The 72,089-nt window shown below is 38.1% G+C and overlaps 2 protein-coding genes and 1 long non-coding RNA gene across 4 annotated transcripts; 2 read left to right on the top strand and 1 right to left on the bottom strand.

The window, feature by feature from the left end:
- The first annotated feature begins 1,696 nt into the window (after positions 1 to 1,696).
- LOC121236942 (probable glutathione peroxidase 2) lies at positions 1,697 to 9,831 on the top strand. Of its 2 annotated transcripts, XM_041133478.1 has the most exons (7): positions 1,697 to 2,186; positions 2,605 to 2,681; positions 7,310 to 7,371; positions 7,451 to 7,569; positions 7,824 to 7,991; positions 8,084 to 8,124; positions 9,632 to 9,831. In XM_041133478.1, exons 1-6 carry the CDS (start codon positions 2,043 to 2,045, stop codon positions 8,114 to 8,116), a joined length of 603 nt encoding a protein of 200 aa, XP_040989412.1. In that variant the 5' UTR covers positions 1,697 to 2,042; the 3' UTR covers positions 8,117 to 8,124; positions 9,632 to 9,831. The 2 variants fall into 2 exon arrangements, with proteins under 2 accessions (XP_040989412.1, XP_040989405.1); XM_041133471.1 differs by lacking the exon at positions 9,632 to 9,831 and having other exon boundaries at positions 1,822 to 2,186; positions 8,084 to 8,325.
- Positions 9,832 to 21,486: 11,655 nt separating this feature from the next.
- LOC121255792 lies at positions 21,487 to 30,481 on the bottom strand. The gene is made up of 3 exons (XR_005938854.1): positions 30,312 to 30,481; positions 28,309 to 28,310; positions 21,487 to 21,500 (listed from the first exon to the last, which is right to left on the bottom strand). It is a non-coding gene; the product is annotated as an uncharacterized LOC121255792 (long non-coding RNA).
- LOC121255788 (isoleucine--tRNA ligase, cytoplasmic) lies at positions 23,273 to 48,903 on the top strand. Its single transcript, XM_041156301.1, has 28 exons — positions 23,273 to 23,764; positions 23,859 to 24,012; positions 24,701 to 24,766; positions 25,060 to 25,203; positions 27,267 to 27,487; positions 27,636 to 27,801; positions 28,751 to 28,864; positions 29,158 to 29,255; positions 34,637 to 34,715; positions 34,912 to 35,070; positions 36,751 to 36,840; positions 37,753 to 37,886; positions 38,398 to 38,557; positions 38,687 to 38,770; positions 38,931 to 39,143; positions 39,885 to 40,010; positions 43,041 to 43,178; positions 44,377 to 44,480; positions 44,588 to 44,651; positions 45,204 to 45,292; positions 45,405 to 45,546; positions 46,195 to 46,258; positions 46,340 to 46,407; positions 46,669 to 46,791; positions 47,534 to 47,599; positions 48,239 to 48,350; positions 48,466 to 48,557; positions 48,640 to 48,903. The coding sequence occupies exons 1-28, from the start codon at positions 23,385 to 23,387 to the stop codon at positions 48,733 to 48,735; spliced, it is 3,546 nt and encodes a 1,181-aa protein (XP_041012235.1). The 5' UTR covers positions 23,273 to 23,384; the 3' UTR covers positions 48,736 to 48,903.
- The last annotated feature ends 23,186 nt before the right edge of the window (positions 48,904 to 72,089 follow it).

Genomic DNA, 72,089 nt, shown 5'->3' with positions numbered 1-72,089 from the left:
TACCCTTGGAAATCAAACTAGGTCAGTTGTTTGTATTATTCGAAAGGGAAGATATGGGAGGAGGTTCCCGGGAAGATATGGGAAGATAGTGGAATCACATCCTTTCAGCCTTCAGTAAGTCCAATTGTGAAGAGGAAGATCAAAAGTGCACATCTTGTAGTCTATCTTGTTCACCTCTAGCACGTTCATTTGGTTCCTATCATACACAAAAAGAGCTAGTCACATTGTATAAATGCTTGTCCTAAGCCTTAATATATATTGTAGTTGATATTGGTGGTTCAACTCATGTGCTCCCACGGTCCACCGCGTAGATGAGACCTTTAGCACTAGTACCATTGGGGTGCACATTAGCACCACCACTACCATGATAAGTGAGCAATTAATGGGTGAAAAAATGGACAAGTGGTGATTTCACATTATATCATAGCAAATGTCCTGAGTTAGAACAATAATGTCAAGTTACATTTAGTGGAATCATATCCTTTTAGCCTTCAGTAAGTCCAATTGTGAAGAGGAAGATTAAAAGTGCACGTATTGTAGTCTATGTTTTTCACCTCTGGCACGTTCATTTGGTTCTTATCATACACAAAAAGAGCTGGTCACATGTATAAATGCTTGTCCTAAGCCTTAATATATATTGTAGTTGACATTGGTGGTCCAACTCATGTGCTCCTATGGTCCACCGTGTAAATGAGACCCTTGGCACCAGCACCACCACTACCGTGGTAAATGAGCAATTAAGGGGTGAAAAGAGGGACAAATGGTAATTTCACATTATATCATAGCAAAGATCTTGAATTCGAACCTTAATTCTACACTTCATCTCACTATTTAAATATTTCATGTGTTGTGCCTATTTATTAAACGAGAATTTGTTAATGGAAGAGTTTTTTTTTTAAAAAATAGTCCACAAAATCTAGCTTCGCGTTAGCCAATGAGTCTGATAAGCATGAGAAATTAGGGGTGCTACCCGCCCCTTACGAGGCGGGGGCACCCCTTCCCCTTCCCCGCCCCCGGGATGCGAGGGCGGGGTACTCCACCCCGGTGGGCGGGATGTCCAATCCGTCCCGCCTCTTTTCACTTAAAAAAAATACTACATTTATTTGATTTAAAAATTATTTATAAGTGCAAAAGTAATTAAAAATGTACTTTTAGATCCAAATTATAAATTTAAATTTTGTTATATGATTATAATTTAAAAACTATGTAATTTTTAAATTTGTTAGTGCATATTTTTGTGTAAACTGTAGTGTATTAATTTTTAAATTATGTAGTTTTTAAATTTACCAATGTATATTTTATGAACAAGTCTAATAAATTATAATATATATTTATATATACACAATTTGTAAAATATAAATATATATTTATGTTTATATATATGTATATAATATATATATATGTATATAAATGGGAGCGGGGGCGGGACATGGGAAATGCGGAGCGGAATTGGGCCATTCCCGCCACCCGCCCCCACTAGGAGCCCTAGATGAGGGGTGGGGGGCCCCACCCCGCATGGGTGGAATGGGGTTGCCCGCCCTACCATGCGGGAGGCGGAGCGGAAGCGGCACCCGCCCCCGCTACCCACCCCTACAAGAAATTATCCTAAAAGGCAATAACTCAATTCCTTTTACCAACTGATTAAAGTCCACAAAATGAATTTGCGTTAGCGCCTCTACTACAGGAAATGTCTCAATTTCTGCTTCCTCGCTCTCTGAATTGACCAGTGTTTCTCGCGATGATTCTGGGATCTGTCAGCTTGTGATACTTACGTGGTCTCTTTTGGTTTTTCTATGCCTAACATATCCGTCACATTAATTTCGCCCACCAACTTTACATCCTTACCTGCCGGCCCATATCGCTTAAAATATTATTTGTTTACGTAAGTAGAACAAAAATGTCAACATTGCATTTAAAACCTCGTAAGTTTTCTTAACTGCCTTTGAATCATGTATTTTCAATGATTCAATTAAAAAAAAATAAACAAATATTTTCAATGATATTGGATATGTAAGGAAGGTACTGCCTATATTGTAGACTAAATGCAATCGTTGAAATTCAGCAACTCGGTCTCTGTTTTATTTCTGGGTGTTGCTTTCTTGTACTTCTTCGGAAACCCTGCTCCTTCTCCTTCTGAGAGTATGGCTGAAGATTCTTCCAAATCTATATACGATTTTACGGTTAAGGTACTGGATTTTGTTTGTTTCTTTCATCTTTGTTAATCTGTTTTTGGTTCTCACAAACTGAGGAAAAGAGAAGGATAAATTCAAGTTTAATGATTTGAATGTTTTTGAGTAACAAAAACTGAAAATAATTTGTACTTTATCGGACCTATAAAAGTTCTGGGGTTTTAACTTTGCTTTTCCATTACAAGAGTGACCAAATGAAAGCTAGTTCAATTCAATTGTTATGTGGGAGGTCCCTTTGTTGGTCTTTTTATTTTGGGCCACTCTTTTGTTTCATATCTGGTATGCATAGTTTTTATTTTTTGGAAACTCTAGATAGAAAATTTGAGATTGAAAGCTGTTAGGTTGTATTTGTTCAAGATTTATTTTTGCTTTTTGGCTTTCTTCTTCTTGTTTTGCTAAATGAATTTAATGGCAGGATATCCGTGGAAATGATGTAAGCTTGAGTGAATACAATGGGAAGGCTCTCTTGATTATCAACGTTGCTTCGAAATGGTATTCTAATCGACTCTATTTTCCTTTTGAATTTCTTGTCATGGTTGATTCCTAGTCCGTTGATGTATGTCCTCATGAGTCATGAGTGTGAAATTATTCATTTTTTATTGATCTCTCTTTGAAGTGATTGTCAAGAGTAGTGGTGCAATTTGATATTTTGTAATTTGAAATTTTACAGAACTTTTTCTTTATGAGTAAAAGATTAAAATTTTACAAAACATTATGGAAAAAACCATTTAAAAGATACCGAATTTTGCTTTCTCCAATTCCACCTTTGCTGTGGAGCATTGAATCATTCTTGTTCTATATGGAGACCTTATTATTTTCAATCGCCTCTTTGAGGTAAATCATGAATTATCGCAATTTGTGTTTACGATGGTTTTTATGATTCCTTTGTTTGATGCTTCTTCCTCTTGTTTAAGTTTGGCATGCACATGACACAATTAGCGTGGTCCATGGGTCAGGTAAGCATCTAAAGAAGACCTGCTTAAAATTTTTCCATCATACCAACGTAGATATGATGTTTCAAATTGGGGTATGCTCTTAAGATCTGAATACAGTTGGATTGACATTGCACTTGGCAAGGATTGATCCAATAAAGATCAAATTCCAACTAAGAAGATGAGAGAAAGCGTACTTCCTCATCGGTTTATGGAGGCTTTTATGCATATATTTTAGCGTTTTGATGCTTGAGATATTCAAGGGTACTTTCTTTTTAGCATATAATACTCCATGCTGTTCTTTCATTGCTCTTATTCCGAAGAAGGCAAGGGCTGTGGAGATAAGAGACTTTAGGCCTATTAGTCTGGTGAATGGCATTTATAAAATTATCTCTAAGGTGCTGGCAAATTGTTTGAGTAGGGTGATGGAGAGGATAATTTCACTATCTCAAAATGCTTTTGTGAGAGGAACGCAGATTTTAGATTCTGTTTTAATTTCTAATGAATGTTTGGAGAGTAGGTTGAAGGTGGAGAAAGCTGGTATCCTTATTAAATTGGATATGGAAAAGGCTTACGATCATGTAAGCTTGGATTTTCTTGTTTATTTATTGAGGAGATTTGGTTTTGGTGTTAAATGGTGCTCGTGGATTAAACATTGTGTTTCGACTTCAAAATTTTCTATTTTGTTGAATGGTGAACAGGCTGGTTTCTTTTGTAGTTCTTGCGGTTTTAGGCAAGGCGATCCCATTTCCCCCTTTCTTTTTGTTATGGTTATGAAAGCTTTGAGTAGAATGATTGAGAGGGCTGTGGAGGGTAATCTGCTGTCCAGTTTTGTGGTGGTTAACGAGACTAGGAATAATTTAAAGAACTCTCATTTGTTATTTGCTGATGACACCTACTTATAAAAAAAAAAAATTGCTGATGACACCTTGATTTTTTGTGAGCCTGATTCGGATAATTTTCGTGCTTTAAGAGCACTTTTGCTGTGTTTTGAAGCTGCTTCGGGGTTAAGAGTTAATTTGTCGAAGTCTGAAATTGTTCCTGTGGGTGATGTTCAGAATTTATCAGATTTGGCTAATTTACTAGGGTGCAGAATCTCTTCTTTGCCTTTGAGGTATCTTGGGCTTCCTTTGGGAGCCTCTTTTAAAGCTGTTAACATATGGGATGGGGTGATTGAAAAAATTGAAAGGAGGTTAGCGGGTTGGAAGAGGATCTACTTGTCTAAGGGGGGAAGACTAACTCTTATAAAGAGTACTTTGTCCAACCTGCCCACCTATTTCCTTTCTCTTTTTCCTCTTCTGGCAAGAGTTGAAAAGAGGATTGGGTGTTTATTTCGAAATTTCTTATGGGGAGGCAATGGTGAGGAAAATAAGTTTCACTTGGTTAGTTGGAAGAAGGCTTGTCAACCACTGGATCGTGGTGGTTTGGGGATTAAAGATTTAAGGGTTTTTAATAGAGCTTTACTTGGGAAATGGCCTTGGAGATATCATTTGGAGAGTAAAGCCCTATGGAAAAATGTGATAGAAGTGAAATATGAAAGTTTGTGGGGAGGTTGGTGTACTAAAGTAGCTAGTGGTGCTTATGGGGTTAGTTTGTGGAAATTTATTAGAAAAGGATGAGATTCCTTCTCCAATAATTTCAAATTGAAGGTGGGAGATGGTAAGAGGATTCTCTTTTGGCATGATCCGTGGTGTGGGGATGTTGCTATCAAGCTGGTTTTTCCTACCATTTTCAGAATTGCTAGGGATCATAATGCTTCTATTTATTATTCTTACTGCAGTAATAATAACAAGGATGAATGGAATATCATTCTTAAAAGGGATGTTAATGACTGGGAAGTGGATGAAGTTAAGGCTCTGCTGGTTAAACTCTACAGTTCAAAGTTGGTGCTTGAAAGAGAGGATAGCATGGTGTGGATTCCTGCTGGAAATGCTAAGTTTTCAGTCTCAACTTATTACAAAATTTTGTCAAGTCATAGTAGTAGTGTTTTTCATTGGAAAAGTATGTGGAAAGTGAAAGTTCCCTCTAAGGTTGCTTTTTTCTGTCGGGTGGCATCTTTGGGCGAAGTCTTGTCTACTGATAATCTTGGAAGGAGAGGTCTGTTTATTGCTGATTGGTATGTCATGTATAAAAGGGCAGGAGAATCTGTAAATCAACTTTTTCTTCACTGTGAAGTGACAAGAATATTGTGGAATGAGGTTTTGAGTTGGACAGGATTACATTGGTGGTGGATTTATTGGTAGGGTGGAAGGGTTTGAAGGGCTGTAAGAAGGCGGTGAGAGTTTGGAAGATGATACCTCCTTGTCTTATGTGGTGCATATGGCTTGAAAGAAATGGGAGATGCTTCGAAGATAAAGAACGCTCTTTGTGAGATCTTAGGGATTTTTTCTTGAGTACTTTGAGTTCTTAGGTTAAAGCTTTTGTAATGGAGGATAATTTTCTGCACCTGTTTTAGTTTTCTGGTGTCAGTTTCTTTTCGTTTGTGGAAGTTGCAGGTGTTTCCTTTGTATACGTCCTGTGTACTTGGGCTTATGCCTATTTCTTTGAATAAATTATTACTTATCAGAAATCACAAACAAACCACCATGAACTTGTGCACACTGAGTTCCTGCCTTCCCGGCAAGTATAGTTGTTGATTTTGAAATTCATGTGTTGCACTGATTAATAGAGCAGTGCATACGGCCTAATTTATGCGTTCTTTCCACCCATTAGCAAGATCGTTTCTGTATAGCCAACTAGATCCTTTGCACTTATTCTACATAAATGTTAATTCATATGACCAGGGGTGTTGGGCAGGCCCTCACACTTGGCCCAGTGCCCACCCAGCACATCCACCAGATCCCAGTGGGCGGGCAGTGGATGTCGTGAATCAAAACTAAAGAACCATATAAGCAGGTAGAGGGTGAGTGGGCTACACGCCCGCTTGCCCACTACTCCCAGATATAAAAGCCCAAAAACCCTAATTTCCTGATTTTACTCCTCTCTCACACTCCATCTCCATTCTTTTTCTCACTGGCTCCATCTTTCTCTTATTTCATCCTTCCGTTTCTCTCGAAGTCGAAAGATCAACCCAAGGCTTTCAAAGGTTCTTTGAGATCTCAAAGTTTCTTGATCCACCGCTGTGGCAGAGGGTTTCAAAAGTTCAAGGTGTGGGTCTTTGAAGTTTCACGACCTCCGGTTGTAGATTTTGGTTCTATTTTTTATTCTTAGGGTTTTTTCGGTGGCGATGGATTTGGACTTGTAAGCTGTTTGGTTTTAGGTTTTGGATTTGTGATGGTTTTTTATGATGCTGTGGAAATGGCTTCGTGGGGCTGGACATTTGGCTGCGCAATCGTCTGTCCATTCAACAGGAGTGGGGAGGGTTGGGGCAGGGTGGGGGAAGGAAAGGCCACACTGCCTGGGCAGGGTCCAAGGGAGCGTGTTTCCACACCATAAAAAAAGGACACTTTTAATATTAGATGTATTAAATAAAAATATATACATGTAATTTAAATGTTTTGATTCCTTGTTGAAAACAACTATATGTGAAGGTATGGGGAATTGTGATAGCCTCAAAAACGTTCTACAGATGCAAAACCGTCTTGAGTTCTAACTTAATATCAACTAATTAGCAAATACAATTAGTTTAGGAAATGAGAAGAAATTAAATGTATGTGAAGTTAACAATAATGAGAAATCATCATCACCTAAAAATATGTGGTCTGAATTTAAAGCAACGAAGTTCTGGTAAATAAAGTTATTAAACTTAAATTGATGAGCATTAATGATATGTTAATATTTCCCTGAAAATAATAGAGTCAAAGACATTTTCATCTCGCCAAATGGTATGTTGAACTTAAGAGCAAGTTTGGTTAAGTAAACTTTAAGAAGATTTGAAAGCTTGGATTTCCTATATATCTTGTAGTTCAAGTTTAAAGTAGCATTCTTGTGTTGTGTGTGACTTCTGTATTGTGCTTGGGAAGAAACTTGTGTGCGGATTTAAGAGGTTTGTACGTGTGGAGCCTCTGTGAGGTGATTCAACTCTTGTCTTTTACCTGAACCCATTTAAATTGAATGGATGCTTCTGTGCATTTAAGGCTTATATATATCATTTCTCCTAATTTAAAAGTTAGATAATTCGATCATGATTTTTGAGTTTATTTGAGGTTGCAAACTTTGATTGTATATATTACCCTTTCATTGTTGCAGTGGTTTAACACAAACAAACTACAAGGAGTTAAACGTGTTATATGAAAAGTACAAAAGCCAAGGTCCGTTTTTTGAGCTATTCTTGCATGTTTTCCATTCTTATCACTTTGAAATTGATAAAGTTTTCAATGTTTTGGGCAGGGTTTGAGATCTTGGCATTTCCTTGCAACCAGTTTGCAGGACAAGAACCAGGAAGCAATGAGGAAATTCAGGAAGTTGTGTGCACGATGTTTAAAGCTGAATTCCCAATTTTTGATAAGGTAATTCCCCTCACAAACAAAGAGACCAACTTTGAGAATGTTTTGTCCGCAATCCATATATACAGTTCCAGTATGCAAATTGATTATTCCTTGTGTGGCAGTCACTAAAAGTATCTCATCAACCTGGATTGAATATATTGACAGCAGTCTGTTATCCATATTTCTTTGTGACAACAATTCTGCCTAAAGAAGTGTTGAGAGACGAAAGGCATGCTAGTAAATATTAATGTTATATTTCTCATCTATCTGTTTAGATTGAAGTGAACGGGAAGAATGCAGCACCCCTTTACAAGTTCCTCAAATCCCAGAAAGGGGGGATATTTGGAGATGGCATAAAATGGAACTTCACAAAGTTTCTGGTGAACAAAGAAGGAAAGGTTGTGGAGAGATATGCGCCAACCACATCACCTCTTAAAATTGAGGTTAGAACAATGTTTCCCTTTTGTTCATGTTTGATTCTGCTGAAGACTGTTTGCCTGAAGCTGATTATTGTTTCTTCCCTCCCGTCTTGCAGAAAGACATACAGAAGCTATTGGAATCATCTTAAGTACCAAGGTTTGAAGCCGTAATTTATATTTTGCATTGTCATGTCAAAAAATGTTTTCTATAATAATCTTTTGTGTCCTACTAAGTATTATATGAGCTATATGTTTTCAATTTGGCTTTGTTGGGATGTTATGGTATTTTGTTGCGAAGACTATGGTGGATCAGATTTTTCAACCAAATCAAAAATAAAAGTTACTCTCTTTTCACTTATCAATTATTTCTTCTACTTCATGGCCTAAGGAAAAAAGTTACAAAAAAAATCTTGTGTATGTAGCAGAACTCTCCCTCGCTCTCTCTCCACACAGCCACCTTAATTCATCATGATCTTTTCTGGAGTTACTATTAGGGGTGAAGAAAAAAACCAGTAAACCGAACCCGTTCAAAACTAGTTCGTACCAGTTTTATTTTTTTCAAAATCGGTTTCGGTTTTCCTTTTTCTAATACCGGACTGAACTGGTTCATGTATATATATATATATATATTAATTTTTTACATTATATATAATTTTTATATATAATTATATGTAAAATAATTTGTAAAATAATTTTATATTATATGTTAAATTGTTAATTAAAATAACATTAAATTTTAAAATCCTATTATTCATGTATAATAATAATAATAATCTAATAACATAAAATTAATTTTATAAATCTTAATATAACATTTGATATAACATTATCATTAAAAGTTTTAATTTTATAATATAAAATTATTATAACATAAAATTTTAATCTTAAAACATAAATTGATCATGTTATTAATATAAACTATATATATTAAGGATAAAAGCATTTTATAGTATAATAAATTATAATATATATTCTTTTTGATAAATACATTTCTATACATTTAACCGTATACACTCATATAAAAAGTGTATATAACCATTATATTATCAATAACATGCATAATCAAATACTATATCACTATATGATATTATTATTATATATATATAACTATAGTATTAATAGTTATACTAATACTATATATCTAGATAATTCACTATATATCACTATATCACTATAATATAGTTATACGAACTATATAATCCACTAATACTATACTAGAACTAGTAAAACCGGAAGTACCGATTTAGAGGTATAACTGGTGCGGTATCGATTCTTCAAATCCCAAAACCGGTGTATACTGGCTTGGTTATAAAATATATCCAAAACTAGACCAGTTACACTCCTAGTTATGATCGTCCTCCCCTAAAAGAGAGCCCATTTACCATTGATGTATACTTCAATTTATTGAGCGTATGCATGGTGCTCAATCCAAAGTTTATTGCCATCAGGATAAAATTGAAGACCCGCACAGCCCGTGAAATAATTTTTGCTAAAAGAGACTTAAAGTAGCAGGAAAAAATTATTAGATGCCTACATCATGTCGAAATTTCAAATGCATTATGACTGTTTTGTTCGGAAGGATTTAGCCTGAAACCCGCTTCTTTATATAATTTCCGGTTGTTGTGCTTGCAGAAAAATTTGATTATTTTGCATCTCTTTTACAGGCATTGGCATAACGATGTGGTTGTTCCTTGGGAGTACATACATCAGAAGAATGCATTATGGTTGTGTTGGTGAATTATAAGTTTATATAATATACTACTTGAATAATCAGTTGAGATTGTGTCACTGTTGTCCTTGAAATTATAAGTTTAGTGGTTGGATGCTGCCTAGAATAAAAAGACATCCAGAATAGTTCTGCTTATGTACCACAGCCAAAGGAAAAAAAATAAAAATAAAAAACTTAGAGAATTACCCATTGTCTCTGTGCATTCAGGGGTGTTCTTACTTCTAAGTGCTTACCCCAAAAAAATAAATAAAAAAAAATGTCCATATGGGGTGATGAGGGTGGGTCATTCTTAAATATAAAGATCTCATTTGGCAATACAATGTATCTCAAGTATTTTCAGATATTTTCTTGCCAAATCACACTTTTTAATTTTAAATTTTTAACTTTTTCATGTAATCATTATCTTATCATTACAACTTTTTCAAACTCTAAAATAAAACACAAAAAATTATACTGTTTTTTCAAATTTCAAAACAAAAATAATATTAAAAAATTATAATCAAACAATTTTATAATTTTATAATATTTTTATTCAACTTTTTCTCTATTCTTTTTCAAAATTTAATAAAACATCTTAATTCAAAGTCTTTCATTATCACTCAGATATATTTAGATATTCCAAGTATCCAAATGAGTCTTAAAAGGATGTCACCAAATAAAACATATATAGTTTTTAACAGAGAAAAGTAATTTTGCCATTATAAATTTCATTATTTTCATTCACACCTATTATGTTAAGAGAGAAATATATAAAACTACTTAAAACTGTGCTCCTAAAACAGGCATTAGGAATGTAAATGTGTAGATGAATCTTTCCCTTGATATCATGGGGTGTGTTTGGTGTGGACGTTCCGAATGCACAAATGGATTCTGGATGCTCTCATGCGAAGCTTAATTTTTTAATCATAGCCATAAATTCGTCGACCTTCAATAAATTCTTTTGTAAAAACTTTTTACCAATTTCCATTAGTTAGCCCCTTTTTTACCCCTTTTTTACTTATTATTGACATTTAATCAAAAGAAACAAATGCAAGAAGCTGGAGGTCTACTGATGCAAATCCAAATTGATATGAGGTATCTAAGTCCAGATTCTATATTGATTGCATTGAAGTATTATCTTAAGAAGATGAGTTCATACAAATATAGAAGGAAAAACTTAATATATTCCTTAGACTAAGGACAATATTAGTTATTTGAGTAATACTACATACAGTCGTAGAGTCGCTTTGAAAAAGAGTGGGGTCCACCATTAAAAAAATTAATTTCTTTTCATGTGGGTTCCGTATTTATTCACTTTTTTCAAAGTGATCGCACAACGCTTGTGCACTCATGACTGCAACTATCATTTCTCCAATTATTTTTCTTCAAATCATATATTTATGATCATTCTTACTTTGTTAGTAAATATTTAGTTTCAAGTTTGTAAATGATTCTGATTTTACTTTTAACCAATATTTTGGTAGGATTCTTGTTTATTTATGTATCGGCGTTAGTTGATATCAGAGCTTTAGCATTTTCTTGGGGTGATTCTCATTAGTTTTTATGGCTGGTGGTCGTGGTCGTGGTGGGTAGATTCTAAATGAGGAAGTCCCGCACCGTGAGCGTAGCATTTAGTATGTGATGATTGAAGATTTGCATAAGCAAGTTACAGAGTTAACCCGGCGTCTAACGGCGCAGGATATCGATGATCATGAGATGGAAAATCACGATTCCAATTATAGCTTTGAGAACCTTAATCAAAAGCGTGCTCTATTTTGGGAGTACAATGGTAGGGAGAAGCATCATGGAGACCTCAGTTTCAGAGTTGATTTACCAAAATTTTCTATTACACTTCAAACTAAAGGTTTTGTTGATTTATTGCAAGAGGTTGATTGGACTTACTACTCTGAGGAAGAAGAGTTTAAGGATGGACATTCTTCCATAAGGTGGAACTCTATACCAATCTACAATACCTATCCTGATGAAGATAATCTAGTGGATGAGATAACTATTTTTATTGAAAACATAGAAATTTTGGAAAAAGAAAATGGTGGTGAAGTTTTGAAATTTGAAGATCTTGAAACAACTTATGAGACAATTCACTTTGTTGATTTTCTTGGAGTTGAGGATTTTTTTTCAAATTCTCCTATACAAAAATTTTTTTTTTGGATTTGAGACATGAGAAATAAACTTAATTCTGAAGTATAAGATGCTTAATATTATTTTATTTCGAGCCGATCAAATCAATTTTAATTTTTTCGTGATCATTGGGATGATACAACAAATGGAGAGAAATATTAGTCTAGTTGGACATCCAAAAGATCGAGGCAAGAGAGTCTAGAATTCGATGACGAATTATCTTCAACCCAATGAGAATGATGCAAACCCAAATTGATATGGGGGGTATCTAGGTCCAGATTCTACGTTGATTGTATTGAAGTACTGTCTTAAGAAGATGAATACGTACAAATATAGAAGGAAAAGTTTAATATCTTCCTTGGACTAAGGGCAATATTAGTTATTTTCTTTCAAATCATATATTTATAATCATTCTTATTTTGTTAGTAAATATTTGGTTTCAAGTTTGTAAATGATTCTGATTTTACTTTTGACTAAATTTTTGGTAGGATTCTTGTTTATTATGTATTAATTTCTCATACAATAATTTAGATTTTTTCATTTTTAAATCTCTATTATGTTCGGCATCAGTTGGTATCAGAGCTTTAACACCTTTTCTGGGGTGATTCTCATCAATTTTTATGGCCGGTGGTTGTGATTGTAGTCGTCGTGGGCAGGTTCCGAACGATGAAGTCCCGCACTATGATCGTAGCATTCAGGATGTGATAATTGAAGATTTGCATAGGCAAGTTGCAGAGTTAACCCAGCATCTAACAGCGTAGGATATCGGTGATTGTGATATGGAAATTCTAATTATAGTTATGAGAACTTGTGTCACAAGCGTGCTCTATTTTGGGAGTACAGTAGTAGGGAGGAGCATCATGGGGACCTCAGTTTCAGAGTTAATTTACCAAAATTTTTTGGTACACTTCAAGTTGAAGGTTTTGTTGATTTATTACAAGAGATTGAGTGGATTTACTACTCTGAGAAAGAAGAGTTTGAGGATGAACATTCTTCCATAGGGTGGAACTCTATACCAATCTACGATACCTATCTTGATGAAGATAACCTAGTAGATGGATAACTATTTTTATTGAAAATATAGAAAATTTGGAAAAAGAAAATGGTGGTGAAGTTTTGAAATTCGAAGATCTTGAAATAACTTATGAGACAATTAACTTTGTTGATTTTCTTGGAGTTGAGAATTTTTTTTTTCAAATTTTCCTATGCAAAATATTTTTTTTTTTTTTTTGGATTTAAGATGTGGGAAAGAAGCTTAATTTTGGAGTATAAGATGTTCAGTATTATTTTATTTCATTCCGATTAAATCAATTTTAATTTTTTTGTGATCATTGGGATTATACAACAAATGGAGAGAAATATTGGTTTAATTGGACCTCCAAAAGATCGAGGCAAGAAAATTTAGAATTCAAGGACAAATTCTCTTCAACCCGGTGAGAATGATGCAAACCCAAATTGATATGGGATATCTAGATTCAGATTCTACATTGATTGTATTGAAGTACTAGCTTAAAAAGATGAATTTGTACAAATATGAAAGGAAAATCTAGATATCTTCCTTGGACTAAGGGCAATATTAATTATTTTCTTTCAAATCATATATGTATGATCATTCTTACTTTGTTAGTAAATATTTGATTTCAAGTTTGTAAATGATTTTGATTTTGCTTTTGACTAAATTTTTAGTAAGATTTTTGTTTATTTATGTATTAATTTTTCATACAATAATTTAGATTTTTTCATTTTTGAAAAATTTTTCATAATTTCAAATTTTGCATCAATTTAAGTCCGGTTTGTGGGCTTTATAAAATAATTTCAAATTTTATTATTAATCAATATTATTCAGAGTTTTTTTCTATATTTTGAACAAATCTCTTATTTTTTCTGTGTTGATCACCTGTTGGAACTAGCCGTCAGAATTAATCTCTATTCTGTCCGGCGTCAGTTACTTAGTAATTAAGTAATAATACCAAATTTACTTGATATTCCCAATCAAGGTTCCTTGTTCTTGAAATATTAGGAGAATAAGATTTTAGAGCATTACTCGCCCTTTAAGAATCACTTTTTAAAGCTATAGTTTGCAATCTTCCTCTCAAAATTGCATGAGTTTGAAAGTCATTTTGGGCATTAGTCGTACGCAAAGAATCGCCTTCAACTATAATTTCGTTAGCTCTGATGCTACAAATCATGAAGATTTTCTCTCAAAACTTGCAAGGGTTTTAATCAAATTTTTTAATACCGTTTCGGTTAAGACACTAGAACGAAATATTTCAATACTAATATTATTTTGGAATTGTCTATATTTAGATAAATTATATTTCAAAATAATATCAATGCAAGTCTTGAAAAGTTATGACACATATTTATAAAACTCAGTAATACTTATAAGTTCTTAATCCAACTATTAAAAAAAAAAATCACTCATCGTCATCACGAAAAGGGGATTAGGGATTTGATTTTCCGTTCTCGAGAAAAGAGGATTAAAAAAAAGTTAAGAAAATAGTTTTCAAATGTGAGAATTGGAGTGAAAATTATAAAAATATACTAAAAATACAAAATTTTGGCTGGTACACTAAAAACCAGCCGGTACACTGAAAACTTGCCGGTATCAACCGAAATGCATTGAAATGGCTGGTATTTTACCAGATACAAAACACATATCTCTCTCGTGCCTGTTACTAGTCTGGTACGGTAAATACTAGCCGGTACGACACAATATTGAAAACCTTGGTTTCAATGTCATCCGCATCTTCAACTCTTTTTCCTTTTATGAATAATTATATTTGAATGCATTTATACCACACACTATTTATATGACATAATTTGATTTTGAAGATAAATTTTAAAATTTAAATCTTACAAATCAAATTATGGCACTTGTATGATGTGTGGTGTAAAGATTTTCAAATAGAATAATTCTTTTTTGACCTTATTCATACCCATTATAGGCTAATTTATAGCTTGACCTTGTCATCTCCTAATATAGGCTTGCATTTTGAAAGTCGGGAAATATTACACCTTCTGCATTAAGCTTCCTTCAACGCCCCATAAGGAGGAGACTTCCAAAACCATTCTGTGCAAGCTTAGCTTTTTAATATTCTGCAGCATCAGCCTTTTTGGATTCCAAGTCCATTGGCTGAGGATTCTCATTCAAATCCAATGCTAATAATCCAAAGTTGGGTTATTTATGTCAAAATCAAGCACCAAGGATCCGATCCTTCCACATTTGCCTTGTATAAATAAGGGCAGCAGCATAAAGCATGGAGACAGTCTTCTGCTTCATGCCTACTCAAATCACATCATTTCAATGGATTTTTTTTTAGAGTTTCCAAACAGAACCTCCAAGAAAATTATATTAAAAGAACTTCTCTTGGCATCTTTAAATTCCCTAGAAACTATTCTAGAAACTCCTTTCCCCAGTACCGTAGTGGGAGATTCACCATCCATCCTCTTTGTTATTGCAAAGCGTAGTAGGTCCTTGGACAGAAAACTGTTTTTTTCTCTTTGCCCAAATCAATTTGTCATCTAACATTATAGGCCTCAATGAAATCTTTAAGATTTTATCTGCTTCGATGGGCCAAGATTTGAGCCTTGGGTTGCCATTGTTTCCTGATGTTACTTCAATGATTTTCAAGTGTTTCCAGTTGGTGAAGCAAGAGCAGCTTTTCTTGTAGTCCTGTAAAAGCTTGTTTATTAGAGACTGGTAAGTACTTAACATCATGCTTGAATGAGATTCTTTATACATCTTATCAGGCACCATATACCACAGTCACATCACCACAGACTAGAGAATCGTCGTACGCTCATGAAAGGCCGTCACCACTCTACTAAATGGCATTTCCTTTTGCACTCACAATATTTTTAATTTAAAAATTACAGTTTTATTTGAATGCCTTTATATCACATTATATTTATATGATATAACTAAAAAAATTATATTTTAATTTAATGATATTTTTATAAAATAGTATTACTTTATTTAAATTATATTAAAAAAATATTTACCACTTAAAGCATAATTGTGAAAATAGTTATATGTATATCATTTTCAGACTAATTTGTCCTAAAGATAAATCACAGTATGAACTCTAGAGGAGTTAATATTGGTCTAGCCCAAACCAGAGGCCTAAGGCCTATCATCCATAAAGGATAGCTACTCAAAGGAGTCGTGTAGTTTAATGCAAATCCTAGCCGTCCTGATTATTAGGAGGAGGATAAACTCACGCATTATGAATATAAATAACGTGATGATTAGGTAATTACGATATATCATGGATAAATCTTCTAATGGATAAGTATTGTTCAAAGTTAATCAGTTTATAATACTCATCCAATATTCTCCACTCCTATATATAGGGGCAGTAGGTAACCTTCGAATCATCTGATTGAGTATTCTTGAATTATTATCCCTCACTTAAGCATCGAAGGTGTCACAGGCACACTGCGCCGCCTACGTAATGATTTGCAGGTTAACGATCACGACCGGTGGTAGGACACATCCTTTACAATGGAGCCGTCTGTGGAATTCTGTAATTTGTGATTTCAGTTTTTCATTGGACTTCAATGTGGTTCCCTCATCCCGACCGTGACACATTCTCAAGCAACTTGTGAATCAAAAGCAACGCCTGCAGACATGGAAACGCGATTAGTAGTAACTGAAGAAAAGCTGAAGATAGCATTAGATGCCATGGAAAACCTAAGAAAAAAGAACGAGGAACTAAAGTGCTGCAACATTGAGCTCGGTGATGCTACCATACCCAGCCATAGTGAATAGAGAGAAGAAGAAGCACATAGCAATGGGGGAGTGAACGCGGAGGATGTGGAAAAGAAGAAGATGGATGACGAGCTACGTAGCCTTGTCGGCAAGTACGAGGAAATGGCTGGGAGGATCTTCCTTGGTGGAACAACTGTTGAGCCACACGGATTTGCTTTATAGTGCGAAAGTAATGGTCGCCGCCTCTACAGGAAAACCCTGAATCCTTTTTGTGGATGGCTCCTCTTGTCATGCTGGAGGAGGGGTAGGAGTCCACATAATCAGTGGCGAAGGGTAGAAGCATTGCTACATGGTGATGCTCACGTTCAAAATCACCAAAAATGAAGTAGTATATGAGGCACTCGTAGCAGGGTTCTTAGTCACCGAAGCATTAGGGCGACCGAGTTAGAGGTGAAGTTAGACTCATAGGTAGTAGTCAACAAGTGTTAGGAACATATGCCACCAAGGGAGAAAATCTGAAGAAATACCTGAGTCGAGTTTGGGAGGCGCACGACCAATTTTCCTATTTTAGCATAGCTCAAGTGCCTAGAGAAAGCAACGTAGTGTTGGACAGGTTAGCGCGTACAACATCGGGGATGGAGGACTCCCCCCCGGGAAGTCAAGAGAAGGGTAATGGAAGTCCCAGCAATAGGACCAAAAGTCTACATGGTAGGCAGCAACGAGCCCGAGTGGGTCGACGACATCATCAAGTATCTAGATGCAAGCGAACTCCCTGAGATGAAAAAGGAGGCAAGAAACGTAAGAAGAAGGGCAATGACACTCGTGAAGGTGGATAGGTTCCTCTATAAGAGGGGTTCCGCCGCCCCTACTACGATGCATCTTACCGCAAGAAGCACTGTACGTTTTAGTTGAGATACATGAACGGATATGCGAAAACCACTCTGGGGGAAAGGCATTGGCCACAAAGGTTGTAAGGCAAGATACTACTGGTCCAATACACTCAGAAATGCTAAAGAATTTGCAAAAAGGTGCGTCAAATGTCAGACGTACGCACCAGTATCACACTCCCCCCAGTGGAGCTGACTTCTATGACCGCCCCTTGGACGTTCGCCCAATGGGGGGTTGACCTAGTTGGACCCTTCCCGTCCTGTAAAGGTGGAGTTAAGTTCATGATCATAGTAGTGGACTACTTTACAAAGTGAGCGGAAGCAGAACCTCTGGTGACAATTATGACCAAAGCCATGATAAAGTTCTTGTGGAAGAATGTCATTTGATGGTATGGAATTCCACAAAGCATGGTCTCGAATAACAGGCGATAGTTTGATTCAGAGCACTACTGGGAGTGATGTGCCGAGCTAAAGATACATGTCAAATATTCATTCCCAGGACACCCACATGCAAATGGACAGACATAAGCTACCAACAAAGCATTGCTAGGCATTCTGAAGAAGAAACTCACAGATAAGAAAAGGGAATGAGCGAAGGAACGACTAGGAGTATTATAGGCCTACGGGACCACAGTAAAGACCCCTACAGGGGAGACCCCATTCACTTTGGCATATGAGAGTGAAGCAGTACCCCCTGTAGAAGTCGGTCTGCCAAGTTACCAAACCCGTCATTTTTCGGCGTCCAAGAATGATGAAGTTATGGAAGAGCACATCGACCTTCTAGAAAGAGAGACGAGTGAAGTCAGGATGATACTCGACAAGAAAAAGGCATAATACTATTTCAACAAGAGAGTTAGACCTAAGACATTCAAGATAGGAAACCTGGTGCTAAGGGAAAGCAAGGTCACCACCAAGGAAGAGGGTAAGCTCGGACCTCGATGGGAAGAACCATACGTGGTAGTGGCCAACCACAGACTTGGATTGTACCGCTTGAAGGATAGCCAAGGCAAAAAGCTGCAACACCCCTGGAATGCAGAATACTTGAAGAAATTCTACCACTGATTATGTTAATTTCTTGATTTCTTAGAACTCTACTGTTGAATTTCTGATTATGTTTCGTAGTAAATAAAGCGTCCGTTCTGGGCTAGCGTCAACTCACCCAAGGAAAAAGGGAGCAGAGGTCAACAGACCATATGACCCTTAAACACCGATGACGAGTCTAAAAACTCGGGTGTCAAGGAAAAAAGGCGTGGAGGTCAACAGACTACGCACCTTAAACACCAATGACGAGTTCAAACACTCGCGGTGCTAAGGAAAAAGAGTGCAAAGTTCAATAGACTGCACAACTCTTAAACATTAATGATGAGTCCAAAAAGTCGTGGTGCCAAGGAAAAAGGGCGCAGAGGTCAACAGACCACACGACCCTTAAACACCAATGACCAGTCCAAAAACTCGTGGTGGCAAGAAAAAAGGGCGCGGAGGTTAGTAAACCACGCAATCCTTAAACACTAATGTCCAATCCCAAGGGCCTTACTCAAATCTCCTATTGGGCGAACAATGTCGGTGTAAGCAAATTTAGTATCCGCCAAACTGATGTTCTCACTCGCAAGATCGCCTAGAGGAACACCCTCCTCTAAGGAAGAGGACTCAACGCCATCCCCAAAGGAGGAGGGAAAAGAAGAGGGGATAGAAACATGGTCACCGCCAACCCCCTGGTCAAGTGGAGGAGTCGCTCTCCCCAAGATGGTCGTGGGCAAAAAGTGGGGAGTTGAACTTTTACCTTCACTCTCTTATTCATTTTCTTAAAAAATAGGAGCGTCGCCGCCCTTCTCTCTGCCTTGGACACCATGGTCGCCTAAGGCACCATTTTCATTGCCTTCAGTTCCCTTGTGGGTCATCAGATCGGCAAGGCTCAACGAAAAGGCAGCGTCCACATTCACATTGACCTCACCACTTTCCTTTGGCAAATCAGAAGCTTTGAATGTAGGGAATTCGAAGGTTGGGCTACATGCTAAATCAAGTTGTTGAGTAGGAAGATCAAAGTCAAAAGCGGTCGCCAGGTCAGGAAAGGCTCGACCCATCATACCCCCGATGTCTTCAAGACCTAGAGAAGGTGAGAGTATTGGTGAGCGATTGGGGGTAGAAGGCGGGGTACCCTAAGATCGATTAGCCATGGGAGAGGCACCAAAACCTATGTCTGCAGCCCCCTTATTTGCCGCAGGAGAAGGTGTATCCGTAGTAGCATGATGAGAACGCTTCCACAAAGCCTTTGGAGCAGACTCAGAGGAAGGCTTAGTTGGGGGAGATGGCGCCACGACCTTGTTTAGGAAGAGATGACCCTTGATCTTCGAATGGTCAAGAATTACCAAGAAACAATAAATATTGGTGGGTGTTAAGAGGTCCTCGTCTTCCTCATGCTCAGCCACCTAGGCGGTGACCATGTTGACACGGGATTGCTTTCGTTCAGATAGAGGTTCCAAAGCCGCCACCAAGCCTTTGTCATCAGGAATCTTACTCTAGAAAGCTTTAATTGAGAATTCCTGGCGCATAGCCTCTGAATTGGGGTATTCCCAACCTACTCTAGAGACCAAGAAAAACTTCCTCATCTATTGTTTGGCGTTTGAATGACGACTCTCAAAATGGGCCAACCGCTGCTTCCTAATTTGAAATTGCAAATGTTGCCCAGAGAGCTCCTTAAAGAATAAAATGCTAGGAACTCTCGGGCGGTTAAATCTAGGTATTCTTCCCTAGCGGGTTCCAAAACCAAACGAAACACGATGCAAGAACAAAGAAGAACTCGCCATGTGTGAGAATGAAGCTGCGCAAGGGCTAGCCAAAAAAGATCAAGAACGTCGCGTATTGGGCGACATAAAGAAAATCGCAAACCGCGGGTTTGGGCACAGACAGGAAGGGCAACCTTTTCGGCGATCCCTTCTTTATCAACGCAGCCACGACGAGGGAGTTCAAGGAGTATTGAGTCTGGGATCCTGTAGGCATTGTGTAGACTCACCAAGTCCTTAGTAGTGAGGGTGTAATGCCACCTAAAACCAAAGAAGCATGAGACATCTTTAGCAGAAGAAGACTCCGAGATAAAAGGGGTCTGGGATATGTTTCATTGGGCCATGAGGATGACAAAGAAGAAGAGGAAAAGGAAGAAATGAGGGAGATTTTGGATCGCAGATAAAGAAGTCAAGATACTAGGGTCTCAAGAATGTAAAGAAGACAGGAAGAAATCGGGAAGAAGATGAAAAATGAGAAGGAGTAGGGAGATAAAGATTAGGTGATAACTGCATATCATCATTACCTGACTAAATGACGTGATTGAAAGAGAACCTGGCGACAGTTACTGGGTAACGTATGCACGTTTTCCAAGTTTAAAATTTCCGCCTCTTGATAAGTGGAAACGACGAGTAAAATAATAAATTGGCCAGCGGGGTAGTCCATGGGTCTAAAATCCCTAGCGGGGTAGTCTAGGGTCTCAAACGTCCTCAACTGAGTAAAGCAAGATATTTACAATTTCTTCATTGGTGAATTCCCTGCGCTTACGTGTGAGAGGAATTAGTGAGGTAACTGGAGGGGTTAATATTGGTTTGGCCCAAATCAGGGGCCCAAGGCCCATCATCCATAGATGATAGCTACTCAAAGGAATCGTGTAGTTTAATACAGACCCTAGCTGCCCTGATTATTAGGAGGAGAATAAACCCTCACATTATGAATATGGATAACGTGGTGATTAGATAATTTCGATACATCAGGGACAAGCCTTCTAATGGCTAAGCATTGTGCAAAGTTAATCAGTTTATAGTACTCCTCCAATATTCTCCACTCTTATATATAGGGACAAGCCTTCTATTATCCCTCACTTATTGTTGATTTAAGCATCGGAGGTGTCACAAGCACACCGCGCCGCCTACATAACGATCACGATCAGAGGTGGGACACGTCCTTTACAAACTCAAATAGTTTTCATGCAAAATTAACCACATAAATTAAAAAATAATTTCTACTAGACCGATTACAAAAATTTGTCCATCATCAGTTGCATAACACAAAGACATAGAAGATATGGGTTTGATTGTCAAATCCTTATGACTCAATGCACCAAAGATCGATTAAATAGCTCAACTCATATTAGCCTCATCCAACTTCGGTTTTTAATACAAAACAACATTGTTTATGTTTAGTACATTAGCAAACTTCTTCTTTGCTCATTCTTTACATTACAGTACACACGTTAAGGATGAATATCTTGTGTTAAAGAAGAGTGCATGCATGAGAGGAGGCCGAGAGTTTGTCAGCTTTCATGCTCAATGAAGAAGTTAAAATGAACGAATTTAACCAAAAATTGTTAAAAACATTAACAAAAATGATTTGAGTTGGGAGCCACAAATTTGCAAACTTTGTGCAAATAAGCCTCGTTTGGATGCACAACTCATCAAAGTGCACTTCATTTTTAAACTGCTTTAAACATCTAAACGCATGTTTCATCCTCTTCTAAGTGTAGTTCTAATGTGAGATTATTGACTGGGCCCCACACGTGACAAAATTCAGATTTCAAATTATTGTTGGACCCCACCTGACAAACCCACGTGAACCTACTTTGGCTACAAGTGCAGCTCCCATAAATATATCTAAACTCATCTTAACATCCAAAACACACTTTAAACTCATTTTAAGTGGGTCCCACAAAACTCACTCAACCATCTCAACTCACTACTATTCATAAAGAACTCAGCTCACCTCAACTCAACATCCAAACGTAACCTAGATGTTCAAACTTCAAGATGATATTGAACCCTATGCCGCATCTTACCATAAAAGTCGTGCTTTCCACCTTTTTTATTGGACAATATACTCTTTTCCTGAAGAAAGTGTTGTACTGCTTAATTTGTTTTTGTCAGCCAATTTTTTTTAAAGACATTAGCGCTAGTAATCGAGGGGGTTTGAATTCCCAACCATGAATCCAATAGTTTCTAAGAATCGTGAGTGGTGCTATTCAACCATAAAGCCATTGAAATATGAAATATGAGGATAAAAATATATAATTATATGTTTTTTAAGTGGTGTACAGAGTGTGAGACTTCTGTGTAGCACGACTCGACAATTAATAGGGAGAAATTTGATGGTTTATAGATATTCTTATTTCATATTTTAGCCATCAATATTAAATTGAAAGAGAAGTGCTATAGTCGCATAGAGCTTTCACAAAGAGTTCTGCTATATACAATTATTTTTGCGTACTCCTTGCGTATTTCACTGACGTGATTGGCCAAAACAATTATTTTATATTAAAAAAAAGTGATGCAGCCAATCATACTAGTGGAGTGTACAAAGAGTACACAAGAGTGACTGCACATATAGTTTTTGTTCCATAAAAGTAAATTCACAAACTGACATGAATTTATATGATATGTTAGATATACTTTACAATAAAAGTAATTTTATAATTTAAAGTACTATATTAAGTCATATTAGTTTATGAATTTAATTTTATAAAATTTTTTGTAGGCAAAACATTTCTCTAAATTGAATTGATTGTCACCCCACAAGTTGGGTGGATTGAGGATAGAAGCCAACCCAACAATCCTAAAAGGAAGATAAAAAGTTTCTCGCAGCAAAATAAAAAATGGAAAGTGAAGTAGATGCTACCATCCATTCCATGCTCAAAAGCACGGTATATAGCACAAATTATGGACAGCTAGGGAAGATGTTTTTGGTTGTACGGATGTAACAATCGACTCCGGGTCACATTGTAAAATCTCAATTTACTTGGCAGGCACTCCTAGAAAAAAAAATCAGAAAATCAGAAAATTCTTAGAAAAAAAAAACAGAAAAAGAAAAAAAACAGACAGTCACTTCGTCGACCCGATCTGATCCGACCCTTATCATTCCCTATATATATAAAACCACATCCGACTTGGCATGCGTTGAAACTCCAAAACCCTGATTCTGTCTCTCTCATTTCCGCCATGGACGAAGTCTGCGAAGGGAAGGATTTCTCCTTTCCAAACTACGAGGAGAAGATCCTTGAGTTGTGGAGGGAGATCAAGGCATTCGAAACCCAGCTGGAGCGCACCAAGGACCAGCCCGAGTACGTCTTCTATGACGGGCCTCCCTTCGCAACGGGGCTCCCTCACTATGGCCACATCCTTGCCGGTACCATCAAGGACATAGTCACCCGCTACCAGTCCATGAACGGCCGCCACGTCACTCGCCGCTTCGGCTGGGATTGCCACGGCCTTCCCATCGAGAACGAGATCGACCGTCGCCTCGACATTAAGAAGCGCGAAGATGTGTTGAACTTGGGGATCGATAAGTACAACGAGGAGTGCCGTAGCATTGTCACGAGGTGAGAGTTTTTATTTATTTATAAATTATCCCTCATTACTTTATTTGAATCGCTATCTTGAATTTAGTACTCGTTCTTGTTTTTTTGTTCGTAGGTATGTACAGGAGTGGGAGAAGATTGTTTGGCGGACTGGGCGGTGGATTGATTTCAATAATGGTTACAAGACCATGGACTTGAACTTCATGGAGACTGTGTGGTGGGTCTTTGCTCAGCTTTATGACAAGGGTCTTGTGTATAAAGGTTTCAAGGTTAGTTTGGAGTATCTCCTTCTATATTGGTTTTTGGGAGTAGGCTAATGAAGAGTTTATGGTTTTTTCATTTATTTATTTTTTACGGAGGTATACGTCTCGTGTATATTAGTCATGGCTATTGTTTTCGTCAATTAAATTCCTGTTACTTATCAATTTTTTTTTTTTTTTTTTTGATGGGAGTGTAGTAAGTTGATTTGGTAATGAATCTCGTAATGAAATGATGGCGATCCTGAATCGGGTGACGATAGAAGTAATGGATTTCATTTCTGAGTTCCTTTTATTGATTGTGCTTCTTATGGTTTCCAGAAAGTTCGACAACTGAGAGGAGTTTAAACCTTTCAGTTTCATTGTTTGTCTCTTTTTTCCCCTTGTTTTGTAAACTAATGATTCTATTCAAACGCATGCAATGGTTGTATTAGGTTTAGTTAAGTATAGTTTTGTTGGCTGCCATTGGTAGTGGAAGGTTATAGTATTGGATTATACTTTCTTCTATTTTCTTATGTTTTCTGAGGCCCAAACATATTTTTTGGGTTGAAATTTCTTGTTATATGTTTCCACAGTTTGGCAACGGGGGTATATATATATATATATATATATATATATATATTTTAAATGGGTTCAATATAATTATATGGGTCAGTCTTCTCTATTTATGCGTTTGTAATGTTTATTTTTTGTCCTTCAGGTCATGCCATACAGCACTGGTTTGAAGACACCTCTATCTAATTTTGAAGCCGGTCAGGAATATCGGGTTTGTGATCTGAAACTTCTGTTTACCATTCATAATGGGGTGAATTGCTGAAAGAGTGTTATTTTTAGTCTTTCTGTCAAATTTTGTTTGAAACTATGTAGATTTCTTTAATTTTTTGTTCGGTCACTATTGGCCATGTTACCAAGTATTCGTGAAGTTGGATCTGGTCACTGTTGCAGTCGAACTGCTGTTTTGGTTTTAGAGACTGATAGTTATGACCGTGTTCACTATTATTTATTCAATCTTTAGTTCTTATAGTTTCATGTTTATCTGACTTTCCTGGAGTGACACAGGATGTGTCTGACCCTGAAATTATGGTGACTTTTCCAATAATTGGTGATCCGCATAAGGCAGCCTTTGTGGCTTGGACAACAACTCCATGGACCCTTCCGAGTAATCTTGCCCTTTGTGTCAATGCAAATTTTGTCTATGTTAAGGTCAGTTTAATATGTTAGATTCTGCAATACTTTGTACGCATTCACTTGCATCACATACACAAGGGCTGTCTGAAACATGCATTAATGTTACCATAAAATGGCTCTCTCACTTGAGTTACCTTAGCCCTGGTGTTCATATAACTTGTTTGAATGCTATAAAATATAAATATAATTTTAGCACATTTAGCGTTTAGAGTGAGTAGATGCTGTCCACATTCAAGGGTGAGTATTATAATTAAATTTTTGCCAAAGTCTGCCTTTAGAGTGGACTAGCTATACTGATTATCATTGTCTTAGGTTAAAAAACTATTATAGTTGAACGACACTTTTTTTTTCCCTTCATATATTTTTCGGCTTGTGGTGGGATTCAAGCTTATACAACTGCACTTGCATTAGGTCTTGTTGTATGTGTTTTTCAACATATAAATAGGGTACTACAAGGTAATTGGTGTTCTTTTTATTTTAAAATAGTATTATATAGATTGCACATCTTTTTTTAGTAAGAAATTTATTAAAACCACATAATTAGGTATAGCCCAAGTACACAAGAAGTATAGAAGAGAAAACACCTAATTACAAGCTAAAGCTGAAAAACAACACGAAAGTCATTGGAACTAAACCCATCCATTACAATAACCGAAGGCCAAAGCAACAAAGTATGAAAAAAGAAAGACCTAATCCCATCGACCGAGTGTTCTCTATTGTCGAAATAGTGACCATTCGTCTCATTCCAAATACACCACATAAGACAAAGAGGAACCATCTTCCAAACAACCGCTATTTGACGATTTCCTTGAATCCCTCTCCAACGGGCCAAAAGATTTCCCACACTCTTAGGCATCACCCAAGCAATGCCAAGCTTGACAAAGATCTCATCCCACAAAGCCCTCGACACATCACAATGAAGAAGAAGGTGATACGCCGATTCTCCACACCTTTTGCACATAGAGCACCAATCCATTGCAACGATACCACGCTTTCTCTGCTTATCAATAGTAAAGATTTTCCCATGAGAAGCTAACCACCCAAAGAATCGGACCTTGAGAGGCACTTTGCATCTCCAAATATTTTTCCAAGGGAAAAAATCACTAGAAGGATGTGGCACCAAGACTTTGTACAAAGATCTAACAAAAAATTTCTTATTGCCAAGCTGATTCCAGATTAATCTATCCTCCCCTCTAGATTTTAAATTTAAAGCATAGAGCAAGCTGTAAAAATCAGTGATTGCCCCTACCTCCCAATCATGGGCATCTCTAATAAAACTTACTGACCACTGAATAAAACCAGCAGTGTTGCTCATGCAATCAGCTACAGAAGCGCCTTTATCCGAAGCAATTCTAAAGAGGGAAGGGAAAGCAATCTTCAGGGCCATGTCTACACACCATAAATCATGCCAAAAACTGGATCCAGTTACCCCTACCCACTTCAAATCTGAAATTTCTAAAGAACTCCCCCCACCCATTGCGAATGAATTTCCACACTCCCACTTTTACTTCATTTGAGCACCAACCTCCATAAATACTCCCATATTTTGCATCAATAACAATCCTCCAAAGAGCATCCCTTTCTTAATGATACCATCACAACCATTTCCCTAAGAGTGCCTTATTGAAAGTTTCCAGCTTTCTAATCCCCAAACCTCCCGAATATAAAGGCGAACAAATCTTATCCCACTTGAGCAAGTGGAATTTCTTCTCATCCTCCAAACTGCCCCACAAGAAGTCACAGAATATTCTTTCCATTCTATTAGCCACTCTTGCAAGCAAAGGAAATAAAGATAGGAAATAGGTTGGGATATTAGATGAAGTGCTCTTGATTAAGGTGATTCTACCACCTTTGGACAAGTAGATCATTTTCCAGCCAGCCAACCTACATTCAACCTTATATCGATTGCACATCTTTACTTGCATTCTTCTTTTGTTGTAATTAGCATTGTTGCTATGTAATGGTTGACATGTTTTCTCTCTTTTATTTCATTAATTTTCATTTAGCTTACATTCAGCATGAGTCTTCTTTTGTTACTTGTTATTAGAGTATCTAATTGGGGTCCGAAAGAATACCAGGTTCGCAACAAGTACTCTGGAAAAGTATATATGGTTGCTGAATCTCGTTTGCCAGCTCTTCCTAGTGAGAAGCCAAAACCAAGTATAGCTAATGGATCTATTCCTGACACCAAAAAATCAAATCCAAAGACCAAGGGATCCTCAAGTGGTAAAACTGGAGATGTGGTGGATTCATATGAAGTTTTGGAGAAAGTTTCAGGGGCTTCACTGGTGGGAATGAAGTGAGTGCCACTTTACTTTTTGTTCATCCTTACTACTGGTTTCCATATTACTTCAAGATGATTATTGTTGTTTTTGGGAATTCTTTTTATGTAAAGTATGATTGCATTTTGGGGTGGATTACTAAAACTGTAAGAATGTGTACTACAGGTATCAACCATTGTTTGATTATTTTATCGAGTGCTCTGAGTCTGCATTTAGAGTTATTGCCGACAATTATGTTACAGATGATAGTGGTACTGGGATTGTGCATTGTGCGCCTGCTTTTGGTGAAGATGATTATCGTGTTTGTAGTGAGAATCAAATCATAAGCAAGGTTTTCTCCCTTCTCCTTTTTGGATGCACTTAATGGTACAAACTTTACATTTTTAATCATTTGATATAGTAGAGTCAGGCAAGGTTGTTTTTATGTTCCCTAATTCTCACACTTTCGAATGTATGGATTTGTTGAATTTTTATATTCTTTTAAAAATTCCCACCCATGGGTAGCCCAAGTGGTAAGGGCGAACTTGTGTGCATGCGCCCCATGTCACAGGTTCGATTCCCCTTGGGATCAAACTGCAATTTAAGTGGGAGGCCATGGTGGTGGGTTGCTGTGCTAGTCTCCCTAGGGGTTTAGGTTCCATGGTGAGTCCTAAGGGCTTTGCCGTGGGGTGGTTCCCCCGTCAAAAACAAAATATTTGTTGTACTTTTTTGGCTTTATTTATGTACCTTTAATTTCTTTTATATACTATTTTTGTAAAGATTTTCCTTCTATACTTTCTGTTCACCGTTGTTGTCTAGATGTGTATATTGGATTAGTTCCTTATCTTGTCCTTTTCACTTCTAATTTTGATTTGGTTAGTCTTGAGGGGATTTCCATAGATGGTGGTCTAACTTGGCTAGGACCTTGGGTAGTGATACCCCATAGTGAATGATATGGGTGGGTACATTGTTTGGGAAAGAGAAATTTTTGCTCTTTATAATGGCTCGAATGGGGCTCCAGTTATATCATTGACTAGTCTTTTTGGAGTATAGGCCCAGACGTGGCTTGGGCTTCTTTTGGCGTGTTACATTTGTTGATTCTAGTGATCTATGTTTCAATTTTTTACAAATTTTTACAATTTTTTTTTATTGATGTTTCTTGATTCTGATGATCTATCGTATGTTTTTTTAACATGTCTTTATTGATGCTCAAGCACCCAAAGAAATTGGCAAAAATGTGTGCATGTTACTATTCGGGGCTCTGGTTGCTTAATGTCTTCCTTTCTCGTGTTGTCATGTAGGGAGAGAACTTAATTGTAGCAGTTGATGATGATGGCTGCTTTACGGCAAAGATTACCGACTTTAGCGGGCGGTATGTCAAGGATGTAGATAAGGATATTATTGAAGCAGTTAAGGTATGGTTTATATGAATTTCATTTTGAGGATGCTTAAAAATTGACAATGGTGAAATTAGTGAGGGTGATCAGAATGAAACAATTGTTAATTTTACAGTACATAAATGCCTTACCTGTAGGAGTTGATTTATTTCCTTTATTTCCTTCATAATATGATACCTACGTTTTGATATAATATTGTTGACTGATGTTAAAAGGATTTTGAAATTGAAGTTATTTTTTGGGTTTCATGTTGTATAATTTTATACCCATTTCTATTTTCATCGTTCTGTGGCTGTTCTTTGTATTTGTAGGAAAAAGGCCGCCTGGTTAAGTCTGGGAGCTTTATGCATCCTTATCCCTTCTGCCCAAGATCCAAAACTCCTCTTATTTATCGAGCTGTTCCAAGCTGGTAAGTTCATTTATCAATATTTTCTTTTACCTTAACTGCAGTTATATTGAAGCTATGTTCTGTTCTTTCACTTTAGTTTTTAAAATGCAATATGCTTTGAACTGTAATTTTTTCAACGAGTCGATATGTTTTAGTTTTTGTTGAAGTGTCAATTATCCTTCTTCTTTTTTAATAAGTAAGAAAATTTTATTTATCGAATGAAATAGGCGAAGATTATGTACACATGAAGTATACAAAAGAAACACCTAATTACATTCTAGGATCATGAAAAGAAAACAAAAACTCATGAACAATTCCTCCATTAAGTACAATAGCAGAAAACCACTAAAGCAAGGAGAACATAAAAAATTTCCAGATTTCCTCTACAATATGCTCCTTATTGTTAAAACACTGCTTATTCCTTTCCATCCAAATACACTACATGATGCACAAAGGAATCATCTTCCACGCCGTTGCCACTTGAGAACAACTATGAGGCCTTTTCCAACACGCAAGTAAGTCCACCACTTTCTTAGGCATTACCCAAACCAGCCCAGCTCTACTAAACACACCATCCCATAACACCTTAGCCATCTTACAATGTAAAAGTAAATGATCCACTGATTCACCATCTTTCTTGCACATGAAGCACCACTCCCATAACAATCATGCCACACTTCCTCAAATTTTCAATCGTCAAAATATTCCCAAGTGATGCTGTCCAAGTAAAAAAGGCCACTTTGGATGACACATTTTTTTTATGAGTAAAAATATTATATATATCAATAGGAGTAACAAAGTACACTGGACGTATACAAGAAAACACCTAACCTATACTAGAGAGCTCCTAATGACCCAAAAGCCCGTGAAAATTAGAAATCAATCCAAAATACTCCAAGCCCGAATTGGAATAGAACACACCTCCCCATCCCCAACCCCGTGTTTCCCTTAAGACTAATATTGCTCCCGAATCTCCCTCTACGAGGACGTCTTCATAAAGCCCTCTCTTTAGTCTTCCCTCGACTTGAGCTACCTCTCTTAGTGTCGTAGTTAATTGTCTAAGAAAGACGCTTTAACTCTATGCTTTTCTTATAACTTGATTTAGTTTCAAGCGAGTGGTCCGCCTCAATCGCAGTTAGTAGTGCTTTAAATTGGTTTTCACATCCTCCATATGAAAGCCCCACAATATGTTGAATCTCGTTAACCTTATGCAGAACTCAATCCGATGGTGAACCCGCTATATTATTTATTGAAGGGAGAGAAACTAGGGGAACAACATTATTCCCAGACACAGTTCCCAATTACACTCTCGACCCTAGGCATTCCTCCTCACAAGGCACCAATGACAAACCCATAATTTCCTCCCTGCCATATCTTGCATTCAAATCCTGAACCTCCTCAACAACTATATTGTTGCTTTCCAATGTTGCTGTCACTATTAAAGGTTCCTTCACCTCTGACATAGGTGTCGTCGTTTCATCGACGAGGACATTGCTTATAGGTGCTCTACCCCCTGATGATTCTTTATGTGCCACTTTGTCAGACCCTACTGCTCCCTTAGGAGGCATAGAACAGGTAAGGGAAGCACTACTTTCTGTTACCCCATTTTCATCTTCTGAAAGAGGCTCGTATGCTTCTTCCAGAGTACTCAAAACCTTGGAAGGACCCCCATCTTCAACTGAAAATGATCCCTAGAAAAAGCTACCAACCCCATTTGCAACTGGTGATTGAGGCCTTCAAACTTGTAGGATCTACCCCTCGCCCCCCTCCTCTGTTTTCGACCCACCACCCAAACCCGTGACCAGGTCCAGCCTCTTATCCACTTAATTATAAGATCTCTCACATACTCCATAATTCCCATCAATTGAGCTCTTACAGCCCACAAGACCCCCTCCACTTCTCCCACCCTCAAACACCTGACAGAGGTAGCCATTCCACTCTTCAACACATGGTGCTTACCTTCCACTTCTCCCAATGTCACCTAACAACCTTTGTCTCCTCCAAGTGCCTTACCCTTTCCTTCCGCCGCGAAGCTATTCTCTGTCGGACTACCCGTCGGTGACCTCAACATTGAGGCGTACAAGACACCTTTGATCGAGGGAGGCCTTCCCATTATCTTTCCATCAACAAACTCCCCTTTGTTTGCATGCTTCAAAATAGAGGCTTTGGATCCAGTGATGCTTCAAATGGAATGCATAAAACATTTTCATCCGATGCCATTTGCGCCTTTCGGAATCACCAACAAACCTTTCCTCCTTCCATTCCAAAAATCTGAGAGTTGCAAAAAACTGCCCCTTGCGTTAATATGATGTTGAATGACGATAACTCAATTACCCATCCTTAGCTCCCTGAAGAATCCCTCATGAAAAATGAGTTCTAAGCATTCCTCTATCCCCTTAGCCACCCCTAAAGCTTCCGTCCACATAGGCACATGAACTTAGCCATCATTTTACTACGTTTAGAGATGTGAAAACTATTCCTCCCCCTTTCGTAAAAACGAAATTTTTTTATTTCACCTTCAACCACCTCTCACCATCCATTTGAGACGAATCTGCGTCGTACGTCGTCATCCTCTGATCCCAAATCACAGGATCAACCATCTGCTTGCTATACGGAAATAGAAAGCAGATCACCCTCCATCAGAACAACTTTAGAAAATACCAGAACAACATGCAACATTTACATGCACAAGCCTTCTGTTTGTCTCTGAGGAAACCGAGAGGAATACGGCTGAAGAAGAAGGATTTGCCTTGTCGCCAGAGCTCGGCCTTGTATGTGATGGACCAGATCTGCGTCGCACACCAGATCTGCGTTGACGAAGCCTAGAGGAAGGCTTTTTGTGAGGATCTCGGTCATCGGAGGGAGGGCTGTCGCCGGGGTGTCCTCCAAGAGATCTCCGGAGCCTGTGGTTTTGTCTGTGGTGGCCACAGGTTTGATGGCGCTTGGCAGATCTCGTTTCTCTCTCTCTCTCTCTCTCTCTCTCTCTCTCTCGTCTTGTCTCTACAGTGTGCAGGGGCTACACGTTCAGATTTCCGATGGTCTAACGACGATAGCGACAGCACATAAGGGTTCGTCAACATAGTAGGATTGAGTGGGTACATTGGGTACAACGGCACAACAGGATCGAGTGGGTTTAGTGGGGTTTAGTGGGTATGTTGGACGGCACACGAACTCTCCAAATACTCTTCCACGGAAAAGAAGATTGATGCTGAACCGTCAACACCTTATAATATGACTAACCGAAATTTTTTTATTCCCCATATGCTTCCATAACATCCGATCCCTCTCATTTCCTCTAATATCCAGAGAATACAACAAATTTAAAAAATCTGCAACCTCATCAAGTTCCCAATCCTGAACAGCTCTAATAAAACTAACATCCCATTGCACAGCTCCATTAGAACAAATCAACAAATCTGAAACGAAAGCCTGCTGATTTGCAACCATTCAAAAACTAGCCGGAAATGCTCTAAAAAGAGCACACTCACCACACCAAACATAAAATCCTAAACGAATTTTTGAACCCTCTCCAACATCGAACTTAATTTGTTTCACAAAATTGTCACACCCCTTTCTAATAAATTTCCAAAGACTCACACCGTAAGTCCCCCTACTCTCCTTTGAACACCAACCTCCCCAATCACTCCCATACTTTTGATCAATAACCTCCCTCCACATTGATTCCCCTTCCATTTGATACCTCCACAACCACTTTCCCAATAAAGCCTTACTAAAACTACTCAAATTACAAACCCCCAATCCTCCATTAACTATAGGACAGCAAACTCTATTCCAATTCACAAGATGACACTTTTTCTCCTCTCCCACACCACCCCACAGCAAACTCTATTCTTGTTCACCTTTGCATATGAATTAGGGTAATCAAAAGCAAATCAGTTTTAAATCTTAAAATCTCACCTAATTTAAAGCAACTATGGACTGCAAATGGGCTGCCATGCCAACACGTGGACTGCCGGTAGCTTAGATGGGTGTTTCGTGCTCAGATTTTGCTGATATGGTGGCAGATAGGGCTGTTCAAATTTGTCCAAGTGCTGACCCGAGCTGACATTCTGAGCTGATACATACTGGAATTCTGATTGGCTTGGCCAGCAGAAGTTTTGATTTATTTCTAAAATCCATCGGGTTGGATGACCAAATGATACGGGCAGAATCTGACTTCCGAACTAACCCGCCATAGATACCTTAAAAAGATAGAGGGAATGGTAGATATAAGTCATTTTTTAAGAAGCAATTACACGTGATGGTATACTTCAAAAGCAGTTTGATGACCATTCTTGTGGAGCGCCAACAAAAGTTGGCACCCACTCTTTTTTTGGGTTAGTGATAATTTTTCATTATTATGCGGAAAACAAGTACACAAGAAGTATACTATGGAGAGAGCTATCTAGAAGAAGATAAAGATACCAGAAAGTCTGGTGGATATAACCCAGTCCAAGATAAAAGAGTATTGATAAAATAAATGTGTTGTGCTCCTCCAACTTTTGCGATCCTCAAAGATTCTGTCATTCTTTCCTTGCGAGTGCACCAAATGAGCAAGTAGGAACCATCTTCCATGTAGTTGCAATTTTCAGGCTGCCACTTAATCCTCTCCAGGAATAAAATAGACTAACTACTCTTCTAGGCATGACCCGTGCCAAACCAATCCGACTGAAAAGTCACTCCGCGTTGTACTCACTGTCTTGCAATGAATTGGAAGATGATCAATGGACTCCCCACATCAGACATACAATACCAATCGATCACTGTGATGTGTCTTTTATGTTTTTCATGGTAAGAATCTTCCCTAAAGAGGCTGTCCGAGCAATGAATGTAGCTCTGAAGGGAACCTTTGTCCTCCATATATTCTTCCATGAAAATGGGTTATTATCATGAAGAATTAGGGTACTATAGAAGGAACAAATGCTGAACATCCGTCTATTGGACGACAGGGCCTGGAGAATCTTATTACGAAGTTAAATACTACAAAAAAACATGTGAGTTGAGTCATGCTTATAGAAGTTGGATGCATTTAATTAATAATCCTAAAGTTTTATTCTAGCTTGACTCATTGAATAAACAAACTGAACTAATTTGAATAACTCGACTTGAGCTGTTCATGAGTAGTTCAGTACCCTGGTCATAATCCAATTTATGTGGGAAAAGTGGGAGTCAATTTTCCTATTACCATCTTGGGATGCATTGTGATGCTGCTAAAAAATTGGGAACTACTCCCCTGTTCCCCTTCTAACATAAAATCTTTGTTTTCAAGACACTTTTGGGGAGTGGTAGACGTTACAGGTTCACTGCCTGTTACAAGTTAGGGATACTCATTATAATTTCTTTATGTTTTCCTTTTATTTTGTATTTTTCTCTTTCCTCTTTTCTTATTGGTATTTGTGTAGGTTCATTAAAGTAGAAGAGTTGAAAGAGAAATTGCTAGAAAACAACAAGCAGACATACTGGGTTCCTGATTTTGTGAAGGTAAGATATCCCCTTAAAACAAGACTGGTGACTTCTTTTTTATTTTTGTATGCTTTTTTCTTCCCCTTTCAGTCTGAGTGATTCTGTAATCATTGTTGTGTATCATATACATAAGTGACGATGCTTAGGAAATCCATTTGTTATAGATTTTTTAGTTGTTTAAAACCTCTTTTGTCGGCTTGTGTTCATGCTAAAGGAAAAGCGCTTCCACAATTGGCTGGAAAATGCAAGAGATTGGGCTGTTAGTCGAAGTAGGTTTTGGGGTACTCCTCTTCCTGTATGGATTAGTGAGGATGGTGAGGAAGTACTTGTCATGGATTCCATTGAGAAACTTGAAAAGCTTTCTGGTGTTAAGGTTTGATCTCTCTCTCTCTCTCTCTCTTCCACACACACACACGCACACACCGACACTATTTATGTTTTTGCAGCTTTTTTTTGTTATGTATATTAGTTCTATTGTCTTTTTAAATCATTGCATCCAATCTTAACATCTTATTAAAAATGCATCCAATCTTTAGTATAAATTGACTATTTGATGGGGCTGCTTCGTTGGATAAGCTGAGTCTTCTAGTTCATCTGAATTACTATCTGAAAAAGGCTTAATCTGTGCAAAGCACTGTGATTAGGAGGGTTTTGGAAGTGATTGGGAAAAAACAGTTTCACTAAGAATTTTATTTAAATCTTCCTTTTGTTGTGCTTTTTTTCTCTCTTTTTTTTGTTGGGTGGGGGGGGGGGGGGGGATCTTGCTCATGACTAGTATGCAAGGGTGGAAACGCTATCCCTTTTTGGGAACATGAAAATGCCTTCTTACTTGACACATAGAAGTGAATATACATATACCGACACATCCTTTGAGATATGCTCATTTTGGAAGTTGTGTGCGTGCTTGTGCCCATGAGGGTGAGAGGCTGTTTCTATTTTGTTGCCGAACTTAGTATGTGATTTCACTCAAACCCAATATTTTCATGGTTATGAAATTGTCCTTTTTAATGAACACTTGCCTAGATGATCTACTCTTCTTAGATGGAGATCGAGGTACCCGTTTTTGAAGTATCATTGTTTGTCTTTATATTTAGTAATACGTAAGTTTGTGCATTAAATGGTTTCCACACTGTGGATACTGTGAATTGCATGGGTTTTATATATGGTGAGTGGAGGAGAGTATTTCCTTTGCCTGATTCTGGTGGGAAGGAGCCAATTTGAGGCTATTTAATTTGATAATCCTGCTGTTCCTCAATAGTATAGGGAATATTGTTGTGGTACCGAATTTCAATTGTGCCTGAGATGTCTAGGGAGCACAATTGAGAGTTAGTAGTGCTTCCCCCCACCCGCCATTTTCTTTCCAAGAAATAGGAAAAAGGCTAACTTTAGTTGATGGAGGCCAAGAAAATGGAAAAAGGCTCACATTAGTTGATGGAGGCTAATCAAGAGTTAGGAATTATGAGGTTAGATCTATTTTCCAGATGGAGGGGGAGATGTGAAGATAGGTTGGGCTTAGTGTGTGAAAGCTTTCGCTTTTTCCAATGGTTCTCCTAAGGTGGGTTGGAAGAACTTTCACTGTTTTCAACTGTTCTCCCAAGGTGGGTTTTCTTGCTTCTTTCATTTTACCCCTTTTTGTGGGGGCACAGAGCAGATTGTGCTTTTCTGGTAAATAGTCATAGAGAATGCATGCTATTTCTGGTTGTTGTATAAGCACCTGTTTTGATTTTAGTGGTTGTCAGCCGAGAAACAGCCCTCAGTATCTCCTTATTGAATAAGTAGGCTTGGGGCATGGTAGCCTGGTAGATGTTTACTATGGACGGCTGTCCTGTTATGCTTTATTTGAAATCTGTTGTGGGCAGAACACTAGGGTGTTGAAGGGAAATGTGCTCCTTAGTTTGGGAAATGTGCTCCTTAGTGTAGGATCATGATCTGTTTGGTTTTTCTATTGCTGTTCAATTTTTGTGCCACCATGGTATTCATTCCATCTAGCATTCCCTGCTGCCAATTATTTCTCCTTTGCCTTTTCTCATTTTGGGTAATCTGCATTGTACAGGTGGATGATCTACATCGTCACAAGATTGATCATATTACGATTCCCTCTAGTCGCGGCCCTGAATTTGGTGTCCTTCGACGCATTGCTGATGTAAGATTTCTGAATCAGGGCTATGCAGTGGAATGCCCAGACTTTCTTTTTTTGGAACTGTTTTTTCCTCAGTAGAATTCCAATTTGGATAATCACTTTAATATAGTTTTGATTTTCAGCTCATATATGCTCATTCAAAAGTAATATAATTATATAATTTATATGTGATTCATATCTGAATTGAAAGACAAAATTGTACGCGCATCCCTGTCTATCTTCAGTTGGAAGGTTTTTGTCACTTTAATGGCATCCACTGTTCACACCCAGTTGATTGACAACATGATTTTGTTTTTTGTTTTTTTTCTTCTGAGAGGTAGATAATAGCCTTTGTTGACATGGACTGTCTTGGCTTTCTTATTTTGGAACTGTTTTTTCTGTAGTACAATTCCATTTTAGATAACCACTTTTAAGATTTTCAGCTCATATATGCTCATTCAAAAGTAATATACTTATATGTGATTCATATTTGAATTGAAAGACAAAAAATTGTAGGAGAATCCCTGTCTCTTCATTTGGAAGGTTTTCGTGACTTTTAAGTGTCCACACCCAGTTCTTTCATAGCATAAGTTTTTTTTTAATTTTTTTTAAAGGAAGATAATGATCTTTGTTGTCATTGACGTTAGATCTTGTTGTACCTTCTGACAAAGCCTGTTAGTTACCCTCTTTGGGTGGTGCAGCAGCTCATTTTGGAGGAATAAAAAGGCATAGGCTTCTAAACAATTGGGGGAGAACTACATGTATCTTTTAGCTATATCGTTTATGCATCTCATTGTGCATTTCTCCAATGGTATTGAGGATGGCTTGAAGTTTCTGACATGCCTTTTTTCATGTGCCTGATAAATAAAAACATGTTTTTGTGGTCCACTAATTTTCTTCATGGTTTTAATGATAATTTTGTTGGTTGTCTTTCAGGTGTTTGATTGTTGGTTTGAGAGTGGGTCCATGCCTTATGCTTATATCCATTATCCATTTGAGAATGCTGAACTCTTTGAGAAAAATTTTCCTGGGCACTTTGTGGCTGAAGGGCTGGATCAAACACGTGGATGGTTAGTTTCTTGTCTTTTAGATATTTTTGCTTTGTAATATTTGCCAGATTTGAGAATGATTTGAATCCTTGATTTCATAGTTGTTGATAAATACTTTGCATTCACAATCAATACGATTCCTCAATCAAATATTTAATCAGTTTATTTATTTATTTTTCACAATGCCATTCCTTTGTATGTTCTGTTCACATTGCATTTTTGTTTTTTATTTTTGTGCTATCATAATGTGAGTTACAGTTATTTTTTCTGTCACTTGCTTTAATGTAAATGAATCCAGTTTTCCGTAATTTATGGATGGTAATCCATTAGCTTTTTTTAATGATAATAAAATCCTTTCGAGTCTCATGATATTTAAGTTGATAGTCTAATGATAATGATTACTAAATATCTCAACTGCCTAAGTGGAACATTTTTTTTTCTTTGCACTACACTTGAGGAACATCAATATTTCCTAGTATTTAACTGTGCCTGATTGTTGATAATATCTATTCTTTGTCTTTTCACTCTGCAGGTTTTATACTCTCATGGTGTTGTCTACTGCATTATTTGGAAAGCCTGCATTTAGGAATCTCATTTGCAATGGACTTGTCCTGGCAGAGGATGGAAAGAAGATGAGTAAAAGTCTGAAAAATTATCCTTCACCTTTGGAAGTCATTGATAATTATGGAGCTGTGAGTTATTTTACAAAACCTTCTATCAGCGTCCTTTTATTATGGTTCATCTGGTTTCCTGTCGTGATTTGTTCCGAGTTTTTAACTGCTTTCTCATACTATGGTGTATATCTCATTGGCTATGTTCAGGATGCATTACGATTGTACCTCATAAACTCCCCAGTGGTGCGTGCAGAGCCCTTGCGTTTCAAAAAGGAAGGAGTTCATGGTGTTGTGAGTATTGTGCATCTATTGCTTGAATTCAACTCTTGGAATAGAGTTCCATTTGATTTTATTTTCAATCATTTTTGTTGATATCTAATACATTTATTTTTATCTTGATATACTCTAATATATCCACATCTCTGTTTCTTATGGTTTAATTTCTTCCTAGGTCAGGGATGTTTTTCTTCCCTGGTACAATGCATATAGATTCCTTGTTCAGAATGCTAAGAGACTTGAGGTTGAGGGATTTGCACCATTCATACCCATTGATCAAGCCTCTCTCCAAAATTCATCTAATGTGCTTGACGAGTGGATCAACTCAGCTACACAGAGTCTTGTTTATTTTGTGCGCCAAGAGATGGATGGTTATCGCCTTTACACGGTTAGATATCAACCATTACCTTGCAAAAAGTGGATTATTGTATTTGTATTACGAGAGACATCGTATGACATATATTTTTAGTACTACTAAAAACAATTATGTACTGAACCATGGAAAAAAGGTTTGATATATTATATTGTCTTGTAAAGTGAAGCTGATGTGGCCAAAGTCATAGTATTTACTCTTAAATGGATTTCATTTATAGAATCTTTTATTTAAGAAAATTGTTGAAGTAGCTAAAATTTTCCTTTATACGATTTTTTGAACTGAATTATTATACTGGCTTGTCATTTTTTGCTCCTCTTTTTTTTTTTTTTTTTTTTTTTTTTTTTTTTTTAACTCTATTTATTGTTTTATGTATCTTTTTGTGGACATATGGGTTTATCTAGTATACATTATTTGGGTTTGGTTGAGCTTGAGTTGTATTTGGACTACTCTTAGTAATACATTATAAACATTTAAACCATCCTGATGAACTAAAATTATGTGCATTGTTTTTTAAAACTTCCATGAATTTAAGTATATGCATTGATTTTGACACTTACCAATGCTTCCCCATCCCATATGGCACACCTACCTATGATTTTAGATATTATGCATTAAAGTTGCTGTATCAGTTCTAACTAGTTTTATTTCCCTTCTGACAATGTTGTTCTTGTTCTTCCTGCTGCTTCCCCCCTCCACATGAAATTGTTCCTTTCAATTCCAAATTCACTATTAATGGCTCTATTAACTTTATAGGTGGTTCCATATCTCTTGAAGTTTCTTGACAACTTGACAAACATATATGTACGGTTCAACCGTAAGAGACTTAAAGGTCGTACTGGAGAAGAGGACTGTAGGACAGCACTCTCAACTCTTTACAATGTATGATGGAAGTAACACATGCTCAATACCACTGCCTAACTATGTCAGTTTTTGTTAATCTTGATAGTGCTTTTTGGTTACCATTTTTGTTTGGTCGAGTACCCGCTACAATTTTTATTTTATTCGGCAATCACTATTATTTAGCTCTATGCATGTGTAATTTCTGTAACACCCTTTTACTTATAAAAAAAAAAAAAAAAATCTGTAACACCCTTTTCCCCTAGGGTTAGGAATGCTACACGTACCTAGCTTTGCATCAGATAAGAGATCCAACATAAAAAAAACTTTACCTCATTTTATTAAAATCATAAAATTGAAGCACAACGTAGAAATTGTCTTGATAATTGAAAATAAATATCATCATGACACGTGTGAAAACATTTTAGTATTCAAACTAGGGATTCTTGTCCAAGTTTGAATTCCCATCTAAGTCTGGCCTGCCTACTCTTCGATCATCCTCATCACTTGGACATTTAAAAACATAAAAATATACAAAAGTGACAAATGACTAAACTAGGAGGTTTTATGAAATTAAGTGTAGGTTTTACTTCAAAAACATAGTACTTATACATACATAACTTATGGAACAACCAAAATATCACATATTCCCATGACTAAAGTAACAACAAATTTATCATATCCAATAAGTGGTAAACAATCACATAGTGGAAAAGATATTTGTCATCTAAGATTGAATAGGCAATACTTATCAAAAAAAGATTGAATGTTCATTGCATATATCACTAAACTTGTCTTTTGCTTGATTTATGGTCAACACATATTAACCCTTGTGCAAGGTTGTGCACTGGTCCCACATCCTATGCACACAGGGACAACTGCTAAACTGCTTATAATGTAGCTTATCTTTGGTGTACCACACCTTTTACTTTTACTTCCATCTGGCTGCACTGATCCCACATCCTGTGCAGATAGGGGCAACTGCTAGACTGCTCATAAAGTAGCTTATCTCAGGTGGATCACACCTTTACTAGTACTTCCGTGTGGCTTGCACATCAATCCATAACTTTGCATTAGCACTATGCATCCCTTATGACCATCTTTTTATGCTACATTCATTCACATTAATTGTATGGTCTTATAAGCTTTTCATGGCATACATAATAATATGTGAGCTAACATGACATTCACATTAAACATGCGAACGACATAATGACATTACTACTGTGAACGCATCACATCATAGTATTCATTATACATCATGCATTCATAAATTACTTGCATGCTATCATAGCTTAGGTACATAAAAGGGGCTTTAAATTAAGGGTCATATATGGCATGAATACCTAGCATAATAATTTAACAATACCCTTCAAGCAAGAACAAAATGTTATGACACACATAAGGGTATAATCATGTTGGTTACTCTCTTAGCTTCGACAAATAAATGAGCATATAGGGAGAGAAAGAAGCAATAAAAGCTTTGAAGTTTGAGGGAAGATTGTGGAGGTCCTTGAGGCTTCCTTTTTCCAATCTCTTTGTCATTAGATGGCAACACATTTGTTTTTTTATTAATTTCTTTTTAATGGTTTTCTTAACCTCTAGGGGTTGGCTCAAAGAGGTAAGGGACTTGGTATCGAGGGTATGGCTCCCTCCAGGTTTAAGGTTCGATTTTGGGTGTAACAAATTTTTAGAGGCCACGTACATTAAGTGAAAGCCTGATGAATTACCTGATCCGTGTGATGTGGGCACGTTGCACCACGGGTCTGAGGTTTAGCGAGGAGAAAAGATGTTTTTGCATTGTCTTTAGGGTTGTAATACTCCATATTAAGAGAGTAAGGGATTGTAGTGAATGAGATCCCACATTGTTTGGGAGGGTGAAATTCTTACCCTTTATAGTGATGATTCCAATGGACTCTAATTGTATAATTGACTTGTCCTTTTGGAGGATGGGTCGACATCTAGCTTGAGCTTTGCTTGGCTCATCACAATGGTATCATAGCCCCTAGCCAATGTGATACTCCATACTAAGTGAATATAAGAAGGTGAATGAGATCCCACATTGGTTGGAAGTGAGAGGTTCTTGTGCTTTATAATGATTCCAAGGGGTTTCAATTGTATTATTGATTAGTCCTTTTGGAGTATGGGCCTAAATATGTCTTTGGCTTTTCTTGGGTTCTTGCAGGGGTTGCTCGTCATGAAAAATTTTTTTTTTAATGGTTTTCTCGGTCCTTATATTTTCTATGATTAGGTTTATCTCTTGTATCCCTCAATGTACTTGGGTCACGCCTTTTTGCTCATTAATAAGTTCTAACTTATAAGGGTGTGATTTGTCTTATGCTCGTTTGGACACTTGGAGTATCTCATAATTCTGTGAATAGTAGTGAAATGATTTGAGTTAAGATGCTTTATTGGGTTTTGGCAAAAGAGAGAAAAAGTTGAATAAAAATATTATAAAGTTAAAAAGTAGTTTGAATATAAATTTTTAATATTATTTTTGTTTTGAAGTTTGAATAAGTTGTATTGATTTTTGTGTTTTGTTTTGAAGTTTTAAAAGTTGTAATGATAGTTGAAGATTTGAAATTAAAAAGTGTTTTGTGTTTGAGTGATGTTTGGGAGGGAAATTGTGAGAAGTTTTGAGAATTTCTCATCTCATTTACTAAACTTACCCTTAACCTTTGGTCACTTTTTAATTTACTCTCACCCACACGCATAATATTTACAAGGAGAGAAAAATGAGATGTTGCCTAGATAAATGTGTACCGTACTGCATCTCTTCACATAACTATTAAAGATATGATTTGGATGGGATAGTATCTAAACTCTAGTCTTACTCCTTATTTGCCTAGGTAAACTGATACAATTAAAAATGTGGGAGCAATCATCTAGCATTTTCTGCCTCTATCAGTTATTGAAACAGTTCTCTTGTAGGGATTTGCTTACATCACATATCTGAGTCTTTTATTTTTGCATTGCTTGGTTATTATCCATTTTTTGCTGTAACATGCCAATTCTTAGATATTGGGGTATGCCTATTGGGCCATCATAAAATTCACTTGTCTTATTTTTCAGGTCCTTCTGGTGTCATGTAAAGTAATGGCACCATTTACACCATTTTTTACTGAAGTTCTGTATCAAAATCTTCGAAAAGTTTCCAATGGGTCAGAGGAAAGCATTCATTATTGCCAGTTTCCTCAAGAAGAAGGGAAGGTATAGATGATTTTCCTTGGGGCGATTTCCATCTTATGTTGCCCTTTTCCGTACATTCCTTGTTTTTGTTATTTCTTAAAGTTTGTGTTCTATGATTGCATATACTTGACCAAGTAACGAGGGTAAAGCTGCATACGAAGATCTTATCTAACTGATTAAAAATTGCTTTTGGTTATTCCAGCCATCGCATTAAGGTCAATTTGGATGTCCTCTATGCAAATATGATCGTATCACATAAATTTTTGGTTACACACCGTTATGCAGTCCCATTATCTTGAATTTCTTAATTGTTGGATGAATTTCAATATATCTTATTAATTTTCCAGCTTAATAACTATTATCAACCCTTGCTGTTCAACTGCATGCCAATTAAGTGGACCTTCTTAGTAGAAATTTTCACAGCTACCATATCCTAGTATGTTTATTCTATCTATATTTATAGTACCTATCAATTCTATACTACTAGATTTAACCAAGTTCTTAAACATACTCCCAGATATCTTCTTTATTGCCTTTATGACTGGGAAGAAACCATTGTACTGATGTAGCTTTCAATTTGATTATCTTGGTGGCCATCTTTGTGGACCTAAGGGAGGAGAAAAACTTTGTGCTATTGATCTTTGGACCAATGGCATTGCTTGCCTGCATAAATAAGACATGGAGGACAAGATCCCTGGTTTAATTCTGCGAGTACCACCAAAGAATGTAGCTAGACCAACATACCTTTTGTAACTTGGAGGCTCTGTGAGGCCCATGGTCATGGAGTAAAATCAGAACAGTTAAATAACAAATAATGTTATCCCAAAAAGTATTTGGTACCATTAAAAATTACTGTGTCATTAAGTGAGTCTCGCTAGTTTTAGTGATTTTTCTACTTTAACCACATATAATGTGGGTTTAATTTTGGTCTTGACGATCATTAAGGATGCATGAGATTGCTGCATGGTGACTCTGGTCAGTATTCTAAACATGCTATATAAAAAAATAGAATATAACAAGTCTACTTATCAAGAAGAAAAAATAAGCTACAACCTTACAAGCTAACCAAGCCATAATTTTAACTAGTCTTCTCGGTTTCTATTGAGTTCATTGTGCTGATTTAATTTGGTGGTTCAAGCTATGTCTGATGTTGAGCTTTTTTTAACTTTTTGCAAATTCCGACAATGTTCAATTGCTATTTCAAATTTTTTGTTCTCAGAGAGGGGAACGAATTGAACAAAGTGTTGCAAGGATGATGACTATTATTGATCTTGCCCGCAACATTCGTGAGCGGCACAATAAACCTCTTAAAACACCACTAAGGTGAAGCTTCACTTTTGATGTTTTTGCTTTTTCTTTTGAGTTCATATTCTCATATCTCCCTTCTTCACTATTTTGTGTTTCTTTTATTCTTTTCTGAGCAACTGCAGGGAAATGGTTGTAGTTCATCCTGATGCAGACTTTCTCAATGACATAGCTGGAAAGTTAAGAGAGGTATATGAACGTTAGTCTACGGTGTACATGTGTTTCTTCACACTTGTAGGATCAATCAGGTGTGCTTATAACCAGTGGGTCAACTTTGCCATTAGCTTGGGGATAAAAATCTTCTTTGCTATTAATAAATCGTATATTTTTCAACAACTATCTTGTTTGGTTTTGGTCTACCCTACTAGCTGTTCATCTAGGTACTTTTTTTAATAGAAAAAGGAATCAGTTAATTCTGTATTAAAAAAATACTCACATGCTATCTTGAGGTTATGTCTGTGCATAACTTCTATCCAAACTTTATTTTTCTTCATAGGATAATAGAGTGTGACTGAGCCAGACTGTTTCTTACTAATACTTTTCACGTTCAATATATACAATAGCTTGTTTTCATGTTAGCACGGTATAGTTGTTACTATAGGCACACTGAAATGTCATGTATAATTTCACTTACTGATGTTTTTGCTCTGGACTGTCATTCCCCCTGTTTAGGGCCATCTCTTATTTAACTTCCACAACCAGGGCTGCCTTTTTACTTAGTTGATTCCATCTACATTGCAGTATGTGCTAGAGGAACTCAATGTACGTTCTCTTGAGCCATGCAATGATACCTTGAAGTATGCTTCTTTACGTGCAGAACCTGATTTTAGGTATGTTTAACTGTTTTACCCTTAAGAAAGCTATACTTATTTTTATCTTTAAGAAAGCTTTGTAATCTTGTTTTTTGCTTCTGCCTGATGGCATTTGGTGGTTTTCTTCTAGTGTGTTAGGCAAGCGGCTTGGAAAATCTATGGGAGTCGTTGCTAAGGAAGTCAAAGGAATGTCACAGGAATATATTTTAGCTTTTGAGAGAGCTGGCAAAGTTACTATTGCAGGTCATTGTTTGAAGCTGACTGATATTAAGGTGCTCGTCTTTTTTACTAAATTAATCTCCTGTCCTGTTCAATACATCTGCAAAACTATGTTTGATATTTTATTTTAATGTGTACATGGTCTTGTACATAGATACATTTTTCCAGGTCTTGAACAGCTGGGAGAATAACCAAATTATCATCATGTATAATACCTTGGAAATGAATATGTTCCTTCGAAAAGTGATTTAAGGGTTTGAAAGTGACTGCCATGGCCTTCCCATTGATTTGATTTTACGCAAGAATGTGGTAGAAAGAATTCCATTGTAGATGTGAAAAATCTTACCCACTCTGGCAAACTTGGAAGGAGTTTGTGTTTTTTTGTTTGATCATCTTAGTGGCAAGTACAGGAAAAATTGTAGAATTTTAATATGAAGATTCATTTCTCTCTATTTATTTTTGACCATAACGCTCAATGAATTACTGTTTTCAACTCTTCATTTTGACTGTAGAAATGTTATCTTCACACTCCAATTTTACTTTTTATACTTTGGTCTAGTACACCATTCAAAAAATAGACAAGTTGTAGTGGGGCATACCTATAATAATTTTTAGCTGTTTTGTAAAAGAGATAACAATGTGGTATTTTGATTTTTAGGGGCTAAGATACTGCTAATTCTCATATTCATATTAATTTTCAGGTTATTCGGGATTTCAAATGTCCTGATGGATTTACAGATAAGGAGATTGATGCAGCAGGAGATGGTAGGAATTACAAATGACATCCAAATATAATTTATCTTGTTACTGTTGTCTGTTTTACACACTCTATATACCATGTTTCAGGTGATGTTTTGGTGATTTTGGATTTGCGTGCGGATATCTCATTGTTTGAGGCTGGTGTTGCTCGTGAGGTGAAGTGCAAACTATTGTGCTTGTTATACATACTTTATATGATTTCTAATCATGTGAATTCCATCAACTTCTTGCCGTGTGGAATACATTATGCATGCAATGTTGTGTATTTCCATTCATGTTTTATTCTGTAATGACTTCTTTGTTGTTGAGGGCTTCCTTAATTTTTCTCTTTTCTCAGTTGGTATTCATTGAAGTTCGTATTCCCAAACTGGCGACATATGATGATGACTGGATTCTTTAAAATTTTACAATTGCAGATTGTGAATAGAATTCAGAAGTTACGGAAGAAAGCTGCCCTAGAACCAACTGACATTGTGGAGGTTTACTTCAAATCTTTGGATGAAGATAAATCACTCTCAGAACGAGTTTTGAGTTCCCAAGTAATATTGTCTTTATCCATATGAGAATGTTTCTACTTGACTTTTTATTGATATAGGTTGGGTGGGAGTGGGGAAAGAGCATTAACCTCCTGATTATTGTGCTGCTAAAGGAGAGTATCACAATAGATATTTATGGATTTAGAGAAACTAATCAATCTGTGATCTTTATTCTGTTTTCGACTTTCCCAGAAAGTTCTCTATTGGTTGTTGGAGGATACTAGTTTAAATTTGATACATTATTCTTTATCAAGTTGCCAGGAATTGTGAAGGATTGAGTTGCACTTTTGACTGGGTATGTGGTGTCAGATTTTCCACTAATCCAGATGCTAAGTCATGTGCATTTACTTGAAAAAAATAATGCATTCAAGCTTATGGGAATTTATTTATCCTCTGTTTCTTTACTCTCTTCAATGGTTTTCAGTAATAATAGGAGTTACCATTTAGGTGGATGGCTCCCCCACCTTTTTTTTCACATTTCAACCATTTTTTCCAAAGCCTTCGTTTTCCAGGCTTTTCTGCTCCCATTTTTACCTGTATTATGTGGAGAGAGTGAGATTTAAATGTTTCTGTTTGCTCTGATTGCATTTGAAAATTTCGACATGTGAACGATTGTAAAATCTTAGCTGTCTCTCAGTTTAGTTTAATAAATAAAGTGATTTTTGTGTCGTGTCATCTGTCTGACATGCAATCACTCTTTATGTGAAGTGCCATTCATTTATAGCTCAGTTTATTTTATGTGCAGGATTCATACATTGCAGATGCCATTGGCTCCCAATTGCTTCCTTCTACTATGATGCCATCACAGGCAGTAAGTATATTTTTTTAACAAGTAATTGAAGATTTTATTGAAAAGGAAAAAGGCATAGCCTAGGTACACAAGAAATTTGTAAGAGGAACACCTAATTAGAAATGGAAGAAACAGGAAAAGAGACAAGGAAATCATGGAAACCCAGGCTATTAAAATCTATAGAAGCTACCCAAAACCAGCATGTCATTTGCATCAGCTTGGAGCAAATTTTTGAAGGACAATCTGCTATAACTAGCGTTCATAATCAGCATAAATTTATATTAAATATTTTTTAAATCTTGGAAAATAAATAGTTCTAAATAGTGTGTACAAAGAGTAATGCTACATGCAGTCGTAGAGTGCACAAACGCCTTGCAATCACTTTGAAAAAGAAGGGTCCACTATTAAAAAACTAATTTTTTTTCATCTGGGTCCCATATTTATTCACTTTTTTTAAAGTGATTGTAAGACGCTTGCACATTTATGACTGCAAGTATCATTTCTCGTGTACAAATCCTTTTACAGTTTGTAATCTTTTTGCTAAAAAAAAAAAAAAAAATGGGGTGGGGAATTGTGTCTATTTTAAATGCAATTTTGCTTTCTGATTGCCCAGCAATGGTTTGACTCGTGTTTGCTTATCATGTGTTGCTGAAATTTCAGGTCATTATCGGTGAGGAGACTTTCCATGGGATCTCGGGCATGTCATTTGTTATCAGCTTAACAAGACCTGCACTAGTGGTCAATCTAGACGCCATTCTTGCACTATATGCAGGTTGGAATGCCCATACATGTTTGTCCCACCAATGAAGTCCTCTCTCTCTCTCTCTCTATATATATATATATATATATATATATATATGTGATAGAATGTTTATGAATGGTTGCAGGAAATATGAAGTTTGCTAAAGGTCTGGAGACTTACTTGCTGTCAAGGGATCATTCAGTTTTGAAGTCGGAGTTTCAACTTGGGAATGGGAAGGTATGTGCTCCAAAAGCTTGTATGCTTGAGCAAGTTTAGTATTTGTCTCGTGGTCCTTTTGTTTATCCTTATTCTTCTGCAGATAATGGTCAGTTGCATTGAAAATTTGCCTCCGGTTGATTTGTTATTGGGGGAACACCTTTTCTTGACGGTTGGCGATTATACAAAAAAAATCTGAGTGACTTGATCCTTAGATAAGGATCCCATCGTTTTTCTCCTAAAGGAATTTATATTCATATTTTTGTTGTACAAATTCATAGAAAGCGAAAGTAGAATGCAAGACTTGTTTCAATCGCATAGCTCTGCTCTTTCGATATTTTTATTTATGGGGTTAGACTTGGATTAAGATGTGCACTATTTTGTCTTTTGCTTTCTTTTGTTTTAAACATTCATTTTTCCAAATTATAATGAGAAAAGAAAAAAAAAAAAATCTTAAGTCTGTCTTTAAATTAACCGCTGTGTTTTACGACATGGAAAGTCCTTTCCATTGTATAATAATATTACTAGAAGGTACTAGTTTCTGTGAAATTTGTTTATCCCTGGGGTGGGGAATGGCAGTGGCAGTGGCAGGGTGCCTTATTCCTCAATGCCTTGTTAAAAGCTCTTCTCTAATGTATCTCATATTTGCTTGCAGAAAACAATTGTAGATGTTACCGATGTCTTGTAGTTTTTCAGTCAGTCTGTTACTAACATTTAGAACAAGTGCTGACTGATTTCCATTAACAAGTTATTTGTTCCCTTTTAAGTGCTTGGGCCCAACGCATGCAACTGGTAATACTAACTACGTGTGCACGAAACCAACTCCACGTTCAGATTCCACAGCACTATCGATAATGGGGAAGCACGTCCCAAAAACCAAAAAATGGGCATACACTACCTTTGAAAAGGTTGGTTTCTTTTTGCTCAGAAACCTCGGCCTCATAGACCTTTTCAGCATCGTTCCCAAAACTGGAAGCTTTAGGAACAAGTTCAAGCACCTCGATCATGAGTTGATCGGCCTCAAAATCGTTATTGGGAGTCGTCCATAATGCCTGCTCATGAAAAACCTAACTCTTACAGCTGACAACCTGATAATTGCTTTCGGCATGACTGCACATGTTGCAAGAGTGTTGCTACTTATAATTTCACACACCAGACTTGTCTTTATTTTTTTTTGGTTTTATTCCTATTAAATTAATTGAGTTCTTCTATTCATCATTCCTATATTGTATACTTGTTAAGAATAAAAAAGAAGTGTTGTGTGGTGTGATGTAGGGATGATGAGTAGAATTTTTCGCTATTGTAATCATTCTTGAGTAGTCCATTTCTCTTCCCTTCTGCCCATTTCTTCCATTCTACCAATTTTACCACTCACATTGACTACTCTTGCTTCCATCATGTCTGAGCTAAACAAGCATCCCATCTCAATCACGTCCAATCTCAAAGATGCCTTCTTCCTTCTTCCCTCTATCTGAAGATGGTCAAGGACCGATGGTCTCGAGAAATCATGCCCAAACTAAATGAGGAAAGACCACCTTCTTTTCATCCGACCGCAGGCAAGAACCATCAGATCAGCTGGCAAATCTGCAAACGTATCTTTTGTCATTTGTTACAAAGCCCACACGGGATGGCCTCAGCATGGCCATATGTTGTTCCCAACTGCCCCCATAGTGTCATATATGTTGTCATCTCACATTTGGCCGAGAAGTCCTATAGTCTCGCTTGGTTCTATTCTTGCTGCACTCCCTACCTGTCATCTCTCGTGAGGTAGAAAAAAACGAAGACTTGCTCAAGGCTGGCTCCATGGTTTGGTTTCTTGTTTTTTTTCATGTATTTTATAGGTTATTGGTTCAGTAGTGTGCTTTTTACCTTCTTTGAATTATTGAAAATTTTGGATACTTGGTTGGCGTTGACCCAATTATTGTATGGATGCTTATTTTATGTTTCCTGTGCCTGGTCATTTTGGGAGTCCTATTCTATAGCTATCGATAAAATAGAGTTTCTTTTTTTGGTACGTGGTTTGGGTGATCAGATTCTTATGGAATTTCACCTAGTTTTTTTTTTCCCTTTTGAAAATGCCATATAAAATCCTTGGTTCACTTCGCTATAAATCCTAGAAAAGGGCATTCGTATCTCACTGTTTCTATGTCATTTTGTCTTCCGCCTTTTTAGTTTAGGTTCACAACTCTTTAAATATCTTTTTCCAAAGTTAGTTATGATAGTGTATTCATCTTGGAAATCTTCTTTGGGGTTTCTCATTTCTAATGCCGGAGTTCAAAATAGGTATCAATTTTTTATAGTGCTCGCCTCATGCAAGTACCATGGAGAGAAAAAATGTTTGCCGGCATGCACTAATAAGTACTATAGAAAGAAAAAGTACTCACCGCCTAGGCTGGCACCATGGAGAGCAAAAGTGCCCGCCATCCAAGCTAGCAATGCAAGAGCAAACGTGTTCATCACCTTGACAAGCAATGAAGCACAATGACCCTCACCCCGGCGTGCACCGTGAAATAGCATAAAGCTTTCCACCTCAACGAGATTAGTGGAAAGGCAAAGTGCTAGCCTCCCAAGTGAGAATCGTGGGGACCAAAAGTGCTTGCCACCTAGGATAACCTGTGTCTGAGCTCGTTACTATATGTAGTGAGCAGGTACTATGCTCTCCCCAGATATAGAAGGACAACCCAGGGGCATGGATCCCCTAGCTTGAAGCCCACCTACTCACAATGCGCTAAGCAAATGAAACTAGCTCTAGCTCATCATGACAAGCATATGCATACACCATATATTTGTGAAATTTTTGGGCAAACATTGCATGTTGGAGAATAGAAAAATGCAATCTGATAATTATGAAGAACAAGTCATGCCTTCACCCTCTAAGCGAGCATCATAGAGAGCAAAACTGCTTGCCACCTATGAGAGCAAAACTACTTGCCTCGTAGGCAAGCACTGTAGGAAGAAAAGTGCTTATTACACGATGAGCAACTTGGATGAAGCACAATGCTCTTCATCGCAAGAACCATGAAATAGTATGAAGCTCGTCATCTCGGCAAACATCGTGAAAAAGCATGAAGCTTGCCCCCAAGTGAGCACCAATAAGAGCAAAAGTGCTTGCCCCTAAGTGAGCACCATGGAGAGTAAAATAGATTATATGCATTCTTGTTTGGGTTGTTCCAAAATAAATGAGACTTTTGAAATATGTAAGTATTTCAATAAATATAAAGACACATTTTTTGCAAATTTGAATTTGCCCTTCTTTTTTGCAAATTTGAATTTGTCCTTCTTAGTTAATAGAAAGAGTGTTTATTTAGATGAAAATGCATATGTTTATTTGTCGTGAAAAAAAAGAGTATAACATGTAGTAATATTTTGATTGTCCCATAAAAATGGGTTTGATGGTCCTTTAGAAAAACCTCAATCCCTCTCTAGCCTCCTCTTTGTTTGGTGCTAAACCGATATAACAAAAAATATGGTGCTGAAATGTTTATTGTGAGTTAACTTCCTATCTTCAACTTACTTTTATTTTTCTAAAATATTTTGATTCTTACAAGCAAGCACGACTGAAAGGCAAAGTGCTCATGACGATGCAAAAATTGTAAAGAGCATAGGCGAGCATCGCCGGAGCAAATGTTCTTGCCCCTAGGCCAGTATTGTGGGCAATAAAGTGCTTACCTTAAGAGAGTACTAGTGAAAGAAAAAGTGCTCACCCCTAGGTATGCATCATAGAGAGCAAAAGTCAACTCCCAAAGCGAGCACATGGAGAGAAAAAGTGTTCACCACCTCGGCGAGCATCACGAGAGCAAATGTGCTAGCCATATGAGAGAATCGGGGAGAGCAAAGTGCTCACCCCCTTGGTAGCACCACTGAAAGGCAAACCACTTGGCCCGAAAGTGAGCATCGTTGAAAGTGCTCGCCACTTTAGCGATAAATGCTAAACCAAATATTCTCAACCCTAGGCAAGCATTGGGGGAGAAAAAGTGCTCACCCCCAAGGCGAGCATTGTGGAGAGTAAAAGTACTCCCCAAAGTGAGCATATGGGATAGTAAAAGTGCTCGCTCGCCCCTCGTTGAGCATCTAGGAGAGAAAAAGTGCTTGCTATCTTAGCAAGCATCATTGAAAGTGAAGTGCTCACCCTCATAAGAGCACCATTGAAAGGCAAAACTTGCTCACTCTTAGGTGAGCACTAGGAAGAGCAAAAGTACTTGCTATCTCGGCGAGCATCTTGGAAAGAAAAGTGCCCGCCTCTATGTGTGGGGAGTAGTCCATAAATGAACGTTCCAAACACACCACAACCAAGAGCCACTGGTAGTGTGTGTGTGTGTGTCCCACGTGCACGCTTAACTGGGAATCAAGCACGTCCCTTGCACATGGCATGCTTAACTAGTATATTAGAAATATCTACAAAAAATTCCTACAAAAGTAAACTTACAAAATAATGTATCTTGATATGGCATGTTAGATTGTAAAACTCTTTTTATTATAAAGTAATTTTAACATTTTAGAACAAGTTATATCAGTTTATAAGTATAGTTTTATAAAACCTCTTTATAGACTTAACAATAATATGTTTTGATGTATTACGTTAGATTGTAAAATTTTTTTTATTGTGAAGTAAATTTGACATGTCACAACAAGTCATATCATGGTTGAGCATGGAAGTTAGAATATTGTACACTGGCTCATGCAACTACAGAGCTCGCATGGTTACAATCATTGTTTAGTGAACTTGGCATTCTTCTTCCCACGCCAGCAGTTCTATGGTGTGATAACATTGGCCCCACATATCTGAGTGCTAATCCAGTCTTCCATACTCAAACCAAGCACTTGAAGATCGACTTCCACTTTGTCCATGAGAAGGTGGTTGAGAGGTCTCTAGTTGTTAGTCTCATCTCCTCAAAGGACGAGCTTGTCGATGTACTTACTAAGTTGATCATAGCCTCCCAGTTTGCATATTTGTGTGACAGGCTCAATGTTCGTGAGTTGCCGTTGAGCTTGTAGAGGCGTGAAGATGATAACAATTCAAGAAGCTCAGTCAATGTCAAACACTCCACAAGAGATGTGAAAACTGAAATTGTGAAGGAAGTCAAACCAAATTAGGGGTATAAATCAGTCGGGCCGGTCAGTCCGACCCAATTATTTTTTTCTTCTTCTTTTTTTTTTTCAAATAAATTAATCAAAAAAGTTATTTAAATTACTAAATTAAAACTAAGTGAATTATTAATATGGATTATGTAACTAACTAATTAAAAAATAATTAATTATAATTATATTGATGAAGTTAATTGCTAATTTGTTACTAACTTAGAATATGTCAATAATGTATTATGATAGTTAATGCATAATCAGCTATATTAAACTTTTTACATTTTGTATATAAAACATAAATAATTGAATTATCCATAGGTCCATGTTCATACATGCTTTATATTTACTTGCAACTTAGGTATTTTATAAAAAATTTATCTAACAACTTTAATGAGACCATAGATGTAGATGTTAGTAATTAGTTAATGGTGAATTGGTGGTAGGTTAGTTAATTGATATCATACATTAGTTAATTACAATTTACAAAAATAATTAACTTTAATTAGATTATAGATGTAGATATTAGTAATTAGTTTATAGTGAATTGGTGATAGGTTAATTGATAATATACATTAGTTAATTAATAGAATATTAATTTTTAATTAGATATTTAAAATTTTATATTATTAATAGTGATAGGTTAGATAAAATTAAATTACATAATTAATTACATAATTATTATATAAAATAATATATATAATATATTTAAAAATATATATTTTCCTATTCGGTCTGTCCGATCTGGGAAAAAACCATCCCAGGACCGGACCGAAAATCGAAAAAATGAAATTTCTTAGACCGAGACCGACCGGTCCCAACTTTGGACTGGTCCAGTTCGGACCGAACCGGTCGGTTTCTCCGGTCCGGACCAACCGACTTACAGCCCTGAGCAAACCTGTAGAGTCTAGATAGATGATCATCCTGCTAGGCTTGTGTCGTCGTAAATCTCAAAATCGTTCTTTATATATATGCATTTTTACAACTGGGTATAATAATAAGAGAGAAGCATTTCACAAAATATTCGTTCATGGTATCATGAGCCTTTTGACGCAAGTCCCATGGCCACTGCTTCTTTCGTTTCTTCGACAGAGACCCATCCCTTCTCCACCCTTCACCCTAGCCCTCCACTCTCACTAATCTTCATCAACTCATCATTGTGAAACACACCAGAGACAATTACCTCTTCTGGCATGCTCAATTCTTCTCCTGCCTCAAAGGTCAGTAACTTTTAAGTTTTGTTGATGGCATTTGTCCTCCTCCACCTATATTTCTTCCTGGTGGCATGTATCCGAATCTCACACATCCCATCTGGTGTCAATAAGAACAGACAATTCTCAGTGTCCTATTTTCCTCTCTCAGTGAAAGTGCACTTGCATAGGTTGTCTGGTTAGAAACCTGATCCCATGAGGTATGGATTACCCCTTAAGAAACACTACTCCTATGCATCTTGGGCACGCCTTTTGAATCTTTGGTTTTAACCATCTACCTTGAAGAATGGCAATACTTCTATAACCAGTATTACCAAAAGGCTAAGTTCGTTGCTGGCATGCTTGCTGCCATCGACTAGCCTAGCCTCTTGATGATTACGAGGTTGTTTCCTACTTGCTCAGTGGCTTGGACCGCCTATGACTCTTTGGTTATGTCTGTCACCACTCATGTTCGGGCATCATGTCACTTATGCATTGCAACTGGAGCAACATACCTCAATCCTCATATCTCTCCATTCTTGGCCAATATTAATGTCTGTGGGTCTTCGTCACTGGGTGTCCCTCTCAATCCTCTCATCATGGTGGCCCTTAATCACAACCATCCTAGTGTGGCGGCCCGTCACCTCGTGGCAGAGGTCGTGGATGCCAATCATCATCTCCCCGGCCTACCTATCAAGTTTGCGAAAAGCAAGGCCATACTGCCTTACACTGCTGGCACCTTTTCGATCAGACGTTCCAAGGCCTTGTTGCAAATTCGTCTATGAATGTCCTTGTTGCTACACCCACTGCTCCCCTGGATCCCAAATGGTAACCTAAACCGGTGCCACCCATCACTTGACTGTCGATATTGTGACAGTCGATATTGAGAACCTTAATCACCTACAGATGAATACATAGGCTCGAATCAAATCTGGATCGGCACTGGCTCAAGTTTGCCCACAAAACTTGTTGGATCTTGCACTTTACTTTGCCTCCCACACTACTTTTCATTCACCCACTTTATTACATGTTCTTTCTATTTGCATGCACCTTCTTTCCGTTTGAGTCGTTTGAGTCAATTTCTTGTTCTCCACTTGAATTAATTTTTTAAAATGTTTGGGGTCCTTTCCCTTTTTATTCTCTTGATGGAAATAAATATTACAGTAGTTTCGTGGATCATTTTGAACATTTCACTTGATTGTTTTCCATTGCCCACAAATTTGATGTACCTAATATATTTAAAAATTTTCATTTACAGGTTAAACGTCTATTTGGCTACAAAATTAAAGCCTTTTAGCCCGACTAGGGTGGTGGATTTCACTCCCTTCACAAATATCTTGCCCCCTGGTAATGCCAATTGACTCTCATGCCCAAACACTTACCAACAAAATGGTTGTGTCGAGCGAAAACTCCGTCACCTATTTGAGGTGGGTCTCCCTCTAATGGCCTAATTAAGCCTCTGTTCCATACCATGATTGGAACAATGCCTTCCAACCACCTGCTTTCTAATCAACAAGGTTCCCGCTCATGTGCTCAACAATGTCTATCCATTTGAGAAACTCTTCAACAAGAAGCCAGAATATCACTTTCTTCGTATCTTTGGTTGTGCTTGTTGGACATTCCTTCGCCCCTATAATGACCACAAAATATCATATCGGTCTGAGCTGTGTGTTTTCTTAGAATATAGTACCTCTCATCGTGGATATTGATGTTACCATCCTCCCTCTAGTAAACTTTATGTCTCTCACCATGTTGTATTCGATGAACGTTGGTTTTCGTTTAAATATATAATACCCAACTTTGTGACATCATCCTCAACAAATGCATAAACAGTTTTCTCATACAAAATAAAATTACCATGAAGAAAAAATAGACGCAAAAAGATATATATATATATATATATATATATAGAGAGAGAGAGAGAGAGAGAGAGAGAGAGAGAGAGAGAGAGAGAGAGATGGTAGATAAGTCATCTTATTTTTATTATTCCTTTTCCTAGGTTTTTAAAAATTTAACTTATTTTATGTAGTTAACATTGTTGGATATCACTGAAAATTGTTGGTCTCAAGGATTGACAGCACCCCAAAAAACCAAAGCGAATGGGCAAGAGAGCTCGCAAGGACATTGTAATCTTCATCTGGGGCTGACAGAGTACAATAACAAGAGTCTAGAGAATCCATCCATATCATCAAGAGCTTCGTTCTATCTTAAAGAGAAGATGATGGATACACCAAATTATCAGATTAATAATACTACTACAACTGTTAATGAAATATGAATGCCATTGATAATAATCTTGCTACTGCTATTAAAGACATATGGGACTTGTTGCATCTATCAAGGACACTCTCAACCATTAGACTTTCAAGCTGTCTAAAGAGAGATCGTACACTTCATGACACCGTCTTCTCAAATTTTTTTTGAGTTTTTCTGTATGTAAGATATGCTATATACCGGCGTTGCACTAGTTTATACCCTTTATGTAACCAACCTTTCGTGTAGACACTGGTTATAACATCATATGGCAAGAGCTTCTCAATGGTTTAGATAAAGCTCTTTGTCTTCTTCCTTGTCTAAAACCTATCATCTTCTTCATGGTATAAGAGGGGCTTCAAGTGGTGATTGCACAAGGGCCTCATTGGCTTGTTCTTCGAAAACATGTGCTCACGAAAGTCATCGATTCATTTGTGATACTAGGCCGGTTGTTTGCTATCATGGTTATTATTGAACTTCAAGGATCAATGTTTGATCTCAAGGGAGACTTGATCAATCTCGTGGTCCCTTTGAATTGATAGAATTTCGTTTTTTACAAATTCTGGTTGAGCTAGCCTAGATTGTGATTCCTCTCAAAATGATTCTTAGTGTTACGTCAAAAAATTTGATAAATTGTAATTAATAAAAAACTTAGTCCTTAACCAAAATAGGGTAATGCACAAGAGTACCTTAAATAAATCCAATTTTAGTCAACCAATATTGTAGTTTGGTGTTCATCTGATGGCAAGCTCCTAAGAATTATGATAACAAGCAATCGGAACAAGTATGTATGTTCAATGTATCGTAGGCATGCATAAAAAAAATTTAAAAATAGAATTTAATTGTCTCCAATCCATGTTTGTGCATGGTTAGAAATTACTTTATTATAATTAATATTATACATATCAAACAATGATAGGCCACGACGTTCTGGGAGGGGCCTAAAACCAAATCCCAAGTATATGGGAGGAGGTTAGACGTGCGAATGCTCACGGAAGTAAGGACGTCTTGCATGGGAGTGACATGCATGCATGCATGGACTGGGTCGTAGCCGTTGGAGAAATTTTTGCTTCATCTTATCTTTCTGTTGATGTTATCTTTCTATTGCATTTCTATTTCCGTTAGTACATGGAGTCAGTTTGGAGTCAGTTTCCATTATTTCATTTGTTAGGCGTCAGCTACTAGTAGTGGCTCTAGGTTGTTCCTCTGTTTTCGGCAACTTTGTTTTTTTTGTTAGTTTTTGTTTTCAATTTTATGAACATGGACTGCTATTTAAGCAGCCGTGGGTTATTAATGAAAAGCAAAAAAATTATTCCAGCAAATAATTGTGGTACATCCTCACCTGAAGAGGACATATTCTTGAGTATTTTCGCTTACATTTATAAGGGACCTATCATTGGCATTGAGCCAGGTTACTTATGGGAACTAACAAGGAGCGTATCGAGCACTTGGAGTCTGGACTTGGTATAGTTTAGGAAGGACTACAACGGATGGAGGAAGCTCTCACTTGACTCTCGAATGTTTTGCTCACTAATCCGGAATCCTCAAATCATGGCAATCACCACCGAGAAAACCAAGATGGCGGTAGACCAATTGTTTCGTCAAAATCAGCCAAGCTAGAATTTCCACGCTTCTCTGGAGAAGACCCAACAGAGTGGTTCAACCGGGTGGAACAATTTTTTGAATACCAGGGCACTGCAGAAAACCAAAAAGTTTCCATGGCTACTTACCACCTTGAAGGGGAAGCCAACCAGTGGTGGCAGTGGCTTCACAGAACGTTACAGGAAGAAGGATGAGCGATTTCATGGGAACAATTTGAAGAGGAATTATGGGCTCGCTTTGGACCATCAGAATGCGAAGACTTTGATGAAGCACTCTCAAGGATTAGGCAGCTAGGAATGTTGAGAGATTATCAACGTGAATTTGAGAAGCTTGGCAACAGGGTGCGTGGTTGGATGCAGAAGGCGTTGGTGGGGACGTTCATGGGTGGCTTGAAGGCTGAGTTTTTTGATGGGATTCGGATGTTCAAACCGCAATCCCTCAAGGAGGCTATTAATCTAGCATGAATGAGAGATGAGCAGCTCACACGACAGTGGCGGTTCATGCGACCACCACCTACAAGAGCTCCACTAGCTCTTCCACAACCCACTCGGGTAGCTCCCGTTACCTCGGCTGCTCCAGTTAGGCATTTATCATGGGAGGAGATGCAGAAGAGAAGAGTGCAAGGCCTCTGTTTTAACTGCAATGAACGATTTACAGCTGGGCATAGATGCCAAAAACCTCAGCTATTACTCTTGGAGGGCTACGTTGGTGCTTGTAATGTGGTCTGTGAGGACATCACTGATCAACATACAATGGAATTTGACCAAGGGGGAGATATGGGAGAAGTGCAAGAACCAGAACTGTAACCTAAAATCACGCTCCACGCATTGACGGGATGGACTGTCCCGAGAACAATGCGTATGACTGCGACTATGGGCTCTCGCGAAGTAATGGTGCTGATCGACAGTGGATCCATGCACAACTTCATCAGTGATCGCTTGGCAAGCACGTTACGTTTACCAGTAGTACCAACGGAACCGTTCATCGTTCGAGTTGCTAGTGGCGAACGGTTAAAATGTCAAGGACAATTTGATGAGGTATTGGTGAATTTACAAGGCACTGAGTTTTACCTCACCCTTTTCTCTTTGCCTTTATCAGGTCTTGATCTAGTGCTGGGCATTCAATGGTTGGAAATGTTGAGTTCCGTGGTATGTAACTGGAAGAAATTAACCATGGACTTCAACTGGAATAAGCAAGCTCGCAGATTGCAAGGATTGGACGAACAAGTTGTTCAAGAGGCTACGTTAAAAGAAATCTCCAAAGAATGTCGAGGGGGCCATATGTTGTTTGCGGTATGCATTCAGTCAACCACGGAGAATAACTCACAGGATGAAGTTTATGATGTTAAGCATCAAGACATGCAACGGGTCATACAAGAGTACGAGGAAGTGTTCCAAGACCCCTCGTGTGTACCACCTATGAGCGAGGTAGATCACTGCATTACACTCAAAGAGGGCACCGAACCGATTAATGTACGCCCCTACAGATATGCCCATTTCCAGAAAGAAGAAATCGAAAGGCAGGTTCAAGAGATGCTGGATTCCGGGCATATTCGTGCTAGCACCAGTCCATTTTCTTCACTGGTACTACTCGTAAAGAAAAAGGATGGAAGTTGGCGATTTTGCACGGACTACCGTGCACTTAATAACGCCACTTTTAAGGATCGATTTCCCATTCCAACAGTGGACGACATGCTGGATGAACTATATGGCGCCTCATATTTTACAAAGTTAGATATGCGAGCCGGATATCACCAAGTAAGAGTAAATCCTCATGATATTGCTAAGATTGCTTTTCGTACTCATAATGGCCATTACGAATACCTCGTAATGCCTTTTGGCCTTTGTAATGCACCCTCTACATTTCAGGTCATCATGAACTCTATATTTCGACCTCACCTTCGAAAGTTCATTTTGGTTTTCTTTGACGATATTCTCATATATAGTTCTACTTGGGATAAGCATGTGGTGCATGTGGCAAAAACCTTGGAGATTTTGAGGCGGCACAAATTTTTGGCCAAGATAAGCAAATGTGCCTTTGGCCAGCAAGAATTGGAATACCTGGGGCATATCATCATGCCTCAAGGAGTGAAGGTTGGTGACAAAAAAATTGCAACCATGCTCGCATGGCCTCGACCTACTAATATTTTTGAATTGCATGGTTTTTTAGGCTTGACAGGATACTACAGAAAGTTCGTTCAAGATTATGGCATCATCGCTCGACCCCTCACCAACCTACTAAAAAAAGGGAAGTTCGGATGGCATGAAGAAGCCGAAACAGCCTTCTCGGCTCGTAAGTAAGCAATGACCACCACCCCCACTTTGGCTATGCCTAATTTCAATGATTTTTTCACCATTGAAACCAACGCATCAGGCGAGGGGATTGGCGCGATATTAACTCAACAAGGCAAACCCATTGCCTTTATGAGTCGAGCACTGGGAGTTACAAAAAAATCATGGTCAACCTACGCCAAAGAAATGCTTGCCCTTATAGAGGCCATTCGCCTATGGCGACCTTATTTACTAGGATGGAAGTTTTTCATCAAAACTGACCAACGTAGCTTGAAGTATTTCCTGGACCAATGTGTGGCGACACCAGAGTAGCAAAAATGGGTAGCCAAATTTAATGGGCTACGACTATGAAATTTATTTACCGTCCAGGTCGTGAGAACTCAACTGCAGATGCGCTGTCATGCAAGCCAAACAGTCTAGTAATTCATCACCTACACGTAGCAACCGTAACCTTGTGGGATGAGATTAAAGATGCTTATGAAGGTGATTCTTATATTCAATCCATTGATTGGGCGGCCAAGGCTCAAACCGAAGGACCCTATTCACAACGTCAAGGACTTTGGTTCTTTAAGGGAAGGGTAGTCATTCCATCGTGTGAGTCGTTATGCACTAAGCTGTTGCATGAGGCGCACAATACCAAAATTGGAGGGCACTCAGGTGTCTTACGCACATGCAAACGGCTAGCTCAACAATTTTACTGGTCGAAAATGCACCAGACCGTCCAAGAGTATGTCAAGCACTTTGAGGTATGCCAGAAAATGAAGTCTGAGACACTTTCCCCTGCTGGGCTCCTGTAACCTTTGCCCATTCCATGTCAAGTCTGGGATGATATTTCTCTCGACTTCGTTGAAGGTTTGCCGACATCCCACAGCAAGGATACAATCTTAGTAGTCGTTGACAGGTTAAGTAAATTTGCACATTTCTTAACTCTCACTCATCCATTTACTGCTAACAGCGTGGCTGAAAAATTTGTCGAAGGAGTTATTAAGTTGCATGGCCTTCTTAAATCGATCGTTAGCGATCGGGATCCAATCTTTATTAGTCAATTTTGGCAGAAAGTTTTTCAAATGTCAGGTACTCAGTTAAAACTCAGCTCCGCCTATCATCCGCAAACCGACGGACAGACGGAAGTGGTGAATCGACGTGTCGAACAATACCTGCGATGCTTTGTTCATCAATGGCCGCACAAGTGGACCACCTACATTCCATGGGCTGAACTATGGTATAATACATCGTATCATGCGTCTACTGGAATGACTCCGTTCCAAGCCTTATATGGTCGTTTGCCTCCTCTGTTTCCCAATTACCATAGTGGCGACTCTTCGGGGCATGAGGTAGACTAGAGTCTCGTGTCCAGAGATGAGCTACTGCGTCAACTAAAAGCAAATTTGGAGACTTCCATTAATCGCATGAAACAATCAGCGGATCAAAAGAGACGGGAGGTGACTTTCGAAGTAGGTGATATGGTGTTTCTCAAGTTGCATCCCTACCGTCAGCAATCAATTTTCAAACGTGTCCACCAGAAACTTGCTAGTCGCTTTTACGGACCATAACCTGTCATGCAAAAAATAGGAGCAGTTGCTTACAAGCTTCAGCTGCCGGAAGGAGCTCGAATTCATCCGGTCTTCCACGTTTCATTGCTAAAAAAATTCGTGGGAGATCTGGTGGTACCATCCACGGAACTGCCACCAGTAACCGATGAATGCATTATTATTCTGGAACCAAAAAAATATTGGACACTCGCTGGGTCAAACGAGGAAATAAATTTGAAGAAGAGAGCTTGGTTTAGTGGAAGCGCTTACCAGCAAAGGAGGCCACGTGGGAGACAAAGCAGTCATTGCTTGAGCAGTTTCCGAATATGGACCTTGAGGACAAGGATCCACTTGAGGAGGGGAGTATTGAGAGGCCACGATGTAACGTCCGTCCTTGTGGTGGGTCTTTTTATAAAATATTTTGAGAAAGGATGATGAGAATTACCGTCTAATTTAAAACTTTTTGCTTTCTTCCCAGGGTGCGAGACTCTACGTTTATAAAATAAAAATGTGCTTTTGCAATAAAAGAGGTTTACAGCGGAAAACATCATTTTTAATAATAAAAAGGTCTCTCTTACATTTAAATGCTCGTGCCTAGACTTCCGTGCTCTTCCCCATGGGCCGTGTCTGTCCCAACGCGTACTTCATTTCCTTCCCTGTAGGGGGAAGGGACATGCATAAAAACTAAAATGAGTCAAAGACTCGTAAGCATTACTTCATGTAGTTAAAATATAATAACATAGGTTTTCATTCATGCATTCATCATTCGTACATACTATACATACATGCATGCGTGCATACGTGCGTTCACTTGAAAATGTCACTGGATGGGGTTTTCCTTTCTTTTCATAAAACGTTTCACCCGTCAGTGCCTTCATTTCTACAAGAGTGCAGTGCCTTCATTTCTTAAAGTGCGTTCGTGCATGCGTACATACATACATTCTTTATTTTCACTTTCATAGGCCGGTACACACTGTTACGCCCCGTGTGTTAGGTTTAGCGGCCCTTTGACCTGGATTCTGCCCGTGGCCACAGGTTGGGAATCTCTTTTCATAGGGGGCAGCACTGGGTGCACTACCAGTACTACTTACCCGGCATTGCAATCTGCCCATTCATTGGTACCATTTCATTCATTCATGTGGCCATTACGTATCTTCATACATTTCATGCTTTAATTCATTCTTTCATTCATTCATTCATGCCAGCTCGGAAGAGCTGGAGCTTCATTCATTCATGCTAGCTCTGAAGAGTTAGAGCTTTCATTCAGTTCGTTCTTTCATTTAACATGAGAAAACATTTCTTTTCATGAGAAAACATCATTTCGTGAGCATGGGCTCGAACGTCCTTTTTCATGACATCCACGAGCATCACCTCACGGCGTACACAAAAGTATCGGTTCGCACCGTCCATAAAACATAAAGCACGGGCTCAAACTTCGCCTTTTGCGTCATCCGTAAGCATCACCTTGGACGTCGGCCTTCGCGGCGTCCACGAGCATTACCTCGCGGCGCTCACGACAGCGTTGGTCCGTAGGATCTGTGAAGGCGTCGGCTCAAGCTCATGCATTTACATCAGTTTGTTTTCTTTGAAAATACGTACAATAGATACATCTTATAGTCATCCATTCACATGCGTATAATTAATAACTTTTGGTGCGTAAAAAGGGACTTTCATGGAGGGGCCGTACGTACATATACGTTTGAAAGCATAACATCTTCTTTCGTAAGCATTTTCTTAAAGATAAAAGCTTTTCGTTTTCTTTTCGTGTAATTTCTAGAAAACTCCAGAAGGGCATGAACATAATACTTACTTGGACTCCATGCTACTTTCATACCATGCAGTCCATTCATGCGCGTGTCAGCTGGCAACCTACATGCATACATAACCTTAACGTCATTGTCTATCTAATGCATGAGCAAGTTAAACTATAAATAGAACTACACTATACTTGGAACACTCTCATTCTATCCTGTGCACTTACGTGCCCTTTACTACGTTAAAACCTTCGGGGACCCATTGCGGTCACCGCATCTTCCAACTCAACGTCTTGCCTCGAGTGCTCATTCACTAAAGTGAACCCATGATTCACCTTAGGATTAAGACACTAAGACATTCATCTTATCCTCCTTATTGATGCATGACTCAGACTAACTAAGTCACGCATCCCAATCCTAGACAATACACCAGTCACTACCTCCATAGATCTTAGCCCATACTAATCCTCATTCCCATCTATACAAGCCATACGGCTCTAAGCCAACTTTGAGGCTTGAGCATCGTGTAACTATACTGTGGACAGATTACCCATTACATATGGTGAATCCGTCCGGCACATGTGTCTAACCAGATTACACATGTACCCTACCCCTTTATCACCTAAGATCAACATATAACATGTTGATCATCTGCTCGTAGGGATGAGGGCCATACTCTGATACCAACCTTCTCTTAACCCGGCCAGTACGACTCTTCATGCTAGCCGTCCCTTCTTACAGTTCATCCCAACACTTAGTGCGACAAGGCTCTATTCACAACTACGCCTTATGTCACATCATATAGCTCAAGACTATTCCCAAGTTACACAGTGACCTTGTCACATCACCTGACATCCCGCTATGTCATTTCTTACATCAGCCCTTAACTCATCACGAGTATGGTTCCTCATGTACTCTCGTAACATCGTGACATCTCGTCGCGTTCCCGTTACGCTATTCCAAAGCTAACTCCTTATCCATCATAAGCATGATTGTCAATAACCACGTCACTTCGTGACGTTGCCCAGTCATGCTTTCGCTATGCACTCTTACACTTATTCTGCTACTACACCCATACTTCTAGCTGTAAGTCAATTACAGTGACACTTGTCACTTCAGACTACAGGCTACGCCATAACTACTTCGGGACATTGTTCCACAATTCTCGACACTATTCACCACGTTCTACGCCTATCAACTGCACAACCATCCTTATCTCTGCGACACGCCATACCGAGTGTTGCTGCCTCATGGAGTACACTCCACGTATACTCCCTTCACATATGCCACATCACCACTATGGCATACCCGTCTTATGGTGCATCACTCTACCATATGGAGTACAACTCCCTTCACATACTCCATTTACATGCACTACGCCGCATCACCCTTATGACATACTCGCCATATGGTGCATCAATCCACCATATTGAGTACATTCCACAAGTACTCCCTTCATACCCATCACGCCACATCACCATTATGGCATATCTGCCACATGGTGCATTACTCCACCATATGGAGTACATTCCATATGTACTCCCTTCATACCCATCACGCCACATCACCATTATGGCATATCCGCCACATGGTGCATTACTCCACCATATGGAGTACATTCCACATGTACTCCCTTCATACACGCCATGCCACATCACCATTATGGCATATCCGCCACATGGTGCATTACTCCACCATATGGAGTACATTCCACATGTACTCCCTTCATACACATCACGCCACATCACCATTATGGCATATCCGCCACATGGTGCATTACTCCACCATATGGAGTACACTTCACGTGTACTCCATTTACACACCACGCCATACAGAGTACACTTTACGTGTACTCTTCCCAATCCACAATATGCCAGGAGAGTATATTTCTACATACACTCTCTTTATGTCACACTACGCCACACACAAAGTACACTCAGCGTGTACTGTTCCCACTCCACACAACGTCACGCCATCCATATGGCACATGCCCCACAACTACACTGCACAGCACAACCACGCCATCATTACAACACAAACTCCACAACTGCATTACACAGCACAGTCCATAACACTTCACACATACTCCCAACACTTCACATACATAGCACTACACAATATGCCCAACACTTCTCAGCGCACTACATAGCGCATCTCAATACAACCTAGTCATTCCCCTAATACTAACAGCACAGTCCACAACCTAATCAACTAATCAATATCTAACATAATTAAAGGGATAGAGAGTTATACCATCGACGGGATAACCCGTGCGTTGCTCGCTGATCGTCACAGCTAATGACATCGGAGAGGTCGTATGTGGCGGCTAACCCACGTACGTTGACTGTTTGGGCGTTTGGATAGCTAAGTGTGGTCTTGGAAGGGCTCGTGATGGTGGTGAGGGGCATAACATGGCGGCTCTAGCTGTGTATAGTGGCGGTCAGTTACGCGTAGTGACTGTCCATTACGTGCAGTGATTACCCACCACGTAAAGTGGTGGTTTGGACCTAGGGCTTGGCTAAGGGAAATGCTGTGGATCACGTGGTGGCATTGAGGTGGCGCCACGGTGGCGGATCTAGCCGCACAGTGGGTGAGAGGCTGTGGGAGAGTGAGAGAGTGTGCGTGCATGGGTGATAGATCGGGGCCGTGGGTGGTTGATATAGCTTGGTGGTGGCCTGAGGAGGCTGATGATGGTGGTTACCCACCGTGGGTGGTGGTGCATGGTGGTGCACGGTGTGCAACCCGTGTGTGCGTGAGGGAGGGGGAGGCCGTGCGATGGAGGAGGGCTATTGGCCGTGGGTCACGTGAAGGAGGAAGGGGGAGGTAAGGGGAGATCCATGGTGGCCGTGGGTGGCCGTGTGAGTCGCGCACGGCGGCGCTAGAGGTCGCGCACGGTGAAGCCGTGCATGCTACAGGGAAGGTGGCTGCATGGGAGGTGCTGGTTTTGCTGGAGGGTGGTGGCCGGTGGCAGAGGAAGCTGCCATGGGAGTGGTGGAGCCGTTGGGCGGCGCACGGCGGCGCTACGTGCATCAAGCCCATTCGGGCTTTGCACTTCCAGCAGAGAGGAAGAGAGAGCGTAAGGGAGAGGGGCTGCCGTGGATGGACTCGCTGGAGGGAGAGGAGTGCGACGGTGCCGGCGGTGAGAGCTGGCCATGCACGGCGGCGCCGGGCTGTGCGATGGAAGCTACAGGCATGGAGGGGAGCTGCGTGCTGCGCATTCCGAAGGAGAGAGGGAGGAGAGAGAGAAGGGAGGGAAAAGTAGGGAGAAAGAGAGAGGGTCCGGGTTTATAATCCAGTCCCTTCGTCTTGGGGTCCGCGTAACGATCTAACGATGGGGGATTAAAACACTGATTTGAAAATGCGTAAATGTTAACTTAATTAAAAGCACTTAGAGGAATTAAGGTAAATATTATTTTAAACTAATTTTAGTTTATAAAATAATATTTCTTCATCATTAATAAAATGATGAAGTCTTATTTAATATATTTAAGAGAATAAAACCATTAAATTAATTAAAGCTTTCAACATAATTTAAATCCCTTAATATTTCAAATAACTGGAATCATTTTAATAATTAATATTAAAATGATCTCCGACAATTATAATATTTTGAAACTCTTCGAAATATTATAATTGTCTTATTTAAAAATAAGTTTAACTCAACGATACTGGAAATACCTCATATAAATATTTCCAGTACATTTTAAACACTGGGCGTACTTTAGAAGTCACCTAATATCTCGAGAGGCATGTCGTCATGGTTCGGCACACATGACGATGCTCGCAGTCGTAAAAAAGAAGACTGTTGCATAATTCCGTCATCGGAATTTGCTTACGTCAGAAAGGAGGAATCTTACGTAAGAAAGAGAGAAGCTTACGTAAGAAGAAAGGAGCGGGGGTTACACACGACGTTTTGGGAGGGGCCTAAAACCAAATCCCAAGTATATGGGAGGAGGTTAGACGTGCGAATGCTCATGGAAGTAAGGACGTCATGCATGGGAGTGACATGCATGCGTGCATGGACTGGGTCGTAGCCGTTGGAGAAATTTTTGCTTCATCTTATCTTTCTGTTGATGTTATCTTTCTGTTGCATTTCTATTTCCATTAGTACGTGGAGTCAGTTTGGAGTCAATTTCCATTATTTCATTTGTTAGGCGTCAGCTACTAGTAGTGGCTCTAGGTTGTTCCTCTGTTTTTTTTGTTAGTTTCTGTTTTCAATTTTATGAACATGGACTGCTATTTAAGCAGCCGTGGGTTATTAATGAAAAGCAGAAAAATTATTCTAGCAAATAATTGTGGTACATCCTCACCCGAAGAAGACATATTCTTGAGTATTGTCGCTTACATTTATAAGGGACTTATCAAACAATGACATAAAGGCAAGTGACCTATATGAGCAAATAAATGCTCAATCTCATGCATATATATGCAAGTGCATGCCTACATGTCAAAATCGAAGAACATATATATGTTAGCTGCTTAATGTCCATGAGCTACTTACAAAAGTTTGAAATGAAAGTCGTGCGCGAGTAATAGCTAGAGTGCCGGCATTTGCATGCCTGGTGTATTGTTATCACATAAAAGCTTATGGTCAACTACTCTAAATGGGAGATAAGAGACCAACAAGAGCTAGAGATCGAAAAATGGTCAATTGCTTAGTATGGCTATTTAGAAGTTTGCATATCATTGACCAAGGCCCCGAAAAACAAAAAAACATATTGAAGACAAGTTTCCCAAAGGCCATTGTTGTTGGTTCAAAGGTCGATTCTACTACATTTTTGTTTGAGCTTAACTAAGGTTGATTGAGGAACAATACTTGCCAAGTGGTTTATATTTATTGATGGTTGAGCCTTGTATGAATAAGAATGCAAAAGAACAATAGTACTTGTTGAAGAACAATAATTGTCGGGTGGTCCATATTTGCAATAGGGTTGAGCCTTTTACAAATGAGCTTGTCAACAAATTACACTTGCTGAGGAACACTACCTCCCAAGGGGTTGCCAGTTGGGCGAGGGGCCAAGGTATTTGCATAATTGTTTTGTTCATATATTATGCTGCAATTGTAGATCTTATGCCTTTGTAACGCCCCCAGATTCTGCTTGGGATCGGACGAACATTGGAAGCATCGGGACATGCAACACAAGATTACATGCACCCATTCATGACATATAAGATGCAATGTTCCTAACATGCATTTAGCATTATGCAATATTCGCAGCGGATAATTTTTTTTTGAGCAATACTATGCATCAAACTTATAATATCCCAAATAGTTAAAACATAACTCATGCATACTTAATGAAATAAACATCCACGATTACAGCATGGTCTCAGAAGATTGTAATCTCAAAACAACGGAGACCTGGCTCCATAATTACATTGTCAAAATGTTCGTTGAGTAACTCGCATAACTCGACTAATGATGCCGGAATACTATCCAAAGGCCTAACTATGGAGACTGCAAGCTTCACGCTGTGTCTACGACATCTAGTCAACCTCCCCTAGTTTGCCAGTGTTTGTTCCCTTCTCTAATCCTAACACATCGCCTACCATTCGGGGGGGGGGGGATGATAGTTGGGACTACCACGGTGAGATTTGATTACAAATCTCAACAAGTTAATAGGAAACTTCCACACAGGTTAATGATGCATGCATGACAGTAAAAACATGAATGTATAATCGAAATTGTAAGTAAGCATAATATAACTTGACATATAGCATGGCATAAATGACAAAACTTGAACTGAAACTGAAACTTAGCTTGACGTGACATGGCATGTACATGGACTTAAAATATAATATAGACTAGCAACATAGCATGAACGTGAACTTAAAACATAACATGGGCTTAAAATATAGCATAAACGTGAACATACATAATTTGAACATGAACTTAAACATAACATGAACCTGAGCATAACATAACATAACCGTGAACTTGAAACATAATGTGAACGTGAATATGACATAACATGAACGTGAACTTGAAACATGATATGAACTTGAAACATAACATGAACGTGAACTTGACCATAACATAACGTGAAACATGACTTGAACGTGAAATACATGAACTTGGAATCTTATTCAATAGACTTAATTAATAAAGTGACCATATGGGTGCTACACAGGTCCCTTTAAGCCGTGTGTCCCTGCCGATTACCGCATCACAACACATGTGTCTATACTAGCTGTGAGTGCATTAATATGTACTCCACAGTTGTTGTGGCCCCACATATTCTACGTGTCACAGTCGCTGTGTCTCACGTAGTGTATGCTCCACAATTGTTGTGGCCCTATACTTCATACTCCATAGTTGTTGTGGCCCCATGAATTGTTTGTGCCACACTTGCTATGGACACCCGATAGCATAAAGTGTGGTTCCATCAGCGTTAGTGCCTGGCGTGTTTTGGTGACCAGCTAGTTAGACCCCATTCGCAACCTGTTGACTATTCTTCGTTAACTCAAGGAATTTCACACCTATTTAGACACTTCAGCATGAACAAAGGAGTTCCACTAGGATATTACCCTATCCTAGCGCTTAGGGTCATGATTGACATGAATAACTTAACTGGCATACATGACATTTCGTAACGTGACGTGACATAAAAGACAGAAGTCTTGACGTAGTGTAACGTGACATGAACGTAAGACGACAGTCATGACATACTTTGAGAAATAAATGTAACAGATAACATTTTATAACATGGCATACATGTAATAAACAATATTTTGTAACATGGCATACCATGTAACAGAAAACATTTCATAACATGGCGTAACATGTGACAGTGAATCTTACATCACATGGCATACGTAATGTGCCATAATTGCAATAGATAGTAACATGAGACAGAATATATTGTATTACAAATAAATTTTTTTGTGACAGAATAATTCGTGTAATAGATAAACATGTGATGACATGACATATATAATAACATACGAACATAAACTATAGTTTCCTTACCCATCACACATACACAGTAAACTGATAGTAAGTTAATAGCTAACTTACCTCGATCGTCGCGTTCTACTAGAATAAAGCACAAAATACGATGAACTGTAAAAGGGTATTCTAAAAGTTAGAGACAACTTAGAGTAAAATTACCATTTTACCCTCGACATGTGAAAAAATGACCATTTTACCCCTAACTTAAGGATTTCACATCCTAACTCCAAAAATTACCAAAATTTACATTCCTTGTGTAAGTTTTTTCCTAGACTAAAATATCAACACAAAAAAATTTAAAATCATTCATAAATATGGAAAACTCACTATGACCAAAACATTCATAGGTCATTTCTCTTGATTTTGGTTGCAATTTCTTCCATCTTCAAAACCCATGATTAAACCAAAATTTTGTAAGAAAGATCTTCCTATCCTAAGTTTAAAAATTAAGAAAAAGCTAATCATCAACACCAAACTTTTTGTAAAAAGACCCAAACTTTTTAACAAAAAATATACCTTTAAATAAGAAGTTTTGACCTTAAAAAAAAAATCTCCAAGAATTCTAAAAAATCAAATCTTACTTCTAAGATATTCATAACTTCATTCTTAGATTAACTATGCTTTAAATCATAAAAAAAAAGTCACCAAAAATCACAAAACAACACCTGGAGTTTTTGGTTTTACACTTGGTCCAAAAACAAAAACTTTTCTCTCAACTAACTTTGATCAATCTCTTGATCCATGACTTAAAGACATGTGATCTTTAAACTACTATATCACATGGTTTAAAAATGTGTCCTAAAGAAGATCCAACCATCAATATTAAAATCACATGGTTAAAACTCAATAAAACATGGATCTAACCCAACAACATCAAATCTTAGGCCTAACCGAACTCTT

The sequence above is a fragment of the Juglans microcarpa x Juglans regia genome, chromosome 1D (genome assembly GCF_004785595.1).
Source record: "Juglans microcarpa x Juglans regia isolate MS1-56 chromosome 1D, Jm3101_v1.0, whole genome shotgun sequence".
In the NCBI taxonomy this organism is placed as follows: Eukaryota; Viridiplantae; Streptophyta; class Magnoliopsida; order Fagales; family Juglandaceae; genus Juglans; species Juglans microcarpa x Juglans regia.
Note: the sequence above shows the minus strand (reverse complement) of the source record. Positions and strands in the feature narration are given on the sequence as shown.

Excerpts from the sequence above, each read along its gene's own strand:
- LOC121236942 (XM_041133478.1), top strand. The coding sequence starts at position 2,043 with ATGCAATCGTTGAAATTCAGCAACTCGGTCTCTGTTTTATTTCTGGGT. Across the intron at positions 2,682-7,309 it reads ATCAACGTTGCTTCGAAATG|TGGTTTAACACAAACAAACT; the intron begins GTATTCTAATCG and ends TCATTGTTGCAG. Across the intron at positions 7,570-7,823 it reads AATTCCCAATTTTTGATAAG|ATTGAAGTGAACGGGAAGAA; the intron begins GTAATTCCCCTC and ends CTATCTGTTTAG.
- LOC121255788 (XM_041156301.1), top strand. The coding sequence starts at position 23,385 with ATGGACGAAGTCTGCGAAGGGAAGGATTTCTCCTTTCCAAACTACGAG. Across the intron at positions 45,547-46,194 it reads TGAAGCTGACTGATATTAAG|GTTATTCGGGATTTCAAATG; the intron begins GTGCTCGTCTTT and ends ATTAATTTTCAG. Across the intron at positions 48,558-48,639 it reads TTCAACTTGGGAATGGGAAG|ATAATGGTCAGTTGCATTGA; the intron begins GTATGTGCTCCA and ends ATTCTTCTGCAG.